This window comes from Cibotium barometz, chromosome 44 (assembly GCF_041138505.1).
Source record: "Cibotium barometz isolate CiBa-2024 chromosome 44, ASM4113850v1, whole genome shotgun sequence".
In the NCBI taxonomy this organism is placed as follows: domain Eukaryota; kingdom Viridiplantae; phylum Streptophyta; class Polypodiopsida; order Cyatheales; family Cibotiaceae; genus Cibotium; species Cibotium barometz.
The window spans coordinates 8829285-8901373 of NC_141089.1; the positions used below are offsets into that span (position 1 = coordinate 8829285).

General features: G+C 40.3%; 2 pseudogenes; both read left to right on the forward strand.

The window, feature by feature from the left end:
* The first annotated feature begins 15220 nt into the window (after positions 1-15220).
* On the forward strand, positions 15221-20935 carry LOC147612924 (uncharacterized; annotated as a pseudogene).
* Positions 17888-19765, forward strand: LOC147612925 (uncharacterized; annotated as a pseudogene).
* Positions 20936-72089: the final 51154 nt, after the last annotated feature.

Consider the following 72089-nt stretch of genomic DNA (forward strand, 5'->3'; position numbering starts at 1 on the left):
ACCCTAGAGGTGCAAGAGGTTGTGGCAAGATAAGAATGCCACATGTAATATTGAATGGTGTGTGAGTGTTGACCAAAAGAGTGGAAAAAGAGTTGCCACATGGATGATGACATGTAAAGTGGGATAAGGCTAGAGGGCCTGTATCATTGTATGGTTCATTTTGTGAATGCAATAGAGCAATAGAATTGAGTGTTGAGTGTTCCGTATCTCTCTCTCTCACTTATGGAGTTCTTAGTGTGGTTTAATCCACCTATGTTGCTTAATCTATGTCTATCACCATGATCAATCCTATTTTAGGGTTGTTTAACATGGTATCAAAGCTTGGGTGGGCTTTTGGTCATGGTGGTGAATATTTATGTATAGTTTTTTTCTTGGTGTTATGAGTTCTTTGATTAAGCATTATTTTTAGTTTATTATGAAAAAGAATTAGCACACTTATATTATCATTTGGATTTGCATTTGTGAGGATTTGAGAGAGATTTGAAGCTACTATTCTCAAGTTTGAGAGGAGATTTGCAACAAGGAGGTTGCATAGAAGCTGCCCACTAAGAGAGTTGCAAATGGGAGTTTTGCAACATGGAGAGCCTACTCATCATCAAAGAAGCTGAAAATGGACATTTCAGCAAGTATGAAGGCTATGAAGTTTTCGGTGTCATCAAGGAGAAGCTGCCAAGGAGATTTGTGAAGGTGTTCGGGTGTTTTTGCCTCTAATTTGGTGTTTGAGCATGGAAGAATGCTTGTATTTGAAAAGGGTTGCCATGTTGAGATTTGTGTATCCCATGAATCTTATGTGGAGGTGCGTGCTTGTCAAATGGTGGGCAAACAAAATGTGAACTCAAGGGGGAGTTCACATGTGTGTGCAATTGTTTGAGCAATGAGATGTGAATCTTTTAGAAATATCAACTGCCAAACAATATGGCAAACAATATGACAAATTTCAAAACTCTCAAAACAACCTTTATCTATGGGTTTTCGAGGTAGCAAGGCCCTTGATGATTGAGTGCAGCAAATGGAACTCTACACAATGATAGAGTAAAAATTATAAAGGATTCTTGGTGGGGAGCACAAGAGAGAAAAAAGAAACTCGTAGAACCACACTAGCTACCGAGTAGTAGGAGAGCACAAGAGAGAGTAGAGATTTAATTTTGACAACAGAGAGTAGAAGAGTAGAAGAGAGAGTAGAGACTCAATTTTCACAAAAGAGAAATCTTTCGCATAGGATGGTGTTGTGAGAGGCCAAATGTCATAGAGGAAGCTTATAAATATTTGGTACACTATTAAATAGCTCCATGCTAGAGTGGATAATTATGTCCATAATGGTGAACACATGGGATTGCTAGACTTTACTACTACTAGGAAATCATGTCACAAGGTTGTGGAGCACCAAGATGGCTTTGGATTAGCTAAGAAGATTTAACTATATTGTCGGTTTATGTTGATAGGAGGGATCAATGCACACATAATGGCTATATCTAGCTATTTTGAACATACCACATGGTTATTTTGAAGTCAAACAAGATTCACACATCACGACAACCCAAAAGTTGGTTTTGAGTTTAGTCAACCACTTTTAAAGTTGTCACAGTTTTGACAGAAATCCTACTTACATAGTCACACTCCATCTTGTCCTATCCCAACACCTTTTTGTTTTTGGCTAGCACTTGATGTAAGCCTACTAGCTGGGCCTTACTCTATTGGATATAATCACTCCACTTGCTTATATAGGCATAGACTCCACTCGCTTATATAGGCATAGATCCAAAACAAGCAGCCCTATTATTTATGAAAGGTATTACACACATTGGGCACCTATCAAAGGCTCATCTAACCTAATAAATCTAGCTCATTTACGTCTTTTGGGCCCATATTAAAAGACCATATTAGGGAGTTTGGAAAAATCCCATTACTTTCGGAATTTTCTTTTCAATCTACTTTTGGTGTATTTTGAGTATACCAATTCCAAAGTTGTCAGAGAATGTGGATTTAAAACCTATTCTTCAAGAGCTTTTTAATGATATGTCACATGAGGGGGTTTTGAAAAAATCTTAAAAGGATTCACTGTGCCCCCCATTTTTGATCTTGCAAAATGGGAATTGGGATTTTCCCAAACTCCCTAATATGGTCTTATAACCACTATCTATATTATGGGAATTACCTCCATAGAGTTATCATCATCTTGGTCATACATGACCTAGTTTAATGTGAAAACTAGGATATAATACACTTGATCCACAAATATTAATGTTGATATTAGTGAGTGAAAACATAAGTACAATAATGTTGCCAGGTGGTGTATCTATTTCTAAAAAGTTGATTACTATAAATGTTGTAATAAAGTAAAATTTAAGGTTTTTTTTAAATGAAAGGGTCTCACCTATTCATAAAATAGATCTTTCTTACTCTAGATTGTTATATTTTGCATATCTACTTTTACAATATATAATGGAATAGTTACTGATACAAAATAGATCTTTCTTACTCTAGCTTGTTATATTTTGCATATCTACTTTTACAATATATAATGGAATAGTTAATGATACAACTTGATCGTAGCCATTAGAAAATTCTAAGGTTTGTAGAGAAGTCAAAAGCATGTGTCTATACTATAGTCAAAAAATGTCATCCAACACTTAAACAATATATGTGATTGATATACTAACCTTGTGCATAGATAACCTACTACTAAAATTTCACAAATATGATTTGACAACAACAAGTAGTTTTTAAGTGTCCACTAACTTAAAAGTGTGTATTTTTTTAAATTGGCTTTTTAAAATTTTACTTAAATTTTTTCTTTTCCTTAATTCATGAAAGTTGTACGCTTTGTTGGTAATAATATACAAACCATTATAATCAAAGAAAAGTAAGGAGCGAATCACAAATGTTGACTTTTCATAAGAATTGATTGTAGGATCTTATTATCTTTCATAGTATTCTTTAATACTAAAGTGACACATCCCTATCTTGATATGATAATGACCATGTAATCATCTTTTTTATTTAGTTGTTCCACATGTATTTATGAGAACTATGTATAATTAATGTGTCATGTGCATTGCCTAGATGTGTATATTTATTCAAATTAAAAAGTAGTAAGTATATATGTACATTTATTCAACATTGAAAGCTAATAAGTATATGTATTCTCAATGGGAAGGGTCTCTACCTTGGATGGTGCACCCAAGGAATATGTAAGATAGCATGCAGGTTAAACTTAAGGGTTTTTAATTTTCATGCACTTATATAAAACTATGTACGTAACATATATTTATTTAATAAGTGAAAATGCCTAAAAGTTCAGGCTAACAAGGATTGTTGCAAAAGGGATGTGTTCAAAAACCCAAAGTTCGTAGATAACAAAATACCAACACTCCCCCCACTCTCCCTTTCCCTTTTTACATCCTTGAATGCATGAGTGAAATAGCAAATGAGGAGACACCTTATACATATCCTAGCTTTGTTGAAATACTATCAAAGGAAAATCTCAAGAATGGATATTCATTAAGTGGACTTGTTTGAAGGGCTTGCACCTCCATGATGTAAAATATCAATATCCTTACATATTTTTGTAAGCCCACAAAAATGTGACATCAAGCCTGGGCTGAGAAAATTTAGGCTGCACAAAGATTTAAGAGGTATTCAAGACTAAACTGAAAGGATGAGGATGGAAAATTAAAACTATGAAGTTACGTTATAACTAAAGAGACCTGAAAGAGGTACCAAGAAATTTTTATGTGACATCTTTGGAAATTCTTTTGCTAATTTTGTATCTTCAAGTAGCTTCTTTTTTTTCCAGTGAAGAGACTAGTTCTATTATGGATCTAGTCATGTGTCAATAATTATGCCACATGTGGGTTCAAGACTAGGTCTATGAATAGCTATGCCACATGTGGGCTCAAGCTTAATAACAAAAGGGGATTAGGAAGGACAAGGGAAAGAAATGCTATACAATAACAAACCACTAGAAATTCAGAGACCACCTGCTTAAGTCCTGAGTCATTACATCCATAGGATTGTGATAACATGTATCCTGTTATCTACCAAGCTACATTTTAGATTAGTAGGGGTATAGTCAATGCTCTAGGAGAAAGACTACCATTATAGTGTTATTACTATAAAGGACATCCTCACTTCATGGTAGAGCTTCCAATAAGAAAGGCTATGGTTGCCATACCACCAAGCCAATCACCATCGTCACACCACTTTTTTGCACATGTTGTGGCATAGACTGCATGTATAAGGATTTCCCCTCATAAGGCCTGTCCTAATGTACAATCATAATAAGGAGAGTGCCCTGTGTATATTTTGGATATTTAAAGTGGTATAAATTTAATTTAAATTTTATATGTTTATTTGAATTTTCTCATTTTTGCCAATGTGTAAAGAATTAATTGCTAAAAATACATTACATGTCAATAGTTACGGTAAATCATCTTTAAAAACTTTTTCCAATAACTATTAATTACATGTTTATATAGGAATATACATATTTATACTTTTATTTATATTTATAGTTACATTGATCTCTCTATTTTTTTACCTCGTTGTCTTGGCTTCATCATATTGTCTCACCTTCACATGGCGGTAGTAATGCTTGGGCTAACTCTTTGTATGCTGACCAACAAAAACCATTAAATTCTTATTCACATACAATTGCAAGAAAAATCACGAGTATAATGCTACCTACCTAGGTAGTCTAGCATGACTAAAGGTGGCCATGATCTAATTCAAATATGGTTAGACTAATACCCTTTATAAGCCCATGATCAAATTCAAATATGGCTGATCAGTACCCTTGATCAGTACCCTTTACAAGTTCATATTATAATCTTGAGCTAGAGAAATTGGTATAATGCATGAAAGATGGTAGGAGTTTCATACACAAATGCACCTATCATAAAATTTCATGGCACACTTAATGTGATCTAGAAAGTGGATCTACAACATTGACTTTTAACAAACATCAAGGCCATTTTAAAGATCTTTGATTTTTGCTTTATCCATATCCTATTACTAAAAGTTGAAAAACCTTAAAAAATGACATGCTTTGAGGCCCATGGAGCATGCATGTGCACGAAAAGGTAGTGATTTCATATGGGTGAAGGAGCCTAGGTAGCTTTTCCCCTTTCAGACAATAAGGAATTCTACAAACTCTCCCCCTCCCCCATAACATGGTGGGCATGGTAGGGGTGTGGAAAGGCATGATCTCGTGTTCATAAATAACAAGCAGTAGGATCAGGGGTGTCCTACTTCACTCCTAACAAGTATGTAAACTCCTTTAGCATTGTAGGGGTTAATGCTCATGTTTTTGGAGTGGATTCCACTCGTAATCACAATTACAAGATATTCCCTTGGCTACAAGATCAAAGCCTTATGGGCTTCAAAATCATGCAAAAGGTAAATGAAATTAGGGCTTACCCTTCCAAGAGATGAACATAGAATGCCCTGATGCACTAAGCTTCAAATCAAAATAAAAAACAATAAACTAAACACATCAGGAACTCCAAAATCGTATGCTTTTTGGAGCATGACCTCCTAATCACAACACCGAGCAATATCCCAATAGCTTGGAATAGATGAATGAAAAGAGCTAAGTCATTAAATGGATAGAGAAGAGCCCAAACTTTGGCAAAGTGATTCTGAGCATGGGCTTATGTGTAGACACCTTAAACCTCTCTATAGAGAAGGCTATGTTTGAGGGTGGGTCGAATGAAGCCTTGAGGGGATCACTTTCTATATATGTAGCATATCACCTTAGTGCAAAGAGGTTTTTTTTTTAAAATTACAAGAACTATAAGATATGTATATGCAAGAGGGGATTAAACAAATAGTTCTTATGTGTAATTTTTTGATGCTAATTTATAAATGTACTTTATTCTTTTAATGCAATTTATTGATGTTAATTTATATGTTTGAAATCCAAACATGTATACTTACAAAGGGGGGAGTTGATCAATTACAGTAAAAGATGTAAAAATGTAACTAATAGGGGTACTTTAAATAATGCTTTTGTGGACACATGTTATAGGAGTTCCCCAAAAATGAGGCTGCCCTCGTCACTGGTGCTCTGGATGTGACTCAAATTTGTGAGAAGCATGCTAGCAAATATATATTGGGATGGATGCTGAGAAGCATGCTAGCAAATATTCATAAACCCTTTCATCATGAAGTGGAAGTTTGGTTGAAAAGTCTGTGCTAGTGTCCTTGAAGGTTCAGCATGTTGGAGGGGTGCCCCCTAGAGAGAGACATGGTAGGAAACAACTTGGGGAAGAGGGGAGTTAGAAGAGAAAAAAGATTCATTTTAAATGGGGGGGGGGGAGCCCACGAGAGAGAATCAAGGTGCACTTACAAAAAGACACAAGGAAGCGCCTCGGAGCTTAATCTTTTCTTTTGGGCGATGGGTTGATTCCTGCTCTCTCTCTCTCTCTCACTCACACACACACACACACACACACACACACACACCACACACACACACACACACCCATTCATAGCCAATATGTTGCACAAGCCTCGCTCTCCAAGCTCCGGCTTGCGCAGCTCGGGGTGCAAGCTGGCCGGCTGGGTGAGCTCGGGCATCTACACGGCTTTCTTCACCTCGTTGGACCGCTGCTCCTGTGTGAAGCTGGACACCATCGACATGAACGAGCCCAAAGACCAGCCCCTCCTGCAACGGAGATCTCATGCCACCGCCACCGCCACTAATCCACATGCTAGCAGGAGAGTACACCGATCAAGCCGTAGATCCTCCCGCGAGTCGACGTCCGGATCACAGAAAGAAGACGATGAGGAGGAAACGTCTGCTGCTTAATCCCTCATCATCAATCATACGATTGTGTACCTAGTTTGTGCCTCAATTCTGCGGTTACTTCCTTTTGTAACTCCCCCATCCTTCCTCAATCTTCCCATTCGCACCCTTATATAAGTTTACTGTGGGGCTAACAGCCTAAGCAGGTAATTATACTGTTAATATGTTTTGATTAATGCAAAAGTTTGGATGAGTCCATTCTATTTTGTTTTGTTAATTCTACTTTTCGATGGCGTCGTTTACATTTTGTATTTCATACGGGCCTTTGAGTTTTTTCGCACGTAGATTTGCAGCTTTGAATTATGGTGAACGCGTAAACAATATATTACTGAGTTTTAGAAATTTTATTAACAAATTATTACTACGCATTGGGGTTAACAGAACGCTGGCACTTGAAGATTGGGTGATTTTGGCCAATTAAGTACTGAGAAATCAGCCCAACTGAGGACAGCCCACCCCTTCCATCCTTCACGTTAGGAACAGCCTTTGAAATTCTACATATATTTAGGAACAGCCTTTTAAATTTTACATGTAAAATAACGACCGAAATGGCAGAAAAAATGGGCAAAATCACCTGAATTTTTTTCCAATATACATACACAAGCACACACCCAATTCCATTATATACAAAGCGCACACCCAATTCCAATATATACAAAGCACACACCCAATTCCAATAGATCTTTTTGTAGATATACAAAGCACACACCCAATTCCAATAGATATACACAAGGACACACCAAAGTCCCAGAGGGTATATCGAAGCATAGGTACATGGTTTTAACCTACCTCATATGGTATGTAATTTCAGTACCCCATTCTCACAATACAAAAAAGAGAGTACCACGAGGGTACGTGCGCTCGTCCTCGAACATAGATGTCTTATCCCTTGCCCCCCAAAAAAGGTACCACATGGAGCACAACACTTCTAAATATTGGTTGCTTTTGAAAGCAATGGACAGGCCACATTGGCGAGCTCTACAAATGAGTCGCTCGATTGATTGAAATGAACACCGTGCATAGTGTGGGTAGGACCATATGTTGCAATGCACTCATAATCTTTGATGTCCATGGCAATCAATGTCCCTAATCCATAGTTGACAAAGTCACTAATGTCAGAACCTTGCAAATTAGTCACTCGATTGATTGAAGTAAACACCTTGCACAGTGTGGGTAGGACCATATGTGGCAATTGGGGCACGATCTTTGATGTCCCTGGCAACTAATGACCCTAATCTAGAGTTGCTGAGCTTGAGGAACTAGATTGAACACTAATGTTTCAATGTTATTGTTGAAGATTGAGGTGGAAACACTTAGATGAAGCATGGTGATTAATGTGTAGGGATGGCACTGATTGTACCATATGCAAGGATGGGAACAACTCGAATACCTTCCAATAAAGGTTACCTTTTTAACGCGCACCCTTGCCCTTAAAAATTGATACTAGGTGTATCTAAGTGTATTTTATAATATATATATATATATATATATATATATATATATATATGATAGTACGGTCAAATTTTGCATGCATTTGACGGCCAAAATACCCAAAAACAGGCATGATAAATCAAGCTTGCTCGTAAGCAAGGCTAAATTTGAAAGCCTGCTCTAAAAACCATAAATAAACTAGGTTGACCTTTAAAATATATATTTTATATCTAAAATTTAGAGAAAATTTTAAAATAATGACCTTGTAAAGGCCTCTCTAAAGGCTTGGAAGTTGGATGCTCTCTGAAAGGGTTCAAATTTCAGCACTGCTCCTAAGGGGGAGCGTTTGGCTCTAGGCCACAATCTGGGGGACAAAATCATCCCCGATTGATCATTGCACCACTAAAAGCCACACAAATAACTAATTGGGAAACCGAGAAATTTCTTAAATTTTTATTCCTCTGGGTAAATTGATTCACAACGATTTGATGATTGTAAAAAAAGTTAAATTATTGTAACCCGTCGGTCGATATGGAGCGTTGAAATCCGTGCGTGTGTGCAGGTGGAAGCGTGTGCAACTCAAAGTAGTCTTCTTTTTTTTTGGGGGGGGGGGGGGGGGGGGGGGGTGGTGTTTGAAAACGGCTCTCGTGAGCGTGCGGAGAGATTAGTTCTCGCAACTTCGCACCCGTCGTATTCGCCAAGAGACAAAAATGGAGGTGAAAAGCCCTCCTACCTAGCTTTTACATATATTTAGGAAATTTTACATGTGAAATAACGACCGAAATGGGCAACCTTCTCTTCTTTTTGAACAATAGTTATATATATATATATATATATATATATATATATATATAGTTTTAAAAAAAACAAATTTCCATGCAGTCTTTCACCTAGTTCCAAGCTCATATCCACAAACTCTAAGGCTTTACAAATCCATGTTAAGAAGACTACATATTAAATTCAACCTTTCATCTTCAAACACAAAAGGGTGCCCCCAGAAAATCTTCTGATCCCAGAAAATCTGATATCCCAGTTCTATACAAGCTTCAATCATAGCTTCAGTTGTGCACCCTTTGGGAGACTTTCTCTCCAATACATCAGCTTTTTTTGTCTACACTTTTACTACTAGCCTAGTTCCCACATGGTTCCCAATAAAAACAACATAGGTGTAGACAATTTGCTTCTCTTTTAGATACCACCTCTTTGTTTTTGGCCCAAACTTCAATGGTTTTGTTTTCACATCCATCAATGTATAACCTTGAAACATAAAAAGAACCTCTTAGTTTTACCTAGTATGTATGAGAGTCACCCTAGTAGATATAGAGGTCAAGCTATGCCGATTTGCAGGTCCTGAATTAGCTGTACCATCTCATCCTTATTCAGCTTGTTCACATAATATACAAACCAACACATGTATATACATTTATGCATCAACTCTGTCACATCCACCCCAAGAATGGTTTCTTTTTGAAAGACTATGCAGTTTTTGGTATTCTGTATCTCCCACAGATAGCAAAACCCCATCACTGGCTGCCCATCTCCCTAAAATCCACTCCCCCCAATTGGCCTTGGATTCCTATATTGTCAAAGACCCATTTCCCAATTCTACCCCATGTCCCTCTAACGGTAGGGCAATCCCAAAAGGCATGTTTCCCATCTTCCAGAGCAGTCTTGCATCTAGGACAACATCCATTAGTAAAGTTTCTGTGATGCAGCTTTATCCCAATGGGTAAAGCCCATAGGCATATCCTTCATAAGAAAACCCAAGACTTTACAGAGGTACCTATCTCCCATATTGCTTTCCATCTCCTCTTCTAGCTATTAGGACTCTAGTTTACCCTCCAAATTTTATTACAATAATCTACATTCACCTCACTTTTCTTTAACTCCTTGTATATGTCTAAAAAATGGGCAACCTTATCTAAAAAATCACCTTAATTTTTTTCCAATAATAGATATACATACACGAGCACACCCCCGATTCCAATAGATATTTTTGTAGATATATATACAAAAATATGGACATCAAATATCATGACTCAAAGATCATCAAAGAAAGGTACTATAAGGAGTACAATGCTTCTAAATATTGGTTGCTTTTGTAAGCAGTGGACAAGCCACATTGATGAGCTCTACAAATGAGTCGTTTGATTGATTGAAATGAACACCCTACATAGTGTGGGTAGGACCATATGTTGCAATGCACTCACAATCTTTGATATCCATGGCAACCATTGTCCCTAATGCATAGTTGACGAAGTCTAGGAGCTAGATGAAACACTAATAATGACACCCCATGATCATTGAAAATGTGAGGACGAACCTTGCAAATTAGTCACTTGATTGATTGAAGTAAACACCTTCCAAAGTGTGGGTAGGACCATACCTTGCACAATGTGGGTAGGACGATTGAGTCATGATCTTTGATGTCCATGGCAACCAATGACCCTAATCTAGATGTTGCAGCATTATTGTTGAAGATTGAGGTGGAAACACTTGGACGAGAAGTATGGCAATTAATGTGTAGGGTTGGCATTGATTGTACCTATCTGCATGGGAACAACTCAGTACCTTCCAATAAAGGTTACCTTTTAACGAGCACCTTTGCCTTGAAAAATTGATAGAATAAGGTAAAAACTAGGTGTATCTAGGTGTGATTTATAATTTATGTGTTTTTTTTGATAGTTTACTCAAATTTTGCATGCATTTGACAGCCAGAATACTCAAAAATGTGGCATGGTTTTGAGAAAAAATCAAGCTTGCTCCTAAGCAAGACTGAAATCTGAAGGCCTTTTCTAACTTTCAATTTGAAAGCCATACATCAACTAAGTTGACTTTAAAAAAATATATATGTTTGTCTAAAATTAGAGAAATTTTGAAAATAGTGGCGCTGTGTGGCATTCTTTTTCTTCTATAGAAGGGCTTTGATGCTCTCATAAGGGTTCAAATTAGGCCACCGCCTAGGGGACAAAATCATCCCCGATTGATCATTGCACCACGATAACTAATTGGGAGCTCGCTGAAAACGAGAAATTTCTTAAATTTTTATTCCTCTGGTTAAATTGATTCACAACGATTTGATGATTGTGAAGAAAAGTAAAATTATTGTAACCGGTCCATATAGAGCGTTGAAGTCCGTGCGTGTGCAACTGCATGCTTTTCAAATTAGTCTAATTATTTTAATTATTATTTTGTTATTTGGGGGTTTGATAAACGACGCAGCGCTCGTGCTCTAAAAAGGCGGTGAAAAACTGATGCATGATGCGCTGCGTGGCCTCCTAGCATCTTTTCACGCGCACCTTAGTATTAATTTATTTGTTTGCTTTTGGCGCCGAAGGAGTAGGTATATAATAATTAATAATATATATTAAACGGTGCACGCTCAACGTGGGAAGAATGAAGCCAAAAGCAAGCAGAAATCTCCGTCTCTTGGGAACGCACGTGGCGATGAATTCGATACGCAATAGATTCAGAGCATTCCTAAAAAAAAAGAAAAAAGAGCACAAAAATGTTGTTTTGCATTTTTAAACGGAAATATATCCTGTAAGTTTTTCAAGAATAAGAGTTTTTTTCCAAGGTTTCAAGAATAAGGGCTTCTAAATTCTCATCGAGAGCCATTTTTTTGTTTACGAGGTTTGAGTCTTTACCAGCCACTTACCTGATGCCACATGGGTGCATGTACTTCCTAGTTTTTTTTAAAAAAAGTCCCAAATTTTAAACAAAATGGCTTTGGAGTTTTGTAGCCCTTATTTTTAAGAACGATTTTTTTAAATTATCAACAAGCACAAGAATTATTCAAGAGAGACAAAAATTACAATATCTGGCAGGGATACAGCACTAGGATCCAAAGATCACAAACATATCCACTTCAGATGCGAAACCTGCATTTAACATACATTCTAGTAATAAAAATCTATTGAATTAAGGGACGTTCCTTAGTTTCTTTGGCTATAAAAAGATTTTTATTGAGCGGTGATTCAAGACTCTCCTTTTATGCAGGTTTATGTCGGGAAAAAACAAATGCTGAGCTCTCATTGATGCTATGTGTCATGCCTAAACTAGGAATGAGCTTTCCTTTTTCTAGCAAAAATAGCCCAATCCTACCATGAAATAAACAAACTTGGATGGCGTTTCCTTATGTTAACATTAAAAAATCTTCTGTTACACTTCGGCATTCTCTTATCAAATATTGCCCCTTCTGTGTTGCAATGGTTCCTTCCAAAAGACTCATCTACAGAACCTCATATTCTATACAAAATGCATGGTTGTGTGCATGAAGTAGCTTGTCTAAGGGGTGCTAGAAGCTCCGCCCCACATTATGCAATAGTAGAGTACATTTGTTTGAGTGTACTTTGATTGCTATGTACTAGTCAAATGATAGAGTACAATCATAGCAGTCTAAAGCCTACATTAAGACTTCTATTTGCAGTCATTCCAGCTACTATTTATCATAACAATCTCAAGCTTGCATTCTAGAAATTGTAGCAGTCTCTGCACACACACATATAGACACAGTCACACACGAGCTCAAAGAGTGAGAGAGACGAGGTGCGATAGTTGGAAGTACTCGATGATAATGATAATGAATGTGTGGAGTACAAAGTACTAGTAGCCCTAGCCCTAGAGCTAATGTGGCTAACACACTAGAGTGTGTTCACATGGGAAAAAAGCCATGCCGCCGCACAAGGTAAAAAGTGACCGTGTGTACGGCTGTTCACACCAGAACTTCCAATGCTAACAAACCCCCCTGAAGTGAATGGTGTGAACGTGTATATGGTGTAGCAGACTACCCTGGTAGACATAATAAGTTCAAAGCCTTGCAAAAAGCCTCAAACTTTTCCCTAGAAAGGGGCTGTGTAGTCACATGAGTCAAGGCAATCTCTCCTGCATGGGGCCTTTCCCTGACATAATGATAATGCAACTCAATGTGATGTGTCAGTGCATGAAATACCAGATTCTACACGATTGTTAATGCGCTGCTCTGAATGTCAGTGAAAATGGTGGTAGAAGATCGCTGTCTAATACCAAGATCTGCCAATAGACGGCAGAGCCATACACACTCCACAATAGCACCCTATACTCAGCTTTACAACATGAAGTGGCCACTGTCAATTGCTTCTTGTTGATTCATAAATGCATGAACTACCAAGAAGGAAACAATTACCACTAGTTGACACCCAAGTGTCATAACATTCTGCCCAGCCATACTGTTAGTGCAAGTGGACAAGCATAAAGAAAATGCATTACTGCTTCACTGCTTGTAATGCTAAGTGCCGGGAAATGCATAAATCTGTTCAACTCTGACACTGCATACTGAATGTCAAGACGGCTAAGGCATTTGACAACCTGTTGAATAAACTGGATACCTAAATACTAATGCAAAAGCCCCATGTCTATAACATCAAATGCATGCTATATTTTAGCAATGAAAGCTGAAATGTCATGAGCAAATCAATCCAATTATTATGCATCAAAAGGTGTTAACCTGGCAGACATTGAAACGTATTAATTTTTACGTCATATAATTATTTTACGTATTCTGAGTCATGGGCCGGGCTTGTCGGCACCACATGTAAAGGGTAAGGAGATTGGGTGATCGCCGATGAGAGGCGTACCTCGAATTTCATCAGGATAAGGGTTAGGATGATTGGCCGACCATGTGTGGACGCCCATGTGTGAATGGCCAGGTCACATATAAAAGTCAAATGTGACCTAAAACCTCTCATTCTCTGAGTGTTGAATACAAGGAGTGCTCTTGCTTCATCTTCTCCATCTCCTTCTCTAGCGTGTGTGTGTGGGTGTGTGTGTGTGTGAGAGAGAGTGTGTGTAGCAATCGAGCATTGCGTGGCGGCACGGTGGCGGTGGCAGCTCCTTCTTCATCGTGATGCGAGAATCCTTCATGACGGCGGTCTGAGCGGTGAGTGACACACCATCGCTCCCTGTTTTGAGCTTGCTGGTTTCCTGGTTGTGTGCTTGCAGCCATTCGTGGCTCACACACGGTGCTTGGCAAGTCCCTAGCTGTGCGACACGTGGCAAGAGGCGCCGCTGCTGGGGAATTGCCCTGCACCAAGCTCCAGATGCAGCTCGGGCTGCTGTTTGAAGTCTATTTTATCCTGCAGGAAAGACTAAGAGAGGTGTGTTTGTGTGTTTGGTGTTTTTCTTCAGTCATTTTTCAGTTCCATTTTCTTCATTTTTTGCACATTTCAGTTCTGTGTGTTAGCCGTTAGAGCAGTAAGTTAGTTAGTGTTAGTGTGTGCGTGCGCGCGTGTAGACAGAGGGTAGAAGAGTTGCTGCGCGCTGTGCTGCTGTGTTGGCAGCCCCCCGCAGAGGGCACCTCGGCGGCGGCAAGCGGCCAGCCACCCTAGGTGCACATGAGCTATTTTTCTCTAAAAATATTTTTTAAGTTAAAAAAAATAAAAAGTTAAAAAAATTAAATCAACCCAACCCGCGTGGAAAGAAATTTTTTATTTAAAAAAAATTGAAAAAGAAAAAATCCCAAATCGACCCCGACCTCGACCTCGGGGCCTCGTATAAATATATATAGGAGAGTGAGCCTCCATAGCTTTCTCTTAAGTGAAAGCTTAAGGGGAGTGAAGCTCTATATATAGTCTACCCCCCCAAGGAGTGGAGTGGGGATGTGGGACAAAGCCTTCACCTTTCCCCCCACAGGCTTGGACTTTCTAATTTAAGCCTCACACCTAAGCACAAATAGAGTGTTTCGAGGGCCACGGGAGCTTCGGATAGGCGAACGCTGTGCTGTAAAGCACGCTAGGACCCCTTGAACGATATGCTCATCTTGAGCTATCACATGCCTTAGTCTAGTTTCGACCATAAGTAAGGGGGTAAAAATGGGTTGAAAACAAGACGTAAACGGGTTGAAAACAAGACAAAAATAAGTAAAAACGAGGTGCGAAACACCTGAGAAACCACTTGTGTGGGCTTCAAGGGTAGTTACCAACGCCCGTAGGATACCCACGTCACATGCATCTATGCTCTGGTCGGGTGCTAGAGTCTGAGCAACTAGAAAGCGTTTTAGATTTTACGTAGGCTCATGCCATCCCTCCACGTTAGCATCTTGGCCTTCAGTTGGAACCCAAGGAAGTGCAACCCAAGATCCACGAGATGAATAGCGGCTAGTGACTCGTCCTCTGACTTTGAAGTCATAGAAGGGCATCCTACCCAGAACTCTGAGGAAGCAAGCCAAAACGTGCCAGTTTGGGCCCATAACTCGGATCTAGCATGTTTAGTCGTCTAATAGAGACTTTTAGTAGAGCTACGCGCTTTGAACCTGCGACAAGTGAAGTAAACGAAGGAGACGGGAAAGTGGATTCGCCATTCACATCTCATGTAGACCTTGCCCTTCCAAAGAGTGTCCATGTGGATATTCTACCCACTTCATTTAATGAAGGCCCTACTGAGCTACCACTTTCTGAGGCTCTTCCTAAAGTAGAGGCCCCTAGAAGTCAAACCACAAGAAGTGACATTACGTCCACTTCGAGAGAACCTTTTGGCACGCCAAGTTTAGATGGGATATTTCTCAATGAAAATTGGGAATATGACCTACACACGGAGACTCTGACTGACCTATACATGAGTTACACATACCATGTAGGTTGGTTAGAAGTCATACGATCTACATCAGTGCCACCAATCAAGATGAACAACAACAAATGATATGTGAAGTTATCCATAGAATTATCCAATTCGAGAGTCAGAATAGGGGAGTGAACCTAGTTTCAACTGGCCCTATGAGATTTTTGGATACGGGCAAGGCTAAACAACCAACCCTGTCGCAATTGGAGACTCCCTCGGTGAGTCCCGTAGATACTTCATATGTTGTTTCGCTTGGAGTCTCAATGCAGGTTGAGCCCACGAGCAGTAACTTTAGCTTTCCAACTTTGGCTCAACTTTCCGTTAGGGAATCCACAATGCCTACTCCGATGATGAGCATGACGGAAAGTGCACCCGTTTTACCACTGTAGTTAGTACAACTACCACCGCTACCTAGTGGTACAATACCTACAACAGTGCGTACCAGTGCATATCGACCATATGTACCTATCGCTACTCATGCTCATGTAGCTCCTATGCCTCTTGTTATGCCAATGGCCTATGCTCCACGAATGCCTTATCAAAACCCTTATCCAAGAGGAGCTATGCCTAGTCACATATCATATCCTGCGTCAGCTGCATACATACCAAGACCAATGCCAACTCCTATCAACCAGGACATCCCAGAAGTGCCTCCACGAGCTATGCCTACTCACTTAGGTGATCTAGCAGTGTTTGCTCAAACGATCGGATGATCTATTATTTACAAAAAACATGCGTGGCATACCTAAGAGAGAGCCTAGAAGTAAGGCGGTACAAGTTGCCAAGCTCACTCAGAACTTCAGTGTGGTAACGAAGATGTTAGGAAGCACATTGAAGTTTTTGAACACGTGTGATTCCTTGGAAGAGCACAATGAGCTACCTTGAGTGGAAAAGCCGGAGATTGGTATCGAACTTTAAGGGTTGAAGAGCGTACTCACTATCATCCCACTCTCAAGAGATTGTTCTTGAAAGAATACATACGTGAGGGTGTGCTTTGGGGTGTAGCATCTCAACTCCAAAAAGCTGAACGCGAGGAAGGAGAGTCAGTGAGAGACTTTATTAGTCCACTAAAGCATCTAAATTCTCGTTGTACTCCCGATGAGAGCTTCAATAACAACCTTCTTGATAGATTCATTCGAGGATTGCGCCACAAGGACATATACAATGACCTAGTCATTAGAGGTCTTACGATGTGGGAAGCAGTCACTGCCACCAATGCAATCCAGTTAGAAGACAACTTGATGATTGCAGGTAAAAAGGTATCTTCGGAGACAAAGTTTGTTAGTTCGCAAGTATCTGGGCATGAGCCAATGACTGTAAAACCTATTGCCAACAAGGAGCCCAAGATATCCGAAATGTCTATAGCTAACCTTACTAAGGCTCTCCAAGAATACTTTAGGGGTAATCGAGCTCCTCAAAATAGCCATATGTACCCAAGAAGAGAGCAACAATGGTGTTCGGTTTGCTTAGGACCACATAGCACGAGTGAATGTCCGGCATTCAGAGTTAAATTCAATGGGACTTGCAATACATGTGGTAAGTATGGCCATCAATCTAAGGATTTCCTAGTACTTAAGTGTATGTTAGCAAATCAGGTACCACTAGCCTGGTCAAACACACCTTAAGTACCCGCACTGATGCATGCACCACCTGTCGAGCAACCGTCACAACGCATAGTTCCAAGGAACCCAAATTTAGTCCAGTTTGTGCCGTTACCACCGCCAGTGAGTGCTAGGACCACAACCTCCACATCCGAGGGTTACCCCTATAAACCAGATGGGTTGTGAGTCACATAGTGCGTGTGGGGATTATGAAGAGGATATAGACCCCACTGTTCCATATGGGATTGATACGTTTGAAATAACTCCCCACCCAGTACTACATGGAGGATCATTTCGGGGGCAAGTCAAGCCTGTATATCAAGCGGCTGTACTCGCCACAAGAGGGCAAAACCTTAATACCTTTGCCAGAAGACCACCTCTTCAATGCTACGATTGTGGTGGACCGCATCGTGTAGTGGAGTGCCCTAATAGGCTACAGAAGATCGCTACTCAAATGTAACCAAATCAAGGGAGCACGTCGAGAATGCCGGTACTTACATGTAATCTTTGTGGCATAGATCATTTGATTGCTCAATGTCCACATAATCCAAGTGCACCCAAGATTACGCCATTGAATTTGGTTGAGGTCACCAATGAGGCACTAGGAACCACACTTGTTGTACCCGCAAATGTAGCCACACGGACGGTCAATGCTTCAAAATCAAAACTACATTCTTGAAGAGAGGGATACTGCATCAATTTCTCGAGCAAAGAAAAAGAAAACTCGATGGAAGAGATCGCTTAATGCCACAAGCTACAAACCTAGTTCAAAGACTAATATAGGGGCAGGAGACGACCCTGTGTATATGAATGATCCTGAAGATGATTCTGATTCAATAGAAACCATGGAGACCAAAGCCACTACTTTAAGGGAGGAACCCACTTGGGAGCGCAACGAAGGAGAATCAAGCAAAGACATAAATCAGGGGAAACAAAAGGAAACTCCTCCTGCCCCACAACCAAGTCAGCTAATGCCCTCTTGGCTACCCAGACTGACTAAGACTCTCAAAGACAAGCCACGTGTGCCAAAAACCCTCAAGAAAAAGATTGGGACTTACCCAAACCCAGTAGAGGAGATTGAACGAGTGCAACACTTAAGGGGTTTGGTGGAAGAAACACAAAGAGAACTGGAGCTAGAACCTAGAAAAATCAAGATCCCAGACACAATGTTTTCTACACAAGTTCATCCTCACAGGAGCCACCATAAATCGCTAGCTATACCTAGTATCATTCGGGAAGAAAGTGAGGATAAGACATCAGGAAGTGGGCAGACACCCTTCTTGCTTGAAAGAAATTTTAGTGAGAGAATGCCTGATCCCATCGAAGAGGGAGTGATTCCATCTTCACCAGTTCCTAGTCAAGGGCCGATATCTCAAAAAGTACCATTGAATGTGTCCAAACTAATGGATTTCATGTCCTCTGAAATCAGAACCACGATCATATCCAAGTTATACGGAGATCCTGAGCTATTCTTAGCTCTTCGGGCATTTCTCAATGGAGAACTGAAGGTGGGGTTACCACAATTTGCAAATATGGATAGACCCAACACGCTTCAAGATGTGGAGGAACATTTGGATCTATAGTCCAACCTAGATGAAGACTCGGTCGTTGAAATACCTGCTAACAAGTTGGGACAGTACTTTGAAGGTGACGAATCTAATCCAACCCTCCCCATTACTACCAAGGGATTAACTCTAAAGGGAATCCTTGATGGTGGTGCTGGAGTGAGCATTGTGACTAAAAACTGCTGGGAATCTATGGGAAGACCTCACCTAGAAGTCACAAACATAGTGATTAAGATGGCAAACGGAACTATAGCTAAACCTATTGGAATGCTAAGGGACCTTAAGATCAAGGTTCTGGGATACAAGGTAAGGCATACCTTCATTGTAATGGATTTTTCTGAGCATCCTATGTCATATCAAATGATCTTAGGATGTCCTTTCATGAGGGAAGCACAAACGGTGCATGTGACTGGTCGAAAAACCATGTCTACTTACAATTCCAGGACTCTGTCATTCGTCTTGATCTTGAGAATGGTCACGCACATCCTTTAGGAAGCAAGGTTATCATTGATAATTGATTGGATACCACTATTCACTCAACCCCATTAAAGTATTGCTATACATGCAAAAAAGAGACCGATGATGGGGAAGATTCTCCTTATATATGGATGTCCTACGGCATGACTGAGTCAGATAACGTAGATTGGGTACACCTAGTGGCAACCATAGACACATGGAAAAATAGAGGCACAAGTTGGGTAACACCTGAGGGGCAAGATATGCCACCATTAGTGCCACTAAACACGGTTGTCCTTTTGAACTTGTGAGCGACAATGGTACGCATTTTATAAATGAAGTGATTAAGGAGCTCACAACAAATTTCATGATATCCCATTATAAATCTACTCATTATCTGCAAGTGAATGGCTAAGCCAAGAGTACCAACAAGACCTTAATCTCTATTCTGACAAAGACAGTTGAGGCTCATCGCACGGATTGGGATCTAAAGCTTACGTCAGCTTTATGGGCCTATCATACTGTGTACAAAGTGGCTATTATTTGCACATCATTTAAGATGGTATATGGCCAAGAAGCAGTCATGCCATGGGAATTTGTCATTCCTAGTCTTCGTGTTGCTACTCAAGAGGGCTGGGATGGTAATCCCTTAGTAGAGCGTTTGTATATCCTTGAAGAGCGGTTAGACGAAGAAAGACAATTGGCGGTGTACAATGCCCTTGTAGAGAAGGATAGAAGGAAGAAATGGTTTGATCGCCACTTGAAAAAAAAGGACATAAAAGTTGGGGATAAAGTCCTGATGTATGGAGTGCGTAACGAAAAGAAGAAGCGAAAATATGCTGGTATAAGAGACCGTACAGAGTGTGAAACTACCCCGCAAGGTACCATCCGAGTGGAGACTCTCGACGGAGTTGAAACCATTGGATTCCTCAATGGGAGTAAATTCAAAAGATACTATGACCCCCTAAGCCAAGAGGAATTACATGCGATCCATCAGAAGAAGGCAGCTAAAGAACAGGCTGAGCTTAAGAAGATACAAGCTAGAGTTGAAGCTAAAGAACGTCAGCAGCGTGTTAGGCACCAAGGAGAGGCCAACTTGGGGATTACGCAAGCATTTTTCGAGGAGGCAGAGGAGGATTCACTAGAATCTGACCCGCCTTTATGATACCCAATTGAGCTACAGAGTCCTATTTACGGGAAGGTGCTATATAATGCATTATTGGATACAAGAGCTCAACACAATTTGCTGTCATATGGAGTGTGGTGTCAACTTGGAAAACCACCCTTATCCAAGAGTACCATCCAAGTTAAGCTTATCAAATAAGAAGAATACCACTGTCTTGGGAATTCTGCACACTCCTGTTGCCTATGACAAGGGGACTATGGTTCAAAGCTTTTTGGTTATGCCTGCTGGTACCATGGAGGGAACTGTAAACTTAGGGCGCAAATGGATGTTAGCCACCAAGTGCAATATTGATTAGGTAACCAGGCGAGTTACAATGCAAGAACTAGCTCTGACCACTCAGGGTCCCGCATCTAAGCCATCAACTCTGGACAAAACTCTAGATAAGGAAAAATCACAGTCAAGTGGCTACACCATCTTTGATTGTTTGCCATCCCTCTAACGCTTCAACGCCAAGAGTGGAGACAGGCAGTGTGGTCCCTAAGGCTCCACTTACTTTATCGAAGAGTACATACAAATGGGTCCCAAAAGCTTCGTTAACGGCTACCTCTACTGCTCAATCTCGTTCAGACAAGAAGCCTCGTAGTAGGAAAGCAGCTACCCGACCTAGAAAAGGCAAGGTAACATCACGTTGGATTCCTAAAATATTATTAGCAACCCAAGGGTACTACGAAGGGAATGACCAGATTTGGGCCCCTAAACATATGCTGAATTCCTCTGCATCGCCTGTAAAATCTTGTAAGCCAAATGATGCCACCCCAACGACAACTCAAGACCGTGGTAAGGGAAAGGTAACGGAGTACCCCACACCACTTTTTCCAAAGCTGGTTTGGATCCCCAAACAATATCGATCGATAACACCTAGCTCAGGAAGGGGGGAGTCACAGGAAGCTTCTAGCTCCTCATGCCATTCACACATTGATATAGAAGTTTCTGCATGCTCTACACCTACCCTTGTCAATACCCACCAAGAAACCAATGAGTCTACGTCTCCCCTTGTAAATGTATCGTCGGAAGCCATATCCTCCGTTCGTTCATGGGAGTGTACACTACCATCTCTGTAACTTGATGTGGCCATAAGGGTGTGTATGGAAAAATATGTTGGATGTGGGATCCCACACAGATTAATGCAAAGAAACCCTAAACTATGCATAGTGACAAGACAACCAAGTTGAGGACAATGTAACATTCTGACTCCATTAGCATCCATGTAAATGAGCTGCAAAAGGGAGTCAACTTTGAACATGAAACTAGAAAGAGAGCAATACATCTCAGCAAGTAAACATCATTGCATAGAGGTATGTCTCCAAGACATAGCACAATTGAGAGGCTAAGTCCATAAGTGACCACGAATATCACCAATAGCAATACACAACATGTGTCCCCCCTCAAATGCAACAGTCATAGAGACAACTCAGTTGACAAGTGCTGTAAAGCATAATCATTTGAGTCTGGATCATCACCATGATCGATGTCTTGCATAGCAACATCATGCAATGAATATGTAGTGACAAAGTCATAATCATCATGAGCCAATTTAGCCTCTTCTTCTACATCAGATGAACCAACACAAACTCACAATCCTGCATCTACTTCAAAGTACCAATCAACATCCGATAATGACAAAAAAGAGGTGGGTAGATCACTACAAGTGACTGTTAGAGCATAGCCATCATATCCGAAATTTGCTTCCTCTATATTGTTAGCTGTGGTGGCAGTAAGACCTTGTTGCTGCTTCTTTTGCTCACTCTGTTTTTGCTTTCGGCATTCCTCAATTACATGACCAAGTTTCCGACAATAGTTACATCTCTTCTTCTCAATTTTATCCTCGTTGGGCTTCGGAGGATCTGAAGGGGCTTGTGCTTTGCCCTTAGGTTTAGCACTAGAAGTAGCCCTAGATTTTCCTTTGCCATAATAGGAGGTAGCAAAAGCCTGATTAGAAGCAAGCATGTTATTCCGATTGGAACGAGATTGTTCTTCTTGTTGTAATAAGAGAGCTACCAACTCATCAAATGTGTACAAATCTATATTTTGCTTCATCAGGAGGCGGAGTGTGGTAGCAAATCCTTGATAGGATTTAGCAATAAGAGAGCTACCAACTCATCAAATGTGTACAAATCTATATTTTGCTTCATCAGGAGGCGGAGTGTGGTAGCAAATCCTTGATAGGATTTAGCAAGCCATTGAGAACTATAGAGACAAGTAAATTATCAGGTATGACCTCATCAATATCGATCAACTACTAGTACTCTCAAATCCTTAACACAGGTCAAAAATGCATCCATAGATTCACCCTCATGCTCCAAGTCAAGCTTTTTTCGTATATAAGCAAATCGAGCTTCATTGTTGCGGATCTGATACAGAGAGGCAAGTATATCCCATGCACTTTTAGAACTACATGAACGGATATGAGGTATGACTTATTGTTTGCAGGAGAGAGCAATCAAGGCATGTACCTGCACAGCTTTAGCATCCCATTTGAGTTGTTCTGTTGTAGGAGGAACAGGTGCAGGCGGTACGATTCCACAAGACTAACTAGTTCCAACAGTAGATCCACCTGACATTGTTAGGAGAAAATGACAAACCCCAAAACCTTGTACATAATAGGCCAGAGAACAGGTGGTCCAAGCATGACAGTCATTGGGGGGGTGTAATTTGTGTGTGTGTGTGTGGGTGTGGAATTCGTGATTGTTAGCTTGCATGGATGCTCTAGTGTTTAGATAGTTAGCTTGCTTTCTTGCATTGTGGATATGTGTTGTACTTTCTCATCGTTGTATATATAGCATGATGTGTGTGGGGTTTGCCTGACGATGTGTGTATGTTTGTAGCAAGGCTCAAGGGACGATGGCAACTCTTCTAAAGAAGCTCTTAATGACATTGCACTCTTGATCTCAGAGACTTTGATGGTATACGATGCCATTGACTCGCTTGTAGCTATCACATCTTGAGAAACTTGCTTTTGGGAGAGAGTGATGGCCGCAGACAATGGCCGCAGACAAGTGGATGTGGTGGTGTTGTGATGGACTTGTTAAGTGGGAGCCTAGCCATGTGAACAAGGGCTTTGGGCTATCCTTCAAAAAAATAAACGAAGGTTTTAAAATCGTTCGAAAATGGAGACGATGGGCAGTCATGTGGCTGATGACCACGCATTAGTGGTGTGCATACAACATGGAAGCTAGTTGACGTACGTGTGATGGCGGCATCAAGAGCTCGTGAGGAAGAACAGAAGGGAGAGTGAAGGCCAGAAACACTGCTGTCAAGGTTGGGCTGCAGAGGGAAGCTCATTGTGAAGAGCTCGAAAGGAAGAGGGAGGATTGAAGAAGATGCCGTTGAACTAAAAGCTGAATCTGAACGGAAGGGTGTGTGTAGCTGCAGAGGTGATCTTTGAAGTGAAGCTTTTGAAGGCCATTGAGGAGTGAAAAGCTTGTGGAGCATGTTGAGAAGACCATCCTGAAGTGAAGGTCTCGATCTTGTGGACGATTGTGAAGACCTCGAAGACTTCCAAGCCCACTACTACTACTAAAATTTCAAGACCGTGTTGGTGCCCTTGTGTGATTGAGATTTGCTATACTCATTCTCTCAAGAACTGGTGCAACCAAGTGGTGAAAAGGTTATGTGCTCGTTGGCTGTCCTTTCAATAGCCACTTGAGCATACATGATTGAGACATATTACTCTAATCCCGAGCTTTGTGTATGGTGAGTTTTCTTGGTGTTTGTGAGGATTGTGTGTGGTTATCCTCTCGACTTGACATATTTTGTATTGTGTTATCTCTTTGGATTTTCCCTTGAAGCTTGTTGGGTTGGTGTGTGCCACTAAGGCCAGTAGTTTCAAGAGAGTGAGTGAGTTGGTGATGTGATGTGGTGGTTGTGCTCCACTCAATTCTATCACTCAATATTTTCAATTGTGATATTTGGGTTCGTGTAGACTTGTAACCAAGAGTATCTATTGCAACACCAAGGGTATCCATGGTGTATACTTGTAGCTATAGATACCCTTGTAACCAAGGGTACCTATTGCAGTTGTATAAATCCACTTGAAACCTATCTACTTTGATTAAACATAGCCTTGTAACCAAGGGTGTCTATTGCAGTTGTATAAATCCACTTGAAAGCTATCTACTTTGATTAAACATAGCCTATTTTCCTATTCATGTTCGAGTTATATTGTGCTTTTGGATGGTGGAAGTGAGAGCATTGATTGTATATACCTTGTGGTGGTTTTGTTGGTGTTCCATAGTGTAAGGCTGGGTTTGCTATAAAGGCATGGTTTTGTTTTGCTCAACCTAACATCATCTCAGTTGGCCGGCCTTGAGGAGCTATTTTGACAGCGATGAAGATCATCAGCACCAAAGCGAGCACAAGATGGAGTACAACTTTACAAAAATGAGAAGAGAAGATACATCATGTCAAAGGGATACAACCACCAAACGCACCAAGAAGAGGAAAATTTTGTGATGGTACCACATATAAAGTAAATGCAATAATGTTATCATGTTTGGATAGAGTGAAACAAAATTTGATGGTGTTTTAAAACAGAAGTAACCACAAAGTAATAATGTAATGAAAAATATTTTTGGGAACAAATATGTCAAGTGCAGTATCAATATTGCCAAGCACTTGATCAAAGGATGGGGAATTGAAAAGGAGGCGGAGGGAGAGCCAAGCCAAGAGAGGGTTGCCTGCTTGCACACACACCTGGGAGGGGAATTAAAAAAATGTGTTTGACCTTGCTATCATACATGCATACGAAAAGAAGGAGGGACATAGGGTAGAGGGAGTGCTCAATATAAAGCATCTAGAAGACAGAGATTAAGGTGCATAAAAGGGTGAGTTTAGAAAGGTTACAACCCTTGATGAAAGGGGGGCACAACTATTGATAGACCTTGAGAAGCTACACAATGGGAAATAGGAGAGGAGGGGGAACCTTAGATAGGCACATTCTTATCTTTTTTAGCAAAAAAAATCAGAACGGAGGTTATAGTATTATTCCAAGAGAAAAAACAAAAACTATCAGGCCTTAAACATCAAGCTTTTTAGAGAAGCTTAACTCAGATCCTACATAGAGTTTTTTACGTTAGTTAGAGCCAAAATTGCTTGAGCTAACTCTTCTTCCTCGACAGTCAGCTGGCTACTTCATTCCACTCATGATCCTGGACAGCCCGATTAGCTTTGATAGCATTGATTTTTTCTTCATATTCTTCCCTTGCTTCATTGACTGCTGCAAGTACCTCTTCAACTACAATCCTTGACTTCTGGGCTCGACAGACAGTTCTATCCACTTTTAAGATGATCTTCATCTGCACAAAAAGAGCACTCCTCAGGCCAGGGCAATTATGATGAAAAACAGGTAGAGCGAGAGGAGACAGACACACAGGAGCAAACCCTAATGTATTATCAAACCCTAACCAAAGAGGGAAGCCATCTCCCTTCTCACACAATGCATAAAGCCATAATCCATATTCTACAACACACTACTTGTGTTGTGTCCATACATAGCTAACCCTAGCTAATGTCCACACACTATGACCAGCTGGACGTGGTCATTTATGCCTCACACATGTTACTACTTAACATGCCAGCACATAGTGCAACTGGCCACCATAAGCTGACATCGAGCTTGAATCTCAACAGCTCCTCTGAAGCTTATGATGTACTGCCATAGATGAAGATGTAGATGAGCTTGGGCTATCAAAGATCTCAACACTCCCCCTCAAGCTTATCCCATGTACTCCCAACATAGTATGAAAGTACTCAAACTTCTCTCTGCTAAGTGGCTTTGTAAAGTTGTCGGCCACTTGCTCTTCAGTCTTCACATACTGCAAATCCACAGTTGTACCATTCAACACTTTCTCTCTGACAAAATGATAGTGGACCTCTATGTGTTTGGTCCGCACATGAAAAACTGGATTCTTGGTCAACTGTATGCTGCTCATGTTGTCACAATGAATGACAACCTTTCTATCAATAGGCTCACCCAAATCAGCCAAGAGACTCTTTAACCATACTCCTTCACATGTAGCAATGGCTGCACTCCTGTATTCAGCCTCTGTACTAGATAAAGCAACAGTAGGTTGCTTCTTACTACTCCGACTCACCACTGCACTTCCAAATGTAATGGCATAACCACTAGTAGACCTCTTGTCATACGAGCTACCTGCCCAATCTGTGTCTGTGTAGCCATGTACATCCAAGCCTTTACCATGCTCATAAAGAAGACTATAATGTGCAGTGCTCTTTACATATTTCATAATGCATCTCACTGCATCCAAATGAGGTTTTCTGGGGCTCTGCATAAATTGGCTTACTAGCCCCACATCATACCTGAGATCCGGGCGTGTGATAGTCATGTAAATAAGTCTGCCAACCATCTTTCTATACATAGATGGATCATCCAACTCTTCACCAAAATGAGCCCGCAGCTTCACATTCTGCTCCAAAGGTGTACTCATTGGCTTACACCCTGTCATCCCATATTTTGCCAAAAATGCATATTGGTGTTGCACTAACCATGTCCCTGCATGGTCTTTGATCACTTCAATCCCAAGAAAATAACTCAATTCACCCGTCTTTCATATCAAAGTGCCCACTCAATGCCTTCTTGACATGCATAACATCTGTAGCATGATCTCCTATGACAGTCAAATCATACACATAGATGACAAGTAAGACAATCCCATGATCTGTCTTCTTCACATAGAGTGAAGAATCTGCTGAAGAAACCTGAAATTTAAGGGAGATAAGATATAAACTTATCTTATCACTCCAAGCATGAGGTGCTTGCTTCAAACCATATAATGCTTTCTTTAATCTGCATACATGAGTGGGATACCTCGGTTGTACATATCCTTCTAGTTGTGCCATATAAACTTCCTCTTGTAAATCACCATTTAGAAATGCATTTTTCACATCCATTTGATGCATTTCCCAACCATTTGCTATAGCCATAGCAATGACTGCTCTCATTGTTCCCATCTTTGCAACTGGACTAAATGTTTCATCATAGTCCAAGCCTTGGGTTTGTGCATAACTACCAACCGTGCTTTATGGTGCTCAATGGAACCATCTGATTTGCATTTCACCTTATAAACCCATTTGCAACCAATGACATTTTTGCCTTGTGGTAAGGCAACCAAATCCCATGTTTCATTATGAACCAATGCGTCCATCTCAACATCCATTGCCTTCTCCCATACATGCTTCCCAACAGCTGTATAGCATGTAGGTTCCACATGCTTCACCAAAGAGGTCATATATGCGTAATGCATAGCAAAGTCACGATATGTCAACCTATCAACTGGATACCTGACTCTTTGGGACCTCCGCAAATCACTCTGAACACTTGTCACTCTAGCATGTGGAGGCACATATCTATCCTGCCTTGCACCTTGGTGTGCGTAAAACTGGTATGCCAAGTTCCTCATCCAAACTTTCTGAACTTGACGACTCATAACCTGTAATGCCAATTCCTTTAACCTTCTTTTTCCCTTTATCCACAGCACTACTCCCAGTGCTCACACTCTCGTTCACACATACAAAGGCCCTTGATAGAAATTGTACAATTATATATATTTTTTGTATCTTGAGCATGGAGAGGATCCACATACACTCAAGAATGGCAACAACATAAAGAAATTCAGCAACACTCAGTGAAAGGCAAAGGAGCTTACGAACCTTTAGTCTAACTAATAAACCTAGAGATAAAATATTTTTGTTCTATACCATTGTTTTTAAATTGCAACACTCTCATATGCACTTAAACAAGATTATTCATTTTCAAAGTGTGTGATGAAAATAATTTTATATGTGGTGACATAAATACATTAGCATTGATATACACATTTTGTCTTGATCGTGTCTTGTGAAGATGATTATCTCTATTTAATACACACATGTCTTGCGCATAAACATTGAGCCTATCAGTGGGAGGTAGTTAGACAAGCTTTCATTGCACATTCTAGATAGTTACATAGACGCACAATTCAGCCATAGGTCCTTTTCTTGTTGGGTTTGGTTTTGGGAGTTGAGGAGAGTTGCCAGATTTGAGTAGCTTTCTTTGCTAGGTGTTCTTCGGCTTGGGTTTAGCTCCCTTTCCTTTGCATTGTGGTCTAGTGGCGCCATGAACCTATAATATTTAACATGGAGCTCATAGTAAATTCTTATTTTTGTTTTAGGTTGCTAGCGTTTCTTATAGATTTGTGGTAGAATTGGACCGTTAGCACCTAAAAGCATAAGTGTTCTAGAAATTTTGCAACCCAAACTGCTCTGAAAAAGTTGATAAAGAATACAATTTTTTTTAGAGGGACGATGAGGGTAGTTTCCAAAGAATATGGGATGAGTTTTTTGATAACCTTTTTGATGACCAAGATTTTGAGGCCAAAGAGATTCTTGTGAGTTAAAGCAAAAAAGAGTGTAAGGGAGATAATGATGCAATCAAGATTCCTCTTATGACGGGGTTGGGGCTACTCTTTAACAAATCTACAGGATGAGGCATCTATCTTAACCATGTTCATTAACCGGTAGTAATGGTCCTCCTTGGCCCACATCCTTCTATTGTCTTGTCTCTTGTAGTTCTTGTTGCTAATGCCTTTTCCTTGTTGCTAGATAATTAGTTCTTTTATAACCATCTATATTATAATAGTATCAAGTTAATCCCTCCAACTCTTTGACCAAATCTACCACCTCTTATACTTGATGGTTATTTTGAGGTGTTGGTGCTATCTAATCGATAGCATCGACAACTCTACTACATGTTTCTCTTACCCTTGGATTCTTATTTCAAGTGTTATAGTAGCATTTGTCATTTTTGTGGTTGGTCTTGTTGGTAGGTAGCACACTGATAAGTAGGAGGTAGTATCCTTGATCTTCTTAATCTTGGCCATGAGCTTCCCTCTCAGCATCTTGTTCCTGCTACTCCTACGCGGCTATAAGTCCTCCCTCAAGATTTGATCTGGGTGTGATGCATCCTATCTCCATTACTAAAACTACAGTTTGGTAGCCGCAATACTAAAACTTCATGTTTTTCCATGCAACCTCCATGCATAATTTTTCATTCATGCATCACCACTAATCTTCTTAAAACACCAATGTAAAACTCCATTGTTTCACCTCTCTCTCACTAGGTGCTATTTCCCTACTTAGTAGGATCATTAAAAGTGTCCATAATGTCTGTTGTGCGCTTTTGCCGTGCACGAGTCGTAGCTAGGGACTTGCCGAACACCGTATGCGAGCCATGAGTGGCTGCAAGCATACAACTAGGAAAGCAAGCTCAAACAGAATGCAAAGGTGTGTCACTCACCGCTAAAACCGCCGCCGTGAAGGATTCCCGCGTCGCAGTGAAGGAGGAGCCGCCGTCGCCGCTCTACCGCCTCGCCGCCACCGTGCCGCTACACAGTGCTCGATCGCTCTCACTCTCACTCTCTCTCTCTCTCACACACACACACACGCAGGAGAAGGAAACCAAGAGGATAAGGCAAGAGCACTCTTGTATTCAACACATTGAGAATGAGAGTTTTAGGGTTACATTTGACTCTTATAGGTGACTTGGCCGTTCACACATGGATGCCCATACATGGCCGGCCGATCCTAACCCTTATCCTGCTGACATTCAAGGTGCGCCTCTCATCGGCGATCACCCAATCCCTTTGTCCTTTACATATGGTGCCGACAAGTCCGGCCCATGACTCAGAATATTTAAATTAATTACATGACGTAAAACATAGTACGATTCAATGTCCGTCATAGGTTAACATGCCCCCCTTCCTGATGTAGATTCCATCCTCGGAAGCTATGGTATGGTAAGCTCGATAGGGTTTTTTGTGGTAGACCGTCTGCAAAATAGGGAAGTAGAGTGAAAGTATGCTGGAATTCAAAAGATATAAAGTGTAATAAATTGAAGCATGTTAGACCACAATGGATGTTGCTATGAAAACTTAGTTTAAGGGGTCACATGAATGAGCTAGTGTAGCCAATTAATAGGAGTTTAAAATTATTGAAAGTAAATCAAGAGTTAGCAAGGTGTCAAAGGTTAATCAAGGTTTATAACTGGCCTAAGTCAAGAAAAATAACCAAGCTTAATAAATAAACAGATGACCACAATGTGTCTACTTTAAGAACAAGTTAATACCACGAGCCTAGGGACACAAGAAACATCAGAGTTACAGGAGCCTTTTGCCTTTATTTCTTTATGCACGTGACAATTTTTACACACAATGGTGACCTTCCTAAGGTAGAATTAACATCGATCCTGGTACCATGTTTACAACACAGCTTTATCTAGGAATCTATTAGTTCACCTTAGGCAAGGCTACCCCCTACCAACCAAGGCATCGGTCCGGAGTAGAATACTCCTCGCCTACCAAGTGTCAATAAGGCGATAGGCCAACATTAGAGCACATAATAGACTTGCATTGCCATTTATTGTAGCCTTCTTTTTTTCAAATTTATTTCTTTTGATATTCGCTCCTGAACTATAATGTGTTCTTATATCCTTTGACCAAGGGGTAAAAGCTATGTCTTAGAGGTCAACACACACATGGCCAGGTGTCAAACATTAAGATAGTTTGATCCTAGACCTAAGACAATCATATTCCAAGGTTAACTAAAGACTGCATGTATTCTCAAGAATATATCCAATAAGGTTAAACTCATTAATGATTTACACTAACACGTCAGGCAACTTAAAAAACTAAGTAGTGCTTTGACAATTTCCATGTGGTCATGCATTATAGTTTGTGCAATTAATCGAACAGTAAAAACGAAGAAGAGTGGGCATGGAAGAATTACACCTGTATTTTGGAGATCTCCTTGATTCGATGAGAAATGCTCGCAATTTGACGTAGATATATTTTGATGAACGTTGTGGCAGTCTCTCAGGACTTGGAAGCGAACCCACCTCAAACTTTTCAACCTGTACAATCAACTAACAAGCACTATACCTCGAGAGGCACATTAGTGTGAAAAATTAAAGACTCGTTTAAGGACTTCAAACTAGATACATTTGCGGGGCGGGTACAACAGGTATGGTTCCTCGTGCCTGGTTGGTGACCTCAACAAAATTCAATGGCATAATCTTGGGTGCATTAGGATTATGTGGACATTGAGCAATCAAATGATCTATGCCACAACGATTACATGTAAGTATCGGAATTCCCGATGTGCTCCCTTGATTTGGTTGCATTTGAGTAGCGATCTTCTATAGCCTATTAGGGCACTCTGCTACACGATGCGGTCCACCACAATCGTAGCATTGAAGAGGTTGTCTCCTCGCCAAGGTATTACGGTTTTGCCCTCTTGTGACGAGAGGAGCAGCCGCTTGATATATAGGCTTGACTTGCCCGAAATGATCCTTCATGTAGTACTGGGGAGTCATTTCAAACGTATCAATCCCATATGGAGTAGTGGGGTCTATCTCCTCTTCATAATCCCCACACGCACTATGTGACTCACAACCCATCTGGTTCATAGGGGTAATCCTTGGATGTGGAGGTTGTGGTCCTAGCACTGGTGGTGGTAACGGCACAGATTGGATTGCATTCGAGTTCCTTGGAACTATGTGCTGTGTGACGGTTGCTCGACAGGTGGTGCAGGCATCAGCGCGGGTACTTGAGGTGTGTTTGACCAGGCTAGTGGTGCCTGATTTGCCAACATTCGCTTAAGTACTAGGCAATCCTTAGATTGATGGCCATACTTACCACATGCATTGCGATTCCCATTGAATTTGACTATGAATGTGGGACATTCACTCATGCTATGTGGTCCTAAGCAAACCGAACACCATTGTTGCTCTCTTCTTGGGTACATATGGCTATTTTGAGGAGCTCGATTACCCCTAAAGTATTCTTGGAGAGCCTTCGTAAGGTCAGTTCACAGACATTTCGGATATCTTGGGCTCCTTGGCAATAGGTTTTACCGTCATTGGCTCGTGCCCAGATACTTGCGAACTAACGGATTTTGTCTCTGAAGACACCTTTTTTGCACTATTGTAGGTACTGTTCCACAGGTAGCGGTGTCGTACTAACTACAGTGGTACAGGTGCACCTTCCGTCATGCTCATCATTGGCGTAAGCATTGTGGATTCCCTAATGGAAAGTTGAGCCAAGGTTGAAAAGCTAAAGTTACTGCTCGTGGGCTCAACCTGCATTGAGACTCTAGGCGAAACAACATACGAAGGGTCTATGGGACTCACCGAGGGAGTCTCCAATTGTGATAGAGGGTTGGTTGTTTGGCCTTGCCCATATCCAAAAATCTCATAGGGCCAATGGAAACTAGGTTCACTCCCCTATTTCGCCTCTCAATTTGGATAATTCTATGAATAACCTCACATATCATTTGTTGTTGCTCCTCTAGATTAGTGGTGCTAGATGTAGATCGTATGCCTTCTAACCAACCTACATGGTATGTGTAACCCGTGTATAGGTCAGTTAGAGTCTCTGTGTGTAGATCATATTCCCAATTTTCATTGAGAAATATCCCATCTAGACTTGGAGTGCCAAATGGTTCTCTTGAAGTGGATGCAATGTCACTTCTTATATGGATTGACTTCTAGGGACCTCTACTTTAGGAAGCGTGTCGGAAGGTGGTAGCTCAGTAGGGCCCTCATTAAACGAAGTGGGTAGAATATCCACATGGACACTCTTTGGGAGGGTAGGGTCTACATAAGATGTGAAGAGCGAATCCACTACCCCTCCTTTTTCATTTACTTCGCTTGTCACATGTTCAGAGCGTGTAGCTCTACTAAAGGTCTCTATTAGATGACTAAACATGCTAGATCCGGGTTGTGGGGTCCAAATTGGCATGTTTTGGCTTGTCTCCTCAGGGTTCTTGGTAGGGTGTCCCTCCATGGCTTCTAAGTCAGAGGACGAGTCACTATCCACTATACGTGGATCTTGGGTTACACTTCCCTAGGTTCCAACTGACGAAGGCCAAGATGCCAACGTGGAGGGATGGTGTGAGCTTGCATAAACTGAAACGCTTTCTAGTGGCTCAGGCTCTAGTACCCGACCAGAGCGTAGATGCATGCGACGTGGGTACCCTACGGGCGTTGGTGACTACCTTTGAAGCCCACCCAAGTGGTCTCTCAGGTGTTTCGCACCCCGTTTTTACTTGTTTTTGTATTGTTTTTAACCCATTTCTAACCCCCTTACTTATGGTCGAACCTAAACTAGGGCGTGTGATAGCTCGAGATGAGCGTATCGTTTAAAGGGTCCTAGCGTGCATTACAGCACAGTGTTCACCTATCCAGAGCTCCTGTGGTCCTCAAAACAGTCTGTTTCCTTATGGGGGAAGGGGTGCAGGCCTATTTGCTTGTGGAGGAAAGGGTGAAGGCTTTATCCCACATGCTCACTTCACTCCTTGGGGGGTGGGCTACATATAGAGTTCCACTTTCCTTAAGCTCTCACTTGAAAGAAAGCTATGGAGGCTCACTCCCCTATATATATATCTATCAAAAGACCGAGGCCAGGGTCGGGGTCAATTGGGGGTTTTTTCTTTTCAAAATTTTTTTCTTCAAACAAAAAATCTTTCCTCTCAACACGTTTGTTTTTTTTCTAAAAAAAAATTATTTTTTTAAATTTTAAATTTTCTTTTTCCCTCCTTTTTTTTTCTTTTTTTTTTGGGATAAGTTTTCCAGGGTTTCTTTCTAGGGTTCGGACTTGGTCGCGGCGCAGTTCACGCACAGCACAGGCCTGGGGATTCAGGAATCCCTCTAAACGTAGAAAACCAGAGAACAGAACGCACGCCCACACGCAGAGCAGAAAAAATAACAAAAGAAATAGAATTGTAGAAGACAAATTGCTGAAATAGATTGAAGAACACAGAAACACCTCAACAACAACAAACACACAGTCGCCTTTCCTACAGTGTAAATTTCACTTCACGCAGCAGCCCGAGCTGCAAACTGGAGCTTAGTGCAGGGCATATCCCCGGCAGCGGCACCAAAAATGTGCATTTTTGCCGCACAGGTCGTAGTAGCTGAGGACTTGCCGAACACCGTATGCGAGCCACGAGTGGCAGCAAGCATACAACCAAGAAAGCAAGCTCAAACAGAATGCAAAGGTGTTTCACTCACCGCTAAAACTGCCGCCGTGAAGGATTCCCACGTCGCAGTGAAGGAGGAGCCACCGTTCGCCGCTCTACCGCCTCGCCGCCGCCGTATCACTACACAGTGCTTGATCGCTCTCTCACTCTCTCTCTCTCTCTCACACACACACACACAGGAGAAGGAAACCAAGAGGATAAGGCAAGAGCACTCTTGTATTCAACACATTGAGAATGAGAGTTTTAGGGTTACATTTGACTCTTATAGGTGACTTGGCCGTTCACACATGGGTGCCCATACATGGCCGGCCGATCCTAACCCTTATCCTGCTGACATTCAAGGTGCACCTCTCATCGACGATCACCCAATCCCTTTGTCCTTTACATATGGTGCCGACAAGTCCAGCCCATGACTCAGAATATTTAAATTAATTACATGACGTAAAACATAGTACGATTCAATGTCCGTCATAGGTTAACATCTGTTAAAGCCCATCGACACTTTAGTGGTTTCATACCACCTAGCCAACTCTTATGATTTGCACCTTATGACTCTTTCCAATGTAATAAGAAAACATTGAGTGCATAGTATTGGACTATGAGGTGCACATTCTAAAAGAGATAGTGAAGGTCTCGACCTTTATTTTTCAATGATTGAGTTGTACGGATTGTGTTCAATCCGGATGCAATATTTCACAACGAGCATAATACATGGAAGGGATAATTCCTAGTATGAGAGTAACAAAGTTCATATTCATTTAGCTGACAAGGTAAATATGTGAACCATAAATAGCATAGTATCGTGTGTCATGAACTTCACTATTTTGGACTTTTATGTAAGCTATGTAGTATAAACTCAAACTCTCTGGAACTCTACCCTTAATGCATCCACTTACACACGCATACACATATCGTGCAAACTCCTCTTAGATCCTACTCTTTATTTGAGTACTAATCGGGTTACAAGGAGGACTACTACTAATATAGAGGGATTGACTTGCCTACGACTGAAATACATTTGGTCATAAAAGAATTGATATCTAGTGTGGAAAAGGTATTAGTGTTGAGATATCAAGCTCAACTAGATAGCTTTTATGCTAACACTACTCGTATAGCTGCATGGTTGGTGAGATTATGGGTGATATATTGCCAGTGGTTATCAAGCTATGTGATAGCCATTTTGATGTATTAGAGTAATGGCATAGTTATAGCACCAGCTCATCATGAGCAGTCAAGTTCACACTATGTATAGACCTTTGTATGTTGTATTAGAGAGTAATTTCTCTTATCTCTTTTTATTATGGTTGTAGAGAATAGAAGCGAATTCAACCATCCATCTCTCTTGTATGCTCTATTGTATGCTTGTCTACTCTTGTGTATATGTTTACTTGTCAAGGAGCTCAAGCTCATCCACCATGACTCGCATCCTTCTCATGGCATTAGAGTGCTAGTTTGTGTGAAGAGCTCAAGAGGTAAGTAAAGGAAGTGATACATGAGTAAGGGTAACTTTGTCTCTTTTGCTTTGACTTGGAAGCAAATCTCTGTAGGGTAGTTGCTGGGAAAGAGCATAGGTAGGCATAATAGTAAGATGCACTATCACATCTTGAAGCACCCTTTGTGGGCAGGTGAAGTAAAGGGACCATATATTATGATTATAAAATTTAGATTCGGCCATTTCATGCCCCATTTTGAGTCTGCAATATTTTCATAGGCATTCTCTAAAAATGTTAATTTTGACTATATATGCCCAATTTTTGGTTCGGTGCAAAGTTGTGGTAGAAATTTAGTTGCAGTTTTGCGCAGAGAATCTAAGATTTATAAGTTTTTGGTGGATTTATGTGTATGTGACTATCCCATATACACAATAATAGTACCATTCTATTAGTGATTCTAGGTCTGCTATACGTGCATAAACTTTTACAAGCACTATTTAGTAAGTTACTACAGGTAAAGATGTCTGATAGCAGCAACTTGTCACAAATTATGAGTGAGAAGCCGGATAAGAATAACTTCTAGGCTCATAAATTCAAGATGACCAATTTCCTAGGAAAATATATTGGGGGTTAATCATAGGTGATTAAAAGGAGCCATAGATTGCTGAAGAAAATCCCACCCCAGACATATAAAGCATGTCATGAAAGAGAAGGAATACAGTTAGTTTTAGACATCCAAGTGTAGAGTTCGAGAGAAATTTCCTGATTTTTAGGAACTGATTGCTCTCCTCATCCATGAGGATATAAGTATTAGGGGATGTGCACCTTCTAGAAATTCACATGAGTAGGACTTCTACTCAGATACATGTAGAGGTAAAGATAGATTATGATTTAGAAGATGTGGCAATGGTGATCGATTTAGAAATCAAAACCAGAAAGAGGCCACTCTAGAAGTAGGGGGAGCCAGAGAGGCCAAGGTGGTTGGCAAAGAAATCAAAATAGTATGGAGTGCTATTACTATGGCAAACTAGGGCATATTGCGAAGGACTACTATAAATAGCAAAATAATATCAAAAGTGGAAAGTTGTTGTAAGATAACTATGTATGATCAAGTAAACATGGTGATGACAGAAGTGAGAAACTGTTTGTAATATAGCACATGCTTAGTTTCACAACATGAGATGTGTCAAGATAAGAAGATATTTGGTATATGGATTCTGGTGCCTCGAACCACATGACTTGTTATGGTGAGTTGTTTAGAGATCATATAAAAAACTAGGGTATGTGAAAATAGGTAATGCTATTGTGTATCCCATTGCACATGTTGGTAAAGTCCATTGTCTATGCAAGATGGAAAAATGAAGTACCTACATTTCTAACATACAAAAAAAACCTAGTTTTCACAAGTGAGGTTTAATCTTTAAGGGGGCTTTATGGAAGACTTCAAAAAGTAGTGCTACTTGGTTGGAAAGGGTAACATAAATGGCAGGATGTTTCCTTTGGATGTTAACATGCTTGAAGTGAAGGAAATCATGTTTGTACATGGGATAGGTGTCATTATAGATAATTAAATATGTCACAAAAGCACATTGGTTATGTGAATATAAAGTGGCGGGGTGGAAGTCGGCCAAAATGTTATTGTAGGTTTGTCAAAGTTTAAGGAAGATGGTATGAACAAAGTATTATAAGCACGCTAACTTGGTAAGCAGGTTAAACATGGTTATGTGAATATAAAGAAGCCAAAGTCTATTTGTAGGACCAAAATATTGTTATAGGTTTGTCAAAGTTTAAGGTTGATGGTATGAACAAAGTATGTGAAGCATGCTAGCTTGGTAAGTAGGCTAAACATGCTTTCCTACATGAAAAGTACATTAATGTAAGAAAATTGATGTTATACATTCTAATGTATGGGTATTTCCCAAGATTGCAATTGTAAGTTGGAGGTACTATGTTACATTTATTGCGACACACCAGGAAAGTGTGGGTTTACTTCATGAAGGAGAAAAGTAAGGTGTTCCTCACTTTTAGAGATTTAAATCATTGGTTGAGAAGGGGTATGCATACCAAGTGCCTAAGATTCGATAGTGGGGGAGAATTTTTCTCCATTGAGTTCAGTGATTTCTTTAGAAAGCCAAGTTTCAAGATGTAATTCACATCTAGGTACACTTCGCCACCCAACAGAATGGTATCGTAAAAAGGAAAAATAGGCACATTATAGAATTTTTTCGTATCTTGATGTTTGAAAAGAATATGACAGATTTCTTTTGGCTGAAGTAGTAGTAACTACTATTGTTTACATTATGAGAAGGACCCCCACTGCAGCTATTTATGGCACAATGTCTGAATAGAAGTTTACAAGCATAAAACTAGATGTATCTCATTTGAAAGTGTTTGGATGTATTAAATATGTGCATGTTTCTAATGAAGTGAGAACCAAGATGGATCCAAAGGCAATGAATATGCTTTTTAGCACAAAGGTTGCAGATGCTATAACCCTACCACTCATGAGATGCAAGTAAGGAGAGATGTTGTGTGAAGTCTTGTTTGGATAGTACATTTTTGCATTGTATTGAGTAGGCAAGCTTAGTTGCTTTTGTTAAATTTGCAGCAATGTTATGAGCTATGGTGGATCAAATGCTAGAATCAACATCATTAACAAAGAGATTAGACAATAATTAAGATGTGATTAGTGAGCAATTAACTGATAACTTAATGTAGGCATGGATAATCAAAAACTAGCAAATTCTCATTAGGCCAATGCCTCAATTTATAGAGTTTACATCCAAGCATCCAATCCCACTGATTTCTCCTTGATTCACTCCATCTCTTTTGCTTGATTCTCTCCACCTCTCCCAAAATATCTCCACACCTCCTAAATCTCCTCATGCTACCCTTTATTCTCTCGCAATAGATACATCTCACCTTTTCACAGCTTCTCTCACATTTATAGATTCTCTTTTACAGCCTCTTGCTAAGGGCTTGTTCCCGCACACACCCTATTCACTTGTATATTTCATCACCTCCCCTCAAGTGAATACTCCTAGCACACCTGGACCCTATACCAAGTTTCCCTCTTACTTGATAGTCTGCGACTAGTGCCTCAAGTCCCTAAACTCATAGTCCTTGATACTCTCTCTCTCTATGTGTCCAAGGCTACTACAAAGTGACCTTGACTAAAGTGCTCACACATACATCTACCACATGGCCTACATCATTGGTGGCTCAGAGGTGGTTTTACTCTGTTGGGGAAGGTTACATTGGGTTGTGGGGTCTCTCTCTCTCTCTCACACAGAAAAGATGATCTGACTCCACTTCCTTTAGGAGTCTCCATGAAGTTTGCTGATGTCGTTCCTTCTCCACTGGTGGGTTTGCTGTAGCAATCTCTTACCATGTGTCCTGGCTTTCCACAGTTGTGGCAAGTGAAGGTCCTTCCTCCCACTCTGCCTCTTCCTCGTCCTCGTCCTCGAGAGAATTCTCCTCGGGTGAAGAATGCTTTTTCTTCTCCTGCTTGTTGAGTCCAGCCATTTCTTCTCTTTGCCTCTAGTCTCTTGCTCTAGTAGAGCTCCTTTTATCTCGTGTAGGTTCAATTCAGGTACATTCTTTAATGTTGCTACAATGTTTTCATATTCACCTTTGTCCACTCTTCAGAAGCACTACTAGTGCCTCATCATTTTCTACCTTTTTGCTAATAGTAGCTGCTAGTTATTGCTTAATGCTTTTATATCTGTTCAAGTGTGTGATTAAAGGTTCACTTTCCTTCATATCCAATTTGTAGAATTGCATTAATAGATTTATCTTTGAATTTTTAGCTTGTGTGCCAAATAATTTATTGAGTTCATCCCATGCATCTTTTGCCCACTGTATCCCTGTGATGTGATGAATGATTTCATCATTTAAACTGAGTGCGATAAGTCCCAATGCTTTTTCATTCCTGCTCTTCCACTCATTTTTCCCTCTCACCTCAGTGCATTCATCTCTTCCCTCAACTAGCCCCCATAGATTTTTCCTCATGAGCAGATACATGGTTTTTGTCTGCCATGTGTAAAATTGCTCCCCATTAAATTTAGCTATCTCTTGTGCTGTACTCATGATGATGTGAAGGGGGTCTTACCTCGATCCAATTTCAAGATTCAAGGGCAGTGTCTACCCTTTTACAACTCAATCTGGTGTTTAGGTGATGATTACAACAGATTTATCAGCATAAAATCACCAAAAATTACATTAAATCAAGGGTAACAAATCTGTATGGAATGGTTGGAGTGTCAAACCATCTCTGAATTGCAATCTGAAGTTATAGGGATCTGTATCAAATACCTAATGGTTAATTTGAACCCTCAATTGAACCAAAATATAGTGATTAGTATTGATTAATCATTGATTAGCAAATTAATCCTCTATTTTGTGTGCAAAAAATAGAGTATGCGGGGAGTCCAGATTTGAGGCCTTAGAGTTCATTTTGGACACACCCCTATTCACTTGTATATTTCAACAGGTTTTGCATGAATGAGATACAAAAGTTCAACATATTATCTGGCTTGTTTTATGATCTGGAGGGTGAGTATTCTGTTGTGTTATATCTGACACTGAGTCTCTTGGGAATTTTCTATAATATTCATGCTTATGAACTCTCTCTCTCTTTGTGATATTCATGCTTATGAACTCTCTCTCTTTGTACTCTAAAATAGTGGTAGTATGTTACTACCATATCTAGAAGTGAGTCAGTGGTGGAAAGGGATCTACATTTGTAGCTTCATTTCATTTTTTATAATCAACATAAACCATCCCATTCTTCTTTGGCACTATCATGATGTGTGACAGCCATTTTGCTTTGTCAATGGGATAAATAAACCCTACCTTGAGCAACTTGTCCATTTCTTCTTTTACATGTCTTGCATAGTTTGGGTTCATTTTTTACCCATTCTGTTTGATAGACACTACATCTTCTTTGAGGTTGATCTTGTGCTAGTAGAAGCTTGGATCAATGTCTTCATGTTTGGATAGTCCTAGGTAAACACATCCTTGCATATTGTGAGTAGTTATGCCATTTCATCTTTTAGTTCTTGCACTAGCTTTGCACTTGCCTTAACAGTTTTGGGCTCATTCTCATCACCCACCAAAGTTGATTTCGATGAGTTCATCCTCTTGAACTCTCAAGTGATGCTTTCTGCCTTCTACTAGCTTGGTTTCTTCTTTTTTGATAGTAGGTCTTTGAGTTTGTCTTTTTGAACTTATGTCTCCATGTGTTGCTTTCATTTTTTTATGCCACTGGCTGGACTTTCAATACCTCAGGATCGTATTTTTGGATGATCCTTTCCAATTCTACCTTAGTGAAAATAGATCCATTTTTTTCCTCAAGATCTACTTCTCTTCATCATTATCTACACCTAGGTAGTCTAATCCTTTAGCATGGAGACGTCTAGTTGCTGGGTTTAGTCTATCCTTGGTTTTTACAAGGACTCTCATCATCTTTTTTCCCTTTTGATCTGATCTGTCTCCTAGTTGTGCTTAATCTTTCCACTCCTTAGCCAAGGACTTCCTAATAACATTGGGTAGGCTCCTTAGCCATGGTCTTCCCTATAACATTAGGTAAGCTCCATGTATTTCTCCATTTTGAGCACCATAAACACCATAGGAGGGCACATCTTGCTATTTCTATCTGCTCCCCTCTCACAATTCCCATTGGTCGAATTCTTTGATCTGTCATCTTCACCTAGAATGGTGTTAGTTGTATTGTGATTATGCCCATTCTTTTGGCTAAGCATTTTTCGATAATATATTCATGTTGGATCCTTCATTGAGAATGATATGTGGTACGGTTTGATCTCTTAGCTTGATCATGAATTCCAAAACTATTGTGTCACAATGCCACCTTCTCCTCCACACTAGTGCAGATAGCTATTATGACTTCTAGCTCTATTATTGACAATGTGCCATCTTGTCCTAGAGTCCTTTAGAGGAGCCTTTCCCAATAATGGCCTATAAGCATCCACATAATGGCTATTCATCTCCAATACCAAAGGGAAATGATCCTATAGTTTGGTACGAGTGATAGGAGCTGGTCTAGTGGAATGTTTGGTTTCATCTTGTTGAGGTCCTCCGATATCTCATATCTTGCTAGGCTTCTCATTTCTTTCCTAGTCTTTGCAAGACTTGTTGGTTCCATCTTGCTTCATGACTAGTGTGGTACTTCCCTTTATCTCTAGCTAGTTATGCCCTAGCATATCCAGTTTAATGGATTTATTGCCCATCTATCTTTGGGTTTCTTTAGGCTCTTCCTCGAACTTTAGCACCTCTCCTCTATTGTGAGTTTCCCCTGTCATCATAGGTCTCTTTATAAGAGACATTTTTTTCCTTTTTTTATCTATAACTTCTTGCTTTGGATTATTATTAGCTGGCTCCTAGTGGTACGGTCTTTCTTGCTTAGTCTAGATCACTCCTTGGTCTTTCCATATGGTACGGTCTTTCTTGCTTAGTCTAGATCACTCCTTGGGCTTCTTTTACCAGCTTAGTGACCTATGCTATCACACCCATTCTTATGGCTTCAACCTCCCTATTTTCAGTTTGTCCTTTTGTGCTTCTCGTACTTAGGGTTGTGATCTGGTTACAACCATCACTCTTGGGGGCTTCCCTTGCAATCTCCCATGTATAGCATCAACTCTTACCATGTTTACCCTCCTTGGGATGCATCACCCTATATAGCCTTGTGGCTTGAAGCGCTTGTTGATGTCTTTGCCAAATTGGATAGTTAGCCCTTCTATGCACGGGTGAGTTATAATAAATAGCAGGTTAATCTTGCTTCTCTTGGTCCAAATCTACCATCTCTTGCTTGTCCATATTGTTGGGAATTTAGAGGTGCTGTTGTCACTTGATTCACATTTGGCAGTGGGCTTGTCTTTGTTGCCCTTTAGCTACTCTTGGTTTCTTCTTTCTTGTATTATATAAGCATTTGTCCATGGTGTGATTTTTTATGTCACATAGATGGCACATGGCCGAGGAAGGGGCATCTTGCATTCCTTGGATCCTAGTTCTTCCAGCTTATGCACCAAACATCCATCCTTACTCCAGAGCTACCAATTCCTGACCAAGTCTAGGGGGAAAATCAACCTTATGATGTTACTGACATTCTAACTACCTTAAAGGTGCTGGATTTAAACAATTTATGTAATCTAGCTTGGTATTTTGAATTTTTGTTAGTTTGAGCAATTCTATGCATATTCTTTGATTGCAAGGTTTATTTTTAATTATCTGATGTTTTTGTTTGGTGTTTTGGAATACTATTGACTTTTTAGTATGAATTTCTAGTTTTTCTCCTTTCTCTGTGGGTAGCTCTTTCTCTCTCTCTCTCTCTCTCTCTCTCTCTCTCTCTCTCTCTCTCTCTCTCTCTCTCTTCTCCCTTAATTCTCACATTAATGGTGATAGATGTTCCCATTTTTGACAGAGATTAGGGTGAGAAAAAAGTATTAAAGATGGATTGTATATTGTTTTTCTAGTGCCATAGAGTTGGCACCAAAAAACCATCTTACTCTTCATTTATCTTTCCTATCACACTATAAGTTTAGAGAAGAACAAAGCTATAGAGGTCATTATTCTTTATGTTTTGAAAACTTATAGATTTGAATGTTGTTTATTTGAAGGATTTAATAAAATATTTTGTTTAATGATATGTAGTATTAATGTTTTAGGATAAACATTATATTTTTAAAGTTTAATGGTTTTGATTATTGTACCTGATTTTGAGTCAATGTTGTTATGAATTACTTATGTATATTGATGATTTTAATGGAGTTACAAGAGGATACATAAAGTAAAAAAAGTGACATTCTTATTCAACTTGATGCTGAGTATGTACTTATGTATAAGAGGATTGAGATTACCTCGGTGCAACAATTAATAATGCAAGAGAATAGAGATATAAGGAAAAAGCATGTGGATTTATGGGTAGACGGGTGTCGATATATCCTATTGATCCTCTATCAAAATAGCCCCCTCTCTTTTTAGGATTAACCTCCTTTATCAAGTATGTATGTGATGGTCATGCAGGTCTCTTAGGTTATACAAGAAGGCTTCCAACCAAGCACATTATGTTTACAAATTAGCCCAAACTATGTTGACAAGTAAGGAAGTGATGCTGACACAACTCTCAAAATGACTGATTGAGAAAGAGAAAAAATGTGAAAATTTACAGGGTGAAATGCATATTGTGGAAGTACAGAATATTGAAATAAGTGATAGGGTACATGTTCTTGAGAAAGCAAATAAGAAGATGAAAATAATGTTGGAGAATAACATTTTATTTGGGCCAAGAGCACATCTAAAGGAGTTAAAACCAATGGATAGGTTGGTTATTAGAGGTGGACAATGGAAGCGATGAATTAGGGCCTGTAAGGAAATCCAACACTTGCTTATAATAATAGAAAATGATGAGATGGATAGCTCAGACTAGAGTGCTCTCAAAGAACATGGTAAGGTGTGTACTCTAAGACAAGAAATTTAAGCCAATGTCAAAAGATATAACATGAGATAAGATGCATGAAGTGCCAAGACATTCACAACCAACGATGCCTAATATATATGGGTGGATACATGGTAAGGTAGAGTCAAAACCTATGTCTTAGACATGGCCTTTAAACAGGTTTTTAGACATTTGAGAAAGTCATTTCCTCTCATTTTCTCCCACATTTTGTACATTTGAAAAGCCTGAAAACAAAAAAACAATTAGACAAGGCAGCTCATGGTGCACTCATCTCTCTCTCTCTCTCTCTCTCTCTCTCTCGCTCTCTATGCCTATTGCAAGCCCCTTACTATTGTTTTATCGACACACACACATACGCATAGAACTTTCACCCATCATATATTCCCAAGCTTTTAGAGGTAGATGTAGAAGTTCAGGCTATGTAGACCTATGAATCGTATCCTTGAATCTCTACGTGGTCAAGGTGTCGATAAATAGGAAATTTTCTCCAAGTTAAGACTTAGTGGGCTATCTTAAGTGTTTCTCCTATTTTAGAAGGGGGAACCTTACAATTGGTATTAGAGCCAAGTTTAGCTCCTAGGAATTGCCATTTAAGGACTGTTTTGTAATGAATGTTTTACCTAACATAATGCTAATTAATAAAAACATCTTACTAAAACAAACAAGTTGAATGATGTTTGAATGATTGAAGGAAGAGGAAGATGCCTACTCGAAGTTTCTAGTTTTCTAATGCATCTTCGAGATTGCTAGTCACTCCTCAAATTTTCCGTGACACCATGGTGCAGATACTAGAGAAGATGTCCCTCCCTCATTTCTCTCGTATTGAAAGAGGATGGGGTAGAGATTTCTGGAGTCGTGGGCCGAGATATTTCTTCATCCGAGCAGATCGAATTGGGAACCTCACCACCGACCTTAAGCGGATTCGTTGGATTGAAAAGTTGAAGATAATCTGTTTATTTTGGTTCGTCGATACCCCCAGGGCCGACACCTCTATGACTATAGATGGGATTCGCATAACTCAGGATCACTGGGTGTATGACAAAGTGATGCAGATCTTACCTGCTGTGATAGAGTAGCTGTGTTGTTGGGATCTACCCCAATCCAGAGTCTACCACCCTTACCATCAGTTTTTAGAGTCTTAGAAACTACAGCGGAACCCCCATATTTCACATATGTGTTGGGAATCACGAGATGGTATAGGATTTTTATCAAAGATTATGCCTTGGTAGTTGCACCTTTGACAGATCTTCTTAAGAAGGATTTCAAAATAGTGTGGCTTGCCAATCCATCAAAATAGTTTTGATCAGCTCAAGGTCATTATTACTTCTGCCCCAGTCCTGAAACTTCCTGATTTCGCCAAGGAATTTGAAGTGGTTACTGATGCTAGTAGTCTAGCACTTGGTGGTGTCTTAGTCCAAGAAGGAAGACCAGTCACTTATACTTCCCGCAAGCTGAAGCAATATGAAGCAAATTATGCCACCCATGATTTGGAGCTCTTAGCAGTTGTTCATTACCTTAAATTATGGAGACATTATCTCTTGGGGGGCAAATTCCAGCTACTACTGACCACAAAAGTCTAAAGTGGAACTTCACGCAGCCTATCCTCAACATGCGGCAAAGGAGATGGATTGAAATTCTACAAGAATATAACTTCGACATCAAATTCCGCCCTGGTAAAGATAATGTGGTAGCAGATGCACTTAGCCGCAAATCTTTCTTGAGTGCAATTTCAATGCCAAATAATCCCATACTGGTCAAGGTGGAAGAAGTCTCATCTCATGACCCAGATTATCAGAGGATGATGAAGTTAGTATAAGAAGGAGAAAATTCAGAGAAAGAGAAGAATCTAATCAAGGGATACTCCACTCATGAAGGAAGCCTCTACTTCAATCACAGGCTATGTATCCCTAAGGATCCTACTTTCCTCCATGAAGCTCATGATAGTCCTGCTGTCTGCAGGACACCCAAGCTATGCAAAAACATTAAATGCCGTAAGAAGGAGCTTTCATTGGGAAAGCTTGAAAAATGATGTCCTTCGGTACTTGAAGCAATGTCTCTCATGCCAAAGGATCAAAGCTGAAAGGGTCAAGATGCCTGGAAAACTTCAACCCTTAGATATTCCCTAAATGAAGTGGGAGTGCATTAGTATGGATTTTGTCACAAGTCTCCCCACTGTTCAAGGAGGATACGACTCCATCCTGGTAGTAGTGGACTTACTTACCAAAGTAGCTCACCTTATACCAGCAAAGAAAACCTTCAAAGCTTTTGATGTTGCTCGAATATTCATCAAGGAAGTCGTGAAACTTCATGGTCTCCCAAAAAGGATAGTAAGTGACCGGGATTCTGACTTCACTTCAAAGTTCTGGCAGTCCTTATTTCAAGCCCTGGGAACTCAACTTTACTTTAGCACAGCTTATCATCGAGAGACCGATGGCCAGAATGAGAGAATCAATCAAGTAATTGAAGACATTCTCAGAGCATATTGTGGAAGGAGAAGGTGGATTCAATACCTTCCTCTGGTAGAATTTGCCTACAATGCATCTTATCATCAGAGCATAGGAATGTCACCATTCAAAGCACTCTATGGACAAGAATGCTTGTCTCCTCTAAATTTCTCTGATCCGACCATAAGAGTTGAGGCATCCAGGAAAATGCTCGAAGAGATGGAGGAACAAACCAAGGTAATCCAAAAGGATATTAAAGCTACCCAAGATCGACAAAAGCATTATGCTGACACCAAGAGGTTTGAAAGGATCTTCAAGGAAGGAGACATAGTTCTTCTACGAGTGCGACCCAAACGAAGTTCTCTATCACTTGGAAAATATAAGAAACTCAGCCCTAGGTATTGTGGTCCCTATACAGTTATCAAGTGTCTAGGTAAAAGTGCCTATAAACTCCAGCTCCCAGCCCATATCAAAGTCCACAATGTATTTCATGTAGGTTTGTTTTTAAAACCATATGTACCTAGTCTCGATCATATTCTTGATGATGAACAAGTTGTAATCCCTACTCAAGGAGTCCTTGAATTATAGCCCAATAGCATCATAGATTCTAGGGAAAGGCAACTCCGAAATAGAACTCTTGTAGAACTTCTAGTACAGTGGAAAGATTACCCTGAAGAAGATGCAACTTGGGAAGATGAAGCTACACTCTTAAGGGATTATCCCCAATTCATGACGAGATGAGGACATCTCGATTTCTTTAATGGGGGAAGGATGTAACATACCCATCTTCACTAATAAAGAAATGTCCATGTAATAGATATGAGTTTTTATGGTATAAAAATCAATGATTTTATTATTTGAGTCATTTCTACTTAGAATCTTCAAATTTTGAGCCCAAATTTGGAATCTGCGTGCGATTTTAACCTAATATAAGATTTTACAGCATCCAAAACGGACACCGGATCAAGCTTATACGCAAATTTCAGTCATTTTAGTTAAAAAGCGACGACCTTTAAACCTTAATAAATGCACGAGACTGGGTGTCCGATTGACGAACGGTCTAAACCCCAATGACCGGGAGAACCTCTCGGACAAAAAAAATTTTGCCCACCCCCGGGGCGGTCTAGCATCATGCAAATCGAGGCGGGTGTCCCAAATTTGGGTACCTCGCCCCAAAATTTGGATCGTACACACTTACTAGGGTGCCCGTACGATGGCTGCCCAAGAACCAAAGGACGGCCGCCCACTGTATGGTCCACACGTACCCCTACGTGGACACCCATGCTGCCCCAGACCAGATAAGGTACATGCGTAGTACCACTCCTTTCCCTAGCAACCGACACCGTACCTTTCCCCTAGACCCATGTAGGCCACTGATCCATAGCCTTTGATGGTACACCGTCCTTTCGTCCTTGCTTTGCGTAGTGCCCGTACCCATACCCACAGCTATATAAACCCTCGGGTTCTCCACAAGCAACACGCATTTCTGTGTAGCATATGCCCTGTTGTACCGCCATCCGTACCACCATCCGTCCCTGTGCAACATACTTGCTGTAGTGTAGCCATTCCTTGCAGCCCCGCCCCTCTCACACCCCCTCATTTGCCTCTTTTCAGATAAGCCAATTTTCCTCCATCCCCCTCTTTCTAGGAGGCAGTGTCCTTACCTCTTCTCCCCCCCGTGTGAATAGACTTACAGCAGCCCTCATAGCCCTCCTCCACATTTTTGGTCTTAAGGACATCTCACAACCCCCCCCTTTGCGTAGACTTTAATAAGGGTTTTTTTTGCCTTAAGAAAGGGTTTGTGCGCTATAGTCTTTTGCTCATACGGTGAGCAAACGATCTCAGAATTGAGATTCGCGAGACTGAAGCATCTCGACCACAGCAGCGAGTCCTACAAGACGCCATCCAGAATGGCCCCTTCCCAGAAACATCAGAATATTGCCTCGAGAGGAGCGCGCAACAACGAGATTAGGGAAGATGCTCCCGATGCGGCCAACCTGCCCTTTACAAGCTCCTCAAGGAAATGGTGGCCAGGTTAGCTTGGTTATATTTTAAAGAAGCATTTTTTTTATTTTAGTGCTAATAAATGTGTATCTTTTCCTTTTAAAATAATGACATAAAATTGTATGAAGTTATGAATTGTGTGATGCTGTATTTAATAAATGGCATTGAAATTGTTATCTTTAAAGAGTGCAAGTTTTTCGTGGCTTCAACGCTAACTCTGTTCCGTGCTTGTGTAGCTGGGCAGCGTCGTTAGCAAAGCCCGGGATTGGCCCAAGGTATCCCTCATAGCATTGGGAGAATAAGGTTCGCCGATTGAGGCGAGAGGTTATGATGCTGCCTAGTTCTAAGGGCCCAGGCTAGTGCGGTGAATAAGCCCACCCTAGTGTGCAGACATCCCTCTGAGGGACGGGAGGATCGAGCGATGGAGCCTGAGAGGGCGACAGGCCGTCGGCTTGAGTCCTTGCCACAACGGCGAGACCAACGATGAGGTGTATGGTCCCGTAGGGTTTTGCCCAGCATGTAGTGGGCTGGAAGGCCGAATTCTAGATCATCAACAGAATAAAGGAAAAGAATAAGAGAGCCGGTTTGGCTTGTATGGAATTGATTCATGTATCAACTTTTTATATATATATCCTGTCTTTGGCATGATTGTATTGTGTAAAAAGACTGTTTTAACAAACCTTGTGAAAAGGGCCGTAATTAAGGAATATGTTTATTTATGTCAAACAGTGTGGTAGGATTAATTAGAAAACAAATTGATGCGTGAGTAGGGGTGGAAAGTGGGAGGATGCAATGCCCCGATGGCACCATCCTACGGACGGGTGGACCCAATTAGTCGGCTAGCTTTCCAACAGATTAAGTGAAAGCCATACGCTAGATAAGTAGGTTTTTGGGAAACTCTATTCTAGAAGACTAGGTCAACGGCTGTGCCTTGCATGGATAAGGAAAAAAGCATTGCCTCTAGAAATCAAGTCTAGTAGTTGCCCAATTTATGATAAATTACCCTATGGGTGATTTGACTTTTAGAAGATCACGCTTCCCTTGTGGGATAGGACTAGGTCTTACCTATGAATCGTATCCTTGAATCTCTATGTGGTCAAGGTGTCGATAAATAGGAAATTTTCTCCAAGTTAAGACTTAGTGGACTATCTTAAGTGCTCCTATTTTAGAAGGGGGAAGCTTACACAGGACCCTTCAAAGGAGAAGGGGAGAACCTCGGCGAGGCTGTGGAGAAATGGGTGGAAGCCATGGAGGAATATTTTGACGTCACAGGCTACAATGAGCGGAGCAAAATGGCTCTTGCCCGACTGAAAATAGTGGAAACAGCCAGGGTAGCATGGAGGAACCACTGTGACACCAACCGTCTCGACAGAAATACTCAGTCCTGGAATGATCTAAAAACCTATCTAAGAAAGAGATATTGTCCCCCTGGAATTTTGGAAACCAAAATGAATGAATTCTTAGAGCTAAAGCAGGAGAGCAAAACCATCGAGGAATATCACCAGGCCTTTGCTCTTCTACTCAAATATTCACCACCTCTAGATGAAGAGCAACTCATGGCCAGGTTCAATCAGGGAATGAATGAACCCTTGGACACTGGTAAAATATGCCAAGCCAGTGTCCATGGCTGAAGCAGTAAGAATGGCAAAGGATTTTGCCAAAGCCTTTATAGTAAAGGTCCCGCCAAATCCTGCACCCTCTAACTTTAAAAGATTCTAAGCCCAGAGAAGTACTTCAAACTTTCCACCCCCAAAGAGGCAGCAAGGCCCGAATCGGAATCAGGATGCAGGAAGATTCAGAAGTGAAGAAAGACCCTTCTCCTAGAATACTTTCTCAGGAGCCCCACCTCTTTCAAGAAATCAGAGAGATGAGCTCAGAACTGAAAACCGATGTTTTGGATGCCAGGGTTTTGGTCACCAGTTAAAAGACTGCCCGACTCCTACCATGTCAAGGGGATAGGGAAGTCAAGGACCCCGAGTTCAGAGACCAACCCCTTCATAGCAGTCTAATCAGGGTCCAAGCGAGGGAAACCCTAGAAGAACTCCAGCTTAGCCATCTGCCTCTGTCCAGAGTAACCTCAACTCCTTCCTAGAACTGGGGCAACCAAAGAGAAAGAGTTTCGCCTCAGACTGCAGCAGCCAGAGTAGTCACAATTTCAAATGTAGTAGAAGAGGAAAGAGGGCAGTCTATGCTGCAATTGAAAATCAAGGGCCTAAGTCATCCATACTCCAGCAGAGTATCAGGGTAAGCCTTTTAAGCTTTTGATTGATTCAGGCAGTTCTCATTCATTCATTTCCCCTGGATGCTTGCGTAATCTAGTCTTAGAACAGAAACAGGGAAACCTATGCAAGTTGAATTGGCTAGTGGGAAGATTCTTTTCACTCACCATGAGACAGAGCTTATCCAGTTCAAACTAGATAGTAATGTGACCGACTGTCAGTTCAAAGTCTTACCTCTAGGAGTTTTTGACGGGATCCTTGGAATGGATTGGCTCCACAAAAATCAAGTTGACATACATTGTCACAATGGAACCATTTCCTTCCATGACCTTCACGGGAACAAAGTTCAAGGAACTGGAGTTTTCGGATCCCCAGACCTTCAATTAGTAAAAGCTTCCAGGTTGTTGAAAGGACTTAGGAAGATGCAACAAATTTATGTTGTCAAAATGAACCCAGTAGACTCAAAGCTTAAGAATAAAGAACCAGAATGGTTAAGTGAATTCGATGATCTATTCCTAGTAGAGCTAACTGAAATGCCTCCAATCCGGGAAGTAGATCATGTGATTGAATTGACCCCCGGAGCTCAGCCAGTAGCCCTGCGCACGTACAAAATGCCAATTCCTGAAGCCATTGAACTCAAGGAACAGCTTAGATAGTTGTTAGAACAAGGGTTTGTAAGACCCAACGTTTCACCTTGGGGTGCACCAGTTCTCTTTCAGAAAAAGAAAGATGGAACGCTTAGACTCTGTGTGGACTACAGAGGTCTAGACCAGCTGACAGTTAAGAATAAGTATCCTATCCCAAGAATTGATGAAATTTTGGATAGCTAAATGGAGCCCAGATCTTCACAAAGATAGATCTCAAATTCGGATATTACCAGATCAGGATCAATGATCAAGATATGCCAAAAACAGCCATCAATACTTGCTATGGGCATTACGAATTTACTGTCATGCCGTTCAGATTAACTAATGCCCCAGCTACTTTCAATCACCTAATGCAGGACATCCTCAGAGAATACTTGGATGATTTTGTTCTAGTTTTCTTTGATGACATTCTGATTTACTCAAGGAATGCAGCTGACCATGAGACTCATGTCCGAAAAGTTCTTGAGATTCTAAGGAAGCATCAACTCTTTGCCAAAAAGAGCAAATGCACTTTCTCTGCCGACCATGTTGAATACTTGGGCTTTCTGGTATCCAAAGATGGAATTTCTCCAGATTCCGTAAAAGTCCAAGCAGTCATAGATTGGCCGGAACCAAAGATAGTGAAAGAAGTCAGAGGATTCTTAGGATTTACTGGTTGTTGTTGGTATAGAATTTTTATACCAAAGTATGCTCTCATAGCTTCCCCCCTGACTAATATTCTTAAGAAGAATACCCCGTTTCAATGGTCTGCCAGGTGCCAGAGTGCTTTTGATAAGCTGAAGACCGCCTTGGTAACCAGTCCCGTTCTGAAGCTGCCAGATTTCTCTCTACCCTTTGAGGTAGTAAAACGGATGTAAGTGGTTTTGCCCTGGGAGGTGCACTCATACAAGAAGGTCATGCAATGGCCTATGAATCTCGAAAGCTCAGAACGCATGAGAGGAATTATGCTGTCCATGACCTGGAATTACTTTCAGTAGTCTATGCCTTAAAGTTGTGGAGACATTACCTACTGGGAAAAAGATTCACTTTGATGATAAATCATCAGAGCTTAAAGTGGATCTTTACTCAGAAGGACCTCAACATGCGCCAAAGAAGGTGGATGCAGACCCTGCAGAAATTTGATTTTGAAATCAAGTACCGCCCAGGCAAAGAAAATGTGGTAGCAGATGCCCTCAGCAGAAAAGCCTCCTTGCTTGCAATTACTGTGATATCAAATCCTTTGATTATTGAAGCAAGAGAGAAGATCATGCAGGATAGATTCTTTGGCCCTATTGCTACCCTACTTATGCAGGAAAGCAAAACCCCACAGGAGTTGAACAGAGTTCAAGGGTACAGCCTAGATGATGGCATTATGTATTATAATCGCAGGCTATGCATTCCCAATGATGAGGGAACCAAAGGTCAAATTCTGAATGAAGCCCATGACAGCCTTATAGCAGGACATCCAGGTTTCATCAAAACCTACATGTCTGTAAAGAAAAGCTTCTTTTGGCCTGGTCTGAAAAAGGATGTACTGAATCATGTATGTCAATGTGTGACATGCCAGAAAGTCAAAGCTGAAAGAGTAAAAATGCCTGGGAAGTTACATCCATTGGACATCCCCCCAGATGAAGTGGAAATGTATCAGTATGGACTTCATTACTGGATTACCTTCAGTGCAATCAGGTTACAACTCCATCTTTGTGGTAGTTGACAGACTAACTAAAGTTGCCCATCTGATCCTAGTAAAAGAAAGCAGTGGATGTGGCCAGAGTGTTCCTCAAAGAAATCTTCAGATTGCATGGCGTACCTAGGAGAATAGTAAGTGATTGAGATCCCAAGTTTACTTCAAGGTTCTGGACTATTTTTTTCGAAGCAGTGGGAACTTTCTTAGATCTTAGCACAACTTATCACCCTGAGACCGATGGTCAAATTGAAAGGGTAAACCAAGTAATCGAAGATATACTTCGGTCATGCTGTGGCAGCAAAGTTGCTTAACTCCATTAACTTGGTCTGACCCATTGATTAGGGTTGAGATGTCCAGACAAATGCTTGACGACATGGAGCAGCAGATGCAGGCAATTTGTAATGATATAAAAGCTGCCCAGGATCGACAGAAGCAGTATGCAGATAAGAAGAGGACAGACAGAGAATTCAAAGAAGCAGATATGGTCTTCATTCGAGTACGGCCCAAAAGAAGTTCTTTATCTCTTAGGAAGTATAAGAAGTTATCCCTCAGATATTGTAGGCCATATCTGATAACAAAGAAAGTAGACTACGAGCTTCTTCTGTCTCCTCATCTCAAAGTTCATAATGTATTTCATGTAAGCCTTCTAAAGAAATATATGCCAAGCCCAAATCATGTGCTTGATGATGAAATCCTAACCTCTTTAACCCAAGGACAGATGGAACTCCAACCTGAAGAAATTCTTGATGTTCGAGAAAAGATTCTTAGGAACAGAATTCTTAGAGAATTATTGGAAGTGGTAAAATGGAAGTTCTATCCTTTTGAAGATGCCACCTAGGAGAATGAAGCCGATCTGTTTGCAGGATTACCCCCAGTTTGCGAGATGAGGACATCTCGCGTTTTTCAAGTGGGAGAGAATGTAAGATTCCTCCCCAGCCTCTCAAGATGTCCACCAGCTTCCCCTGTAATCAAATCCCTCTTCAGAAATATAAAAGATCTTGTTTCTACCAGCCTAGAGAGAGAAAATATTCTAGAGAGAGAATATTCAGATTTTAAATATTTTTGGATGGAAAAAATTCTCATCTTATTAAAATAAGTTCCCCTGAAACAAAAGTTCAAAAAGATTTTCAAAAGGTGCATTAGAAATTAAATATAATCTGTTTAAGAGGCATTATCCTGGGGGTGAAGATTTTTTTCAAAATTTTAAATTAAGGTTCCTATGGACCAATAAGATTCATCCAAATGTAGGGAGGAGATAAATGAAGAAATAAAAGAAAAATCTCCCAAAAATGAGTAAATACTCACATAAGATGAAGAGTTGACTAAGGACAAGGTTAATAGTTAAAAAAGAGAGATATTTAGGTGAAATGATGCATTTTTGACACCTCTGCATGGGGGAATTTCCCTCATAAAGGAGGCACCTATTTCACATCCTTGAATGAGTTTTAAACTCCCAAATAATGAGATATTTTTATCTCTCCTCTCTCCTGTTTCAACTAGATCCAAAAAGTGAGCAAAACTAACCTAAAAATGGTCAAAAATTGACCAAATTGATCTGAAAAATTCTAGAATCAGTTGGCTTGGTTAGAAGCTCACTTTTTTCTATAAATAGAATCCCTCCCCTTTGTTGAAACTCAATAGTGTTTTGCACTGTTACCCTGTCTCTCCCAAGTACCAAAAATAGTGAATTGTACTCATAATTCATTAGTTTTTAACCTTCCCTTCTTCTAGAACATTGGTGGCCACTCTTGTTTCAAACAAGAGTAGAACCCTCAAACCATCAAGCCAAAGGAAAGATCTCAAATTCATTAGTAAGTTGGAGATTCTTCTCTTTTCCAGTCATTTTATGGTTTTTATGTTTTTTTTATGATTTTTGTCTTCTCTTCATTGCAAATGATGTTATGCCTCATTGCAAAAGGCATTCCCCTCTCTTCTCTAGTAAATCCAACCATTCTTTATCCTAGGTGAATGATTAATGAATAAAATCAAGTTTTTCATAATGTTTCTCTTAAATAAGTAGAAAAATATTACTTTAGAATGATTTAAATACTCTTGGTGCATTTCTAATTAATTTTAGAGATTGAAAAATTAAAAAATGGTCAGCCATACAAAGGAGGTTATGGCAAATTTTTTTTTAAAAAATAGGAATAAGTATTATCTTTCATTATTCTAAAAGAGTAATCCTTATGGTTTCTATATTCTAAAGTGTCATTTTCATGCATAGAAGATGCATTTTGATTATTTGTATAAAAGAAATTTAGTTTTATTATAAAAGTATTACTTTCATTATTATTGATTTTTATGCATAAAAGTATGCATAAAAGATTATTTTTTTATAAAAGTGTTACTTTTATCATATTTGATTTTTATGCATAAAAGTGCATAAAAGATTATTTTTTATTATAAAAGTGTTACTTTTATCATATTTGATTTTCATGCATAGAAGTATGCATAAAAGATTATTATTTTTATATAAAAGTGTTACTTTTATCATATTTGATTTTCATGCATAGAAGTATGCATAAAAGATTATTTTTTTAAATATAAAAGTGTTAATTTTATCATATTTGATTTTCATGCATAGAAGTATGCATAAAAGATTATTTTTTTATTATAAAAGTGTTACTTTCATCATAAAAGATTTTTATGCATAAACATATGCATAGAAGATATTTTTTTATATTAAAAGTGCGATTTTCATCATAAATGATTTTTATGCATGAACATATGCATAAAAGATATTTTTTATATTAAAAGTGTGATTTTTATCATAAATGATTTTTATGCATAAACATATGCATAGAAGATATTTTTTTATATTAAAAGTGTGATTTTCATCATAAATGATTTTTATGCATAAACATATGCATAGAAGATATTTTTTTATATTAAAAGTATGATTTTCATCATAAAAGATTTTTATGCATGAACATATGCATAAAAGATAATTTTTTATATTAAAAGTGTGATTTTCATCATAAATGATTTTTATGCATAAACATATGCATAAAAGATATTTTTTAATATTAAAAGTGTGATTTTCATCATAAATGATTTTTATGCATAAATAGGTGCATAAAAGATATTTTTTTAATTAAAAGAGTGATTTTCATCATAAATGATTTGTATGCATAAACATATGCATAAAAGAAGTTCTTTATGTTAAAAGAGTGATTTTCATCATAAATGATTTTTATGATGATAAAAGTGTGACTTTCATCAGAATCAGATTTTATGCATAATTAGATGCATATAGAATCTTTATAATTAAATAAGGGTTCCTTAATTCTCTGTTTAATTTTCGCAAAAATTAGAAAAATGAATAAGTAGATAATCTATGAGAAGAAATGCTACCGTTTCATATTCACTAAGATGGTAATGAGAAAATTCAATTAAACTATCGAAGTCGGAGATCGAGATAAATGATTATTTTATTCCTCATAAGAAATTCATGTTTTAGAAATCTGTAAGTAAATATTCGTCGAACGAAATTTAGAAAAAGAGAAATTGAAATAGTACCTTTGAGAAAGATAGTTTAGGAAGAACCTTTCCAGACCCAAACTCTGATTCAGACTATTGACCAAGACCTAATTCCTTTGTCAATGACGATGTGCTCAGTTCAGGAAAAATACACTCAAAACACCCACCGAATCTGAAACTAAGTTAAGACTTTTGATTTTGATCTGAGGATCAAGTTGACAGAATTCGAGGAATTCTGTTTGGAATTCAGACCTGGATCTAGAAGTATTGGGATATGGATTTAAGATTTATTCATGGTATTCAAACAAAATCAAAACTGAAAACTTGCATAGAAACCCTATTTTCTTAAAGGACTATCTTACGCCAGAATGCTGGAGGGAGCATTTGGCATATATGTTTATCTAAGGGAAGTTCGGTTGCAACAGCTGGCGGGAGTGTTCGAGGGGGACAGCTCACGCGTCAAAGCCTACCGAGGTCTTGACCAGCCTCAGTATGGTTAAAATGGTGCGCTTTCGCGGTACGATGATGGACGAGGGCCGACGAAGCGGTCCCTGAGTGAAGTGCCAGGACACCTAAGGAGGATCCTGGAGGGTTCTGACTAGGCGATGCACGGGCTCGCGGTGCCGAGGACACCCATGCGTATGTCGAGGAAGATATTGTATGAAGGACCAATGTTATTGTAATTTATCACTGGATGTCGTTATTGACTCGCTGGTCTCAACGGAGAGTCTAGAGTGATACTATTTTGTGAGAAACAAATACTCAATGGAAATTTTGAAGTATGACATGTGTAACCAGTAAATTGTTTGTCAATGGAAATTTTGAAGTATGACATGTGTAACCAGTAAATTGTTTGTCAATGGATTGTTTTTTTTATATTAAAGTTTTAAAGAGGAGTGTGTGCGTATCTGTTTTCTAAAGCTAAAGTTAAGAAAGGCATTTCAATTATGGGTGGGTGAGTACTTAATTGGATCTACCAATTCCAGTGGCAAGGTGGTGGCTAACCCATGGGCCGGATGGGGCTGGAATCAGTGGAGTTTTAATAATCAAACTGAAAAATCTTAGGATTATGCTAGGATTCGAGTAGATAGTTAATTCCCTGATAAATTTCTCGATTGAGTGGATCAACGGCTGTGAATAATCTTGATTAGGAAAAAAGTGTTGAATTGCTCAGATGATCAAATTACATCAGTGATAGTTTCCTTCTATCTGATTTATTCAGGTGGAGGATAGTTTAGATTTTGATCTCGTTAGAAAACTCGTTAAGAAAAATTCAAAAAGGTGGAATCGTCCCCGCTTTCCGGGCATGGGAAATTTTCCCGGTTTCGGTTTTCGGAGTGACCACCAGCATAGTCTCGTGCCCGGACATTCGTGGGCGAGGCCCCGAGTGAGGAACCCTGCCCGGCGCATTAGGGGGCTGCTTCCGCTGTCAGCTACTATTGGGAAACCAGTGTGCGGAGGGGGCAGAGGAATCTCATAGGAAAGAGTTAATACATAAGGAAATGTCATGCAAGGCACTGAATCAAATGTTCAACGATCAGCTCGAAAAGTTTATCAAACATAATTTTATGTACAGGTGGCAAGTTGAGCAATACAAAGAATGCTTGTCCAATTTTCCCAAAGATGTGGTAATATCTATTGTAGACTTTGCTGAGAATTACTGGCAAACTGAGATACAGACAATGCACTGGTATTCAAGCCAAGTGTCCATATTTGTGCATATTACATACTTTCACATTGTAGGTGACATCCACCATTGTTTCATGTTACATTATAATTGGGATTACCCTTTGGTATTTCCCTACAATGCCATTGGGTTTGGTCTGATAGTGCTTCGTCTCAATTCAAAGCAAAACAGCCTTTCTACTTTGTTTCTAGGTACACTGCTATCACAAGGTTGCAAATGGCTTGGAATTTATTTGGCTCTGGTCATGGAACGGGAGAGCACGACAGTGCAAGGGCTGTAGTGAAGAGAGCATTAGCTCATAAACAACTCAATCCTAATGGTACTAAGTGTTGAGATTCAAGCTCGATGTCATCTTGTGCTGCCAGTTGCACTATGTGCTGGCATGTTAGGTAGTAACATGTGTGAGACATAAATGACCGCATCCAAATGGTCATAGTGTGTGGACACAACACATGTAGTGTGTTGTAGATTATGGATTATGGCTTTATGCATTGTGTGATAAGGGAGATGGCTTCCCTCTATGGTTAGGGTTTGCTCCTGTGTGTGTGTCTCCTCTCCCTCTACCTGTTTTTCATCATGGTATCAAAGCATGGTGCTCTCTATTAGGGTTTATGAGTGAGTGAGAGAAGAGGGAGAAGAAGCTGTGAAGAAAAGATATGAAGAAAAGCTGTGAAGCTTGCCATTGGAGCTGTGAATCTTGGAGCACACCAATTCTCATAAAATTTGAGAGCTTGGCCTACCAGGTAAGGACCACTAAACATCCTTGAGCGGATTGCAGGTGCAAAGACACAAACAACACCAGATTTGAGTTGCCTAAAGCAAAGCAAAATTTTTGTTTTGCAAGCTCTCCACCATTGAAGCTTGAGTGTGGTGAATGTATGAGGAAAATGGTTGCAAATCTGACAAAGAATCATGTACTTGGCAAATGGGAATGTATTCGCAACTCATGTGCAAGCCCTACATTGAATTTGGAGCAAAGTTGATTCATTTAAGTGAGTGGAAATTCACTGTTTTGAAGCCCTCACAAAAACAGAGAAGAGATGTTCATTGTGGATGAAATTGGGGCTGGTTTTTTGCAAAAATCACTACATTGATGGATTGGGTACATACCTAGGAGTGTTGGGGACTTAAATCTACCTTCAATTACCTAGGAGTTTTGGGGACTCACATCTACCTTCAATTACCACAACAAACCACCCAATTCTCCTCAGGAGTAGGCAGACTGTAGGGAAGAAAAAGTGCAAAATTTTCAATACTATGCTAGGTGGAGGCCAAATTCAAGTCTTGTGATTGAATAACTCCAAAATCTCCTTAGCAAACTTGATAAGGTTTCTATGTGGTTGGTTGGAACAATTATGCATTATGGAGCTGATTAAATAGGCTATCTATAGTGATTAGTAAAACAGAGGGTCATTAATCGGCTAATTACTCTCTCGACTTTTATAATTAGTCTAATTCCTTTTACATGGAGTTAGTAGACATCATTGCTAAGCTAATGAATGCTTGGTATCTCAATTTGATCAATAATCAAAGGAATTAGAGCACTTTTACTACTCGTTTTTATTGGTTTTACTGGTTTTTCTCAAAGGGATTTGATACGTGAAGTGCAAAAATCATCATAAATATTCCATTGGAAGATTCTTAGCTTGTCCAAGTTGTAGATTTAAACACTATTGCTTTATATATTGATCATAAATTCTTTTCGTGGTTCCATCTTTGTTACTTGATGTAGAATTATTGTGGCAACTCTTGTTAATCCTAAAATGGGTTAACATTATCCGCTTCCTATTGTCAATTTCCTCGCAAAATCGAGTAGAAGAATTTGTTCTTGGGAGACTTGAGAAGCTATTTTGTTGATGCTTATGTTGAATATCCAATCGTCATGGTTCCTCTGGAAGAAATAGGGAAGGCTATTTAGTAAATAGAATGAAGTTAGTAAGTGGGGTGGGGATTTCTGTGAGTGATTACTTTCTATTTTTTTTTTGTTTTTTCTCTCCTTTTCAAGTTTTTTTTGGCAATCAAAAGCATGTTTACATTGATTATTTAAAGTTAGCAGCAAGTTTAAAGCTTATTAGTAATGGAAGAGAAGAGATGGGGGGTTTGGAGGAACATTAACATAGTCATCACTAATTAGAATGAGAAAGTTAATCTCAGTTCTCCATTTGATGCATTGAAGCGATGTAGATGTAGCTTTTTTAGTGTCTCTTTCCTTGTTTTATAGGGCTTTATCAGATGAGATCTTAAAGTGGACATGTCCCTATTCATCCCATGTTCTTTTTATATTTTTATATATAAATATATTGTGTATTTTTTAACCACATGTACAATGAGTTCATTAGAATGAGTCAAACACCCTCTTAATGTAGGTGTTGTTAAAGTCAAAGTCTTTGGAGAGGCATGAAAGAATTATTTAACTTGCGAGGTTAATTGAAATGCTCTTCACCATTTTGAGAGAAGTGTGGAAAATTATGGTGAAGAGGTTATTATGGAAGCTATTGCTGCGGTTTGAATGGGTGTCAATGAGGACAACCTAATGGTTTGTATGGGTGAGGACAACCTAATGGTTTTTACCTTTAAAGGGAAATCCCAACGATGGGTTGCACCATTGACTAGGCTTTCGCTCACCGTGGCCCCCCATTTAGAGATGTACTTTAGGAGGATGATGAGGCTATGGCATATACAAATTGCATGTTCCACTAGTGGGTAAGTATTTGTGGTAACTCACTAGGAAGCTACAGTAGTCAGCCAATTGAATGAAGAATGGTAAAACATTGATATTGCCCCCATGATTGATGGGATTGGCTATTGATGATAAGATTTGACCTTATATTCAAGTATTGCAACCATGTAACTTGTGAATTTCTCTTAAGTGTGTGACCTAGAGATATGAGTGAAACATAGATGGTAGGGGATAATCGTTTTCCCCCCCTCTTGTTTATCTTTTTTTTTTTGCAATGCATTCAAATGATCTACATACCTATGTAATGATCTAGAACAATTTCCTCTAACATAAAAAACTAGGTTGGTTTTTCATGGCCATGAATATCTTGAGATATTGGCATCTAAAAAATATCATCATCTTGAGGCACAACTATTGTAGAATGGTTCATTTATGTAAAAGAATATGTGATCCATGTGAAAATTACCATTTTGGAACCCTTTTCCTCCTAACATGAAAAACTAGACTAGTTTTTCATGCTGTGAATATCTTGAGATATTCATGTCAAAGAAAGTTTGCTAATTTATGATTTCTTTAAGACCTATGGATGCTTGTAAGCACCTTATTTTTTATAAACTTTCACTTTTTTATGCATGAAATACTTGAGATATTTACTGTTGTGAACATCCACGAGTTTTTTATGTCTAAAAAACTTTTGAATTTCATTACTTTGAGATTATTTTTTGAAATTCTTGATCATTTATGAATACCTTTAAATGATTTACACTACCTTTGAACCACCTTTTTTGGACGTGAAAAACTCTTTATGCTCATGAGTGTGAACTTTCATAGGCTTTTTCAGGTCAACAAAACTTCTGAGTTTTTTTTTGGTTATCATATGGTTTAAGTGGTTTTTATTGCTTTTTGGCACACATTTTGTTTGGTGTCAAAAATCCAAGATACTCACGGTCTCGTGAGTTTCCATTGGTTTTTCATGTTAAGGATAAATTATTGCATTTCCTACTTGTGAGGTTATTTTATGGTTCACCTAATTATTTAAAGATCTAGGAATGATCCATGATGTTGTATGAGCCAATTTTATGGGTGTGAAAAACTTGAGTTTTTCATGGCATGAATTAGTTTTTCTTTATGCCAACTAGCTAGTTTTTCTTCACGCCCAAATGATTTTTTATTTCATGCTTTTGAGAGTCTTTTATTATTATTTTAAATTTTGAGTGTACTAAGAATCATTTTTTAGTGGCATTTTTGGGCATAAAAAACATAAGATACTCTCAAGACATGACTGTCTGAGGAAAATCACATGTGAAAATACATACTTGTATTGTTTATCTTGCCTAGGGACCTTCCTTATGCCTACTACTAAGCTTCAAGAACCTCTAGCCATGACTCCCAAAGTGGGTTGGAAAATAGTTTGAATTATGCCATTGATCGTTCAACTCATTCTATTGTGGCTGGAATAATTGTGAAATCTGAAGCTTTGAGACTAGTAGCTCATTAGATGCTGAAGCATCTAATTGAGATAATTTGGAGTATATGTTCGTTGCTTAGATTTGTCACTTGGTAGTCGAATTGTTGATTTCGGCAAAGAGAGATCAAACCTTTGGCAACCTTGGTGCTATCTCTGTGTTGTTTTGGCCTATTGATGTCGAACAATGAATTGGGTGGGGCTCCTTTTCTTAAAGAATGATAGAAAGTTCTAATAATATTCATTTTAAATACCAAATCTCTCTAGTAACTGCACAAAACATCTCTATTTTTAGTAGAGGTTTCTTGTGGTCTACTTGCTATATTGCTTTGGTTGCCACACTATTCGAGACATGGTTGTGCTTCTTATTGGCACAAATGTTGGTGGTGAGGCTATCCTTTCTTTCATGGCCTTAGTCACCCAAATGGTGGAATTATCATCATAATAGCCTTGAGGAATGTATAGGCATGTAGGCACCCATTTTTGATAGATACTATGATGAGAGGGTTGGTGCCTTTGTTAATGAGGTTACTTCTTTTGTGTAAATTGAGTTGATCTCATGGAAATCCACACATTTTCAGTACCTTTCATAGAATCCTTATTCTTGCAAAAATTTGGGAACCTATAACTGATGAGTTAGAAGAAGGTCTTGTCAGTCTCTTTTGGGTTTTTTCTACCAAAGAGGTTAACGAGTACTCTACTTTTTTGAGGTTGGTATTGTTTGCATTACTATGAGGGTTGTGTGGGTTGGTAGCCAAATTGGATTGCCACCCTTATGGTGGCCTTGAGCTACTAGTAATTGCTTTTCCACCCACCTTTTGATACCATGAAGATATCTTGACATTAGCTTGTTTGGTGGATATACCTTCTTTCGTAGAATTGAAGGTTTGGTACCTTTTCTAGCTTGAAAAGGAATAGTGATATTTTTTTATTTGGGAAGAAATGTTTGGGAAGAAATGATGAGACATGGGTCTTTATGTGAGGGGCTACTACCGATGGTGAGGTCACTTGGGTGGATTTACCTCTATCAACTTTATAAAATTATGACCTCTAATGTTGTCATCCCTGATGATTTAGGCTTGTTCTCAAGAGAAGATGTCATTGATGAGGTTTTTGTGATAGAAGCCTTTGACTCCTTTAGCAAGGTTAGTCGAAGAGGGGCTCTTGGAAAAGAGGCTTCACTACTATGAGGTAGGTAGAGGGTAGGTCTTTATTATCCATGTAGTCGTCTCATTGGAGAGGCTTTTTGCTCTGAAAAAGGGTCTATTAATGTTAAAGGTCACCAGCGTAGGATCCAAGCTATGTTGTTGATGTCAATAGGGTGTATAAGAATTCAAAGTGTTTGTCTACCTGTGAGGTTGTGACATTAGAGGTAAAATCTTCTTCTTTTGATGGTGATAATTGTTGAGATATCGAGCTCTAGTGAGGCGGTGGACACTGATGACCCGCCTGGGGGATAGGCCCCGCACTTACACCACTGGCATGGTTGGTGAGATCTTGGGTGATATGCGGCCAGTGGGATGACAGGCTGTGTGACAGCCACTCTAGAGACTGGCATAGTTATAGCGCCAGCTCATTTAGTCGGGTTCACATTATAGAGAACCCGTGTATGTATTTGGTTGAGTACCTTTCATATTGTGTGTACTCTTATTCTTGTATATGGTGTGTTGAGTGTTGAGTAGAGAAGAAGAAGATTTTCAGCCTCGCACCTTTTGTGTTCTCTATTAGGGTTTTGTGAGGTTGTGTGTGTGCTTGCAAGAACTCAAGCTCTCTTCCCCCCTGCATCTTTTCATGGTATCAGAGCCTGGTTCGTGCTAAGGGCTGAGCTGCAAGCAAGAGAACCATAGGAAGCGGTACGAGGGTAAGAGCTTCAACTACTCTTCCCTATTGTGTTGGTGACTACACCCTTGTCGGGAGCTCTACGGGAGGCACCGGCAAACGATCTCCGATTGAGGAGCTTTCTTCGCGGGAGTGAAGCTATAGGGCAACTATACAGTCCTATGGACTGAAATTTTCGGGCCGAAAACGCGTTTCGGGCGCGTCAGGACCTCCGTTTTTCAGAAAGCAGGCGATTTCGAGCACTGCGGGTAAGTCATCGATTCTCTGCAGAACTCTGTTTTAAGAACTGCAGGAAGACAGATTGACTGTGCAGACACTGTGGGTGCTGCAAAGAGGTCTACAGTTGCCATTGGGTGTATGTATGCACATTGAAGTCACTGATTGTGACATTTGAGTACTCCAGTACCGCTGTGCAGAAAATACTGCAGGTTGTGCAGAAAAAAACCAGAGTGCAGTTTCTGGTGAAATTGTGTATTTGGCAAGATGTCAAATGATGGGATAACTCAGATTGTGGCTGAGAAGCTGGACAAGAATAACTTCCATGCTTGGAGGTTCAGGTTAACGAATTTCCTGATGGGAAAAGGCTATTGGGACTACATTGAAGGTGAGCATGAAGAGGCACCGGAGATACCGGATATAAATCCGACTGCTGCAGATGTAAAAGAGTTTAAAGACTGGAACCAAGGAGCCAGGAAGGTTATGTATTGGCTTTCCATTAGTATACAGGACACCATGATTGGGCACATTCAGGATGCCAAGTCCCCCAAGGAGGCGTGGGACACCTTGGTAAAGCTCTATGAAACAAATACCAAGGCACGTAAGATACAGTTGAAGAATGAACTTCATACTGTGGAGAAAAAGAGCATGTCTGTGAATGACTATGCGTTAAAGATAAAGGGTATTGTGGAATCCCTTGCATCTATTGGTGTGTCAGTAGATGATGATGACAAGGTGGAAGTCTGTTTACGTGGTCTCGGGCCACAATACAAGGCGTTCAAGACGTCTATCCAGACTCGGGAAAACATTCCCAACTTTACAGATTTGGTGTCTATGCTGATTATCGAAGAGAAGAGCTTGGGTGAAGACCAACAGTCTTCACAAAGTAAAAACAGTTCAGAGCAACAGGCCTTCTACACGAGTTCAGGAAGAGGACGAGGTAGAGGAGGCCGTGGACGCGGTCAAGGAGGTGGCCGAACAGGTAATCAGAATTTTGGACAGCAGCAGCAGCAGCAACAACAGTCCCAGAATCAACAACAACAACACGCAGGTGGAAGAGGCAAATTCAGAGGCAGGGGGAGTCAAAGAGGTCGTGGAAATTGGCAAAGGCAATACAATGATGCACGTGAATGCTACTATTGTGGTAAGCCAGGACATGTGCAGTCAGAATGTTATAAGAAGCAGGCTGACATGCAAAATGGGAAAGTGCAGCAAAACAACTATGCATCCTCAAGCAGAAATAATGAGGATAATGAAAGGTTGTTTGTTATGCAGCATGTTGTGAATGCCATGTCTGAAAATGTTGATGCAGCACAAAAAGATAATGTATGGTATGTGGATTCAGGCGCTTCGAACCACATGACGAGTCATGGAGAGTGGTTCAAGGAGATGAAAAACCCGGAAAGACCAGGTTTTGTGGAAACAGGGGATGACACTGCTCATCCAATTGCCCACGTTGGAGATGTGCCATTGTCTATGCAGGATGGCAAAGTGAAGTACCTTGCAGATGTACTTCATGTACCGAACATAACAAAGAATCTGGTTTCAGTTGGCCAGATGATTGAGCAGGGTTTGCAGGTTCGGTTTAACCCTGATGGATGTTATGTTGAAGATTTTAAAGACAAGTGCAGGTTGGTTGCAAAAGGCAACAGAGTGGGCAGAATGTTTACGTTGGATGTAGACATGCCTGAAATGAGTGCTGCAATGTTTGCAAATGGTTCAAGAGTTGTTGCAGACACAGACATATGGCATAAAAGGATTGGTCATGTGAATGTGCAGAGATTGAAGTCTATGCAGACAAAAGGAATTGTGACAGGGCTGCCAAAATTTAAAGTGGAAGGTATGCAGAAAGTATGTGAAGCATGCCAATTTGGGAAGCAAACAAAGCATGTGTTTCCACGTAACAGATATGTGAGCAGAAATGCACTAGATGTTGTGCATTCAGATGTATGGGGTCCTACGAAGACCGTGTCTATGGGAGGCTGCAGGTACTATGTCACATTCATTGATGACCACACAAGGAAAGTGTGGGTATATTTCATGAAGGAGAAGAGTGAGGTATTCACTCACTTTCAGAATTTCAGAATTTTGGTTGAAAAGCAAACAGGAAAATATGTCAAGTGCCTAAGGTCAGATGGAGGGGGAGAATACTTCTCCAATGAGTTCTCTGAATTCTTGAAGAAGAATGGTATTCGGAGACAGTTTACATGCAGATACACTCCGCAGCAAAATGGAGTTGCTGAGCGGAAAAACAGGCACATTGCTGAGATTGCGCGAGCATTGATGGAAGAGAAGAATATGCCGCATTGCTATTGGGCTGAGGCTGTTTCTACAGCAGTATACATCATGAACAGGACTCCAACTGCAGCCATACATGATGTAACTCCAGAGGAGAGGTTTACTGGCAGAAAACCAGATTTGTCTCATCTGAAAGTTTTTGGATGCATTGCATATGTGCATGTGCCAGATGAGCTGAGAACTAAGCTGGATCCGAAAGCTGAAAAATGTGTGTTTATTGGATACTCCCTTGAGCAAAAGGGATACAGGTGTTATAACCCTGCTACACGTGAGTTGAGGGTAAGCAGGGATGTTGTCTTTGATGAGATGAGCAGCTGGTATGCTGCTGAAAAAGAAGCTATTGGGGCTGATGTGAGTGGAAGTGTGGTTGCACAGAATGCAGGTCAGCAATCACAGTCTTTGAGTGGACCAGGAGAGTCCTCATCTAGTGGGTCTGTTGATAGACCATGGAGTGGCAGGTTGCGTCATAATACCAGTCCTGCAAATGTGATTAGTACATCACGTAAAGGAAAAGAGAAAGTGGTTGAGCCCCTTGGTATGCCTGACATTTCTGCAGGGCATTCTCATGTTGATGGAGAGTCTAGTGGCTCAGATATGAGCCTTGATGAGGAGCTTGGGATCCCAGCTATGAGAACACCTGGTGTAAAGAAGGCTATGGAAGCCATGAATGAAAAGCTGCGAAGATCAGGGAGAGTGAAGAACCCTGTGCAGAGATTTACATATGATGGTTATGTGGCACATCACTATGCATATATGGCAAAGGTTGTGCAGGTTGTTGAGCCCACATGCATTGATGAGGCTGTTGGAAATGTGAATTGGGAGAAAGCTATGGATGAGGAGATGGATGCACTATATGGAAATGAAACTTGGGATTTAGTGCAATTGCCTGAAGGCAAGAAAGCCATTGGATGCAAGTGGGTGTACAAAGTTAAACATAACAGTGATGGAAGCATAAACAGGTACAAGGCTAGATTGGTAGCCAAAGGATATGCGCAGACATATAGGATTGATTATGAGGAAACTTTCAGCCCAGTTGCCAAGATGGCAACAGTGAGAGTTGTGATAGCAGTGGCTGCGTCAAAGCAATGGTCTTTACATCAGATGGATGTAAAGAATGCATTCTTGCATGGGGATTTGCAAGAAGAGGTGTATATGTTGCAGCCACCTGGTTATGAGGATGTGGGTCACCCCGAGCATGTTTGCAGGTTGAAGAAAGCCTTGTATGGCTTAAAGCAAGCACCAAGAGCATGGTCTGACAAGATTTCTGAATATCTTGTCACTATTGGCTTTCATGTAGCCAATGCAGATTTCTCATTGTATGTGAGACATGGTGATAGAGGGGTTGTGCTTGTTGTCATCTATGTAGATGACTTGATCATTACGGGGGACCATGATGCAGAGATCTTTGATGTAAAGATCTTGCTTAGACAGAAGTTCGAGATGAAGGATCTGGGGGAGCTCAGATATTTCTTGGGCATTGAGGTGATTAGGTCACCACATGGTATTGGATTACTGCAGAGACAGTATGGCTTGGACATGTTGTCCAAGTATGGTATGACAGGCTGTAAGCCTATTTCTGTGCCATTGGATCAGAATGGCAAGTTGAGTGCAGACTCAGGAGAGATCTTGGAGGATCCTACTATGTATAGGAGCATAGTAGGAAGTTTGATCTACATGACGATCACCAGACCAGATTTGAGCTATGCTGTTGGGTTGGTGAGTCAGTTTATGCAGGTTCCACGGAAACCGCATTTGGATGCAGTCAGACGCATACTGAGGTATGTGAGGTCTACTTTGCATTGTGGACTATTCTATGAGACTGGGACAGAGATATGTGTACATGGGTACACAGATGCTGATTGGGCTGGTAGTATCTCAGATAGGAGATCTACTAGTGGCTTCATGTTTTCTTTGGGGAGTGCTGCTGTGACTTGGAGCAGCAAGAAGCAGCCTACGGTTGCTCTATCGAGTACAGAGGCCGAGTACAGAGGAGCTGCTATGGCAGCATGTGAGGTAGCTTGGTTGAGAAAGCTACTTGCAGATTTGGGTCTATCAGTGGATAGACAAGTTGTCATTTTCTGTGACAACATTAGCAGTATACAGTTGGCCAGGAACCCAGTCTTTCATGCTCGTACGAAGCACATAGAGGTCCACTACCACTTTGTCAGAGAGAAGGTCTTGGCAGGAGACCTTGACCTTGTTTATGTCAGCACAGAGGATCAGGTAGCTGACATCTTCACCAAAGCATTGGGTACAGAGAAGCTCCGCAGATTCAGAGCTTCGCTTGGTGTACATGAGATGGAGTTGAGCTCGAGGGGGAGTGTTGAGATATCGAGCTCTAGTGAGGCGGTGGACACTGATGACCCGCCTGGGGGATAGGCCCCGCACTTACACCACTGGCATGGTTGGTGAGATCTTGGGTGATATGCGGCCAGTGGGATGACAGGCTGTGTGACAGCCACGCTCTAGTGAGGCGGTGGACACTGATGACCCGCCTGGGGGATAGGCCCCGCACTTACACCACTGGCATGGTTGGTGAGATCTTGGGTGATATGCGGCCAGTGGGATGACAGGCTGTGTGACAGCCACTCTAGAGACTGGCATAGTTATAGCGCCAGCTCATTTAGTCGGGTTCACATTATAGAGAACCCGTGTATGTATTTGGTTGAGTACCTTTCATATTGTGTGTACTCTTATTCTTGTATATGGTGTGTTGAGTGTTGAGTAGAGAAGAAGAAGATTTTCAGCCTCGCACCTTTTGTGTTCTCTATTAGGGTTTTGTGAGGTTGTGTGTGTGCTTGCAAGAACTCAAGCTCTCTTCCCCCCTGCATCTTTTCAATAATAAAGTTGAAGGAATAGAGATTTTGTTGAGGAGGGCCACCATTGGAAAAGGTAGGTTCCAAAGTTTTATTGGGGGATGAAACTCCATTGGAGAGTTCAGGTTTCCAGGTTGAGGAGCTTTCTATTGGGAGGAGCCTTATAGCCTTTTATGTGTAGTATCATACAAATCCTTTAGTGTTAGATTCTGTCTATCACAAAATGGTATCACCATCTCCAAGTTGTGGACTTTCAGGATGATTTTATTGCTAATGAAGCATGGGCTTACATTGGTAGCAATAATCCATTCCCATCCTAGACTAAGTCTACTTCCAACACAAGCTCAATCACAATAAACTTATAGTTAAGGGGTTTAGATTGCAAGTAGATTATATGTTCAAAGTACCACAAACATTGCATATTCATATCCTCTGTGTGAAGGGGATGCACTCAAGATGAGCTTATAGTACTAACTTCCATAGTTCAAGGGTCATGAGATTATGTTCTCTCGCCATAGATAAAGTTGAGCTTGAATTGTGTGGATATAAGCATGGGTTACATTGGTAGCAATCATCCATTCACATCCCAGAACTAAGTCTACTTCCAACACAAACTCAATCACAATAAACTTATAGTTAAGGGGTTTAGATTGCATGTGGATTATATGTTCAAAGTACCACAAACATGGCATATTCGTATCCTCTATGTGAAGGGGGGATGCACTCAGGATGAGCTTATAGTACTAACTTCCATAGTTCAAGGGTCATGAGATTATGTTCTCTCGCCATAGATAAAGTTGGGCTTGAATTGTGTGGATATAAGCGTGGGCTTACATTGGTAGCAATAATCCATTCCCATCCCAGAACTAAGTCTACTTCCAACACAAACTCAATCACAATAAACTTATAGTTAAGGGGTTTAGATTGCATGTGGATTATATGTTCAAGTACAACAAACATGGCATATTCATATCCTCTATGTGAAGGGGATGCACTCAGGATGAGCTTATAGTACTAACTTCCATAGTTCAAGGGTAATGAGATTATGTTCTCTCGCCATAGATAAAGTTGGGCTTGAATTGTGTGGATATTTCCAAAGGATTTAAATCCTACATCAAACCTTGGAAGATTTACAATAGGGTTAAGTTTAAGTACTGGGGTTTCAAGCTCCATGGATTTAGGTGGGTGAAGATTTGATTTTTGGCAATGGCTCCTCTTCTCATAAGAGCATTGTAAATTTACTCATTGGGTGTTCCAAGGTGACAGTATGCATTGAGAGAACTACTTATCCAAAATACACCCAAGATGATTTCTTCAAGGTCTTTAAAGAGTAACCTAGAATTCCCATTCTATATCAAGACCCTCAACAAGGACAAGAGTGAAATAACCCCATATTTCCATGTAATTCCCATTAGCCTATATCACTTATATATGTTGAGATATCGAGCTTATCTAGTGAGGCGGTGGACACTGATGACCGGCCTGGGGGATAGGCCCCACACTTACACCATTGGCATGGTTGGTAAGATCATGGGTGATATGCGGTCAGTGGGATGACAGGCTGTGTGTGACAGCCATTCTAGAGACTGGCATATTTATAGCGCCAGCTCATTTAGTTGGGTTCACACTATAGAGAACCTTGGTATGTATTTGGTTGAGTACCTTTTCATATTGTGTGTACTTTTATCTTTGTATATGGTGTGTTGAGTGTTGTGTGAAGAAGAAGAAGATTTTCAGCCTCTCACCTTGTGTGTTCTCTTTTAGGGTTTTGTGAGTGTGTGTGTGCTTGCAAGAGCTCAAGCTCTCTTCTCCCTTGCATCTTTTCATGGTATCAGAGCTTGGTTCATGATGCTAAGGGCTAAGTGGCAAGCAAGAGAAGCACAGGAAATGGTACGAGGGTAAGAGCTTCATCTACTCTTCCCTATTTGTGTTGGCAACTATACCCTTGTTGGGAGCTCTACGGGAGACACCGGCAAACGATCTCTGATTGAGGAGCTTTCTTCACGGGAGTAAATCTATAGGGCAGCTATTCTATCTTATCGGACTAAATT